Genomic DNA, 72089 nt, shown 5'->3' on the forward strand with positions numbered 1-72089 from the left:
ACAATAATTATTAGTTTCTCAGATATTACATGTCCTTTTTTACATTAGTACAAATGTTAGAATCTATGACTATGTACTATATACCAGTTATTCCCCTGTAAAGGGAAGTGTGTCCAAACCTTTGCCTGGTAGTGTGTGTGTGTGTGTGTGTGTGTGTGTGTGTGTGTGTGTGTGTGTGTGTGTGTGTATTTATTTATTATAGATGCTCCTAATATGAATAGGCTCACAGATGTTTTGCTTTTGTTGTTTTTAGTGCTCAGAACCCTGCTCAACAGATGAATATTGCTGTCCTTTCCTTGAGTCTCTTCAAACAGTTTTCCTCTGAGAGTGCTGTACAAACTTCAGATGATACAGATAAAAATACAGTACAAATACAGATATTTAAAGTGCACACACTTTAATATCAGGTAAGATTTACTTGTTTTATTTGTTGAACTGAATTCAGAAAAAGTTTTCAGAAATGCCACAAAGTCTGTGCACATCTGTGTGGTTAGATGAGGGAGCTCAATATTGTGTCTTTGACCTTCATTATGTATGTTTTGATTATACTGTGTTGTAAATAAAATACAAATAATCTAAAAAACGATTTTTTTGAATCTTCTCACATTGTTTCTTCTTCTGCTAGTCAAGTCAGTCATTGATGGGGCCATTAGGGAGGGCCCTTTTGTCTTTCAGGTGTGAATTGCTAAATATTCATGGGCCATTGCCACACCTATGAATAATCCCTTTCGATCACAAAACATGTTTTAGAAAATTTACATCAATATATTGTTTTTTCTGAACGAGTGAACGAGATGATTTTCACATCATATGGTTGATAAAATTCTAGCCTACGTCATCCAATTATCAAAAGTCTTGTAAAGAAATGTCCTATATGTGCTTCATGGCCTTATTTCAGTGACTTCAAAACTTTAGTTTTTCACTAACCACGCATAAACGTAGTTTTCTCAAAAACACAACCATGTACATTAATGTTGCTTACATATTATTGTAGCCCAATATGTGCTGATTACAATGTAATCAGACTTTAGCCATTAACATGTTTTTAAGATACTGAAAAAACAACAAATGTCAGGGCATGTCAAACTTCTTCAGGGCCTCAAAACACCCTCAGGCCCCAGAGGTTTAAATGGGTTCGCACAAGCTGAGTATGCGCAATACTTCAAAGACAAACCAGCTTTAAAACCTGACATTTCCTCCAGATTTGAGCATAGTGATTGACTAGCATTATACTGGTATGGTAGGGGATCGTCCACGTTATTGTTGGAGAAATACTCAGAATATAGCCTACACTGTTTTAATCTCCTTTTTAATGTTTTTATTGCTGTTTTTGTTTTTATTATTGCGCAATATAATATTGTTATCACAATAAACACCTTGAACGTCATTTTATTGGTCTTCAATGTGATGTGATGCTTGTATGCTATTCTTGCATTTTTTTTTTTTTTTTAATAAAAAGCTGGTCTGTCTCTGAAGTTCTGGCAGTTTGTGTGCTCCCATTTAGCATTATCAAGCAAACAATAGTGCCCTTTTAAAAATATCAGCTCATGAGCTTGATCGTGAATGTGGTAAGCTATTTATTTATTCATTTATTTATTATTATTATTATTATTATTACAGTTCAACAAACAATAAATTAATATAGCATAGATGAATTACTTTTTGGACACAATATTGTCTGTTTTTGCTGTGTTTCACCAACACAAATACAACAATGCTGGAACAGAACTGCTGCACGTCTCAGAGCAACATATTTCGTACTTGCATGAATCTGTTTTAAATGAATCTTTCATTTACGACAGGGATGGGCTCCCAACTAGTGGCCGTTTTAGACAGGACAAAACCAGCCATGATTCCAGGACAATGGACACACAGTAATAGTAATGTCACTAATCAGGTAGTCAAACTATACTTTGTCTTACCTGATCAGAGACATCACGTCGGGGTCACCAGATTGTAAGAAGTTCTATTCTGGGTCACTGCAGTTTTTCGGGTCTGTCTGATCAGCAACAAGCGCTTGGAATAGACAACAACAAACACACCAGATGCTAATACAAGTGGTTTATTGTTCTCTACCAAAGAAGATGGGGCAGTCCCATCTTTTATACAGCACCCTTACAAACCTTCAAGTAGGCGGGGGTTCACATATCATTTAAGAAAAATACTTCTACATATGGGAAGGAAAAATACAGAGCAGTTATAAGGAAGTGAACAATCTCTAGGAACAGAGTGCAGCCGCACCGAACTGGTTTCCTGCCCGACAGATGACCCTGAGAAGGCAGACACCACAAAAACAACTATTCGACACACAGAACCATATCATCACACTCTTAAGTGAAATATCCTGTAAAACATAAGGCAACTACCAAATAGGAAAAGAAATTGCATTGCAAAAACACATTAATTCTTATAATCCCCTCTTCCAGACTCTTCTCTAGAGTCTGGATTCTCCTTTATCCTTCTGTGGCAATGGACGATATCCTGCAGAGACAGAACACAAAAATTTTACCCCTCCCTGCTTGGGCGAGAAGCATGTCCAGCGCCAACCTGTTTTGCATGACCACTTGTTTCAGTGCCTTCAGTTCGCTTTGTACCCCTGCCAGTGCAGCTGTGGTGCTGTTAACAAATGATGCCAGTCGATAATGCATGATGTCCTGTTGTTTCATGAGGTCTGAGACGCCGAACTGAGGTATCATGGACTTCCAGAACCGAGTCCAGTGTGACCTCATCTGATGTTCATCAGGGACGTCCTCGTTGTCCACTGATCGTTTGCTCCTGAAAGACAAATCACGTTGTATATGCATAACAGTCACACGATGTTGCAGCTGCACTGGTGCACAGAGACCTGTCCAGCTCATCCTGTAAGTGTTGTTTACAGTGTCCCCTCCACAGTACCAGTACCAGTCATCAGCCAGCACTGCACCTTTCGCTGGCCAGGGATCTTCACAGAGCGTGAGCAATTCAATGCAGGCAGTGTTCCTAGAGGTGTAACAAGCAGTTCTATTATTTCCCTTAGCACATGCTGCGGTGTTCTTCTCACATGAGCCCCTCTTGAACCTGGGGCAGGAACTTTGGAGCCACTTTTCTATACCCTTCCCCTCGTTTATTATTTGTTTACAATTTGTGGCACTTATACCTGTCACGCTTTCACCTGATGTCCCATTAAAACAATAAGGAAACATAAAACCTTCTGGTAACACCAGGCTAACTTTTACATCAACAGTTTCAGTTTCATTTTTACTTGATGCACTATCTTCTTTCTTGCTCGTTTCATTCATACGACAGTAATTATGGTACGGTTTGGTTTCATCAATATAGGTTGTTGTTACCCTCTTTACACACCTAGAAGACCATACATACGTTTTCCCCTTAATAGTATGGACAGAACACAGTAAAATTTTGGGCGGTCACATTTATAGACAAATGGTTTCAAGGATACAGTTATTGCGGTGCGGAATAATTCTTGACACACCACACAGGATTCATTGGTCAGTTGACGCGCTGTCCAGTTGGCATGCTGCCAGAAGAGGTTTCTTTTGGCCTCCTCTGTTGAAGCGTTGGGTACCATGAGTCCAGCTAGGACAATAAAGATTATTGCTCTAGAAAACAAAAACAGTTAGTACATGTAATACATTGTTCTTCATTTCAAGGGTTTCACCAGTGGCGGTTCTACACGGAGGCCAAGGGAGGCCCGTGCCCCTGTAGACATGTCCTTGGCCACCCCTGTGGCCCCCCCCCCCGTACTGACCAAATAAAATAAAATAAATTAATTATGGTTCTACACATGAGCGCCAAAAGCGGAACTAATGCGACGCATCGTTCTACTTAAATGGGTAAATTAGAGCGGCGCACACAAACACTGCAGCAACAATTAGAACTACTCTCGGATAGAGGAGCTACGATTTATTTCTCCTGTTGCAAGAGTCGAAAGTAAGCAAAACAATTTCATTTCGTGAGTGACTTGTTGTTCTTGCACATAACCGTGTTACTTTTGTTTTTCACAGTGATAATTAAATCAAGTTTGTAAATGGCTTTGTAAAATCTTTGTTAACGTTAGTTAATAAAAATATACAGCTGTTCATTGTTCAGGGTGGCCGCGGATCCTTAAAAAGTCTTAAATTCCGTTGTCCTAAAATAAGGCCTTTAAATGTCTTAATTTGTCTTAAATCTAAATCCAAGGGTCTTAATTTTTTTACACTTTGAAAAGGAAAAGTTTATCGTTTTGAGGAGAATCTCCTTCGCAGGTTCTAAATCTGTTCTGTTGCTAGACACGCGCTTGCTTGACAACGCCTCAGTGTTGCCAGATTTAGCGGGTTTCCGCCCAACTACACGCATTTGAATCGCAGATTAGCTGTTAAATTTAACCATCATAGAGTAAAAGTTTATAATTAGCACATGTTTTTACGTTGCCGCACACAACTGGCGCGAGCACGCGCAGAGAGAGAGAGAGGAGAGAGAGGCGCGCGGCGCGATTCACACAGATTGATTCCTCTTTAACTGCTATTTGAACGGAAACATACATACCAAGTCATGTCTTGATACCAGTTTTGGTATTCTGTTTAACAGTCGTTTATGTCTTCAGTGAACCGAAACAGCTGAGTAAGAGATGCGTGCCAGTATTCGGTTTGGGCATTTGGCCTTAAAGAGACAGCGTCCTATAAATACCTGCAGTGAGAAACACTAGTTATTTTACAATTAATTATTAAATTTCCCCTCCTGAATACTAGTGTTATTGATTTTATTACTAACTTTATGTTGTATTCATTTACACTTGTCATTTGTGTAATTGTTCTTGTTTTGTTACTGAACTTTAGTTCAGATAGTAGTTTTTGCTGTGGATGAGAAGTAGCCTACCTAAAGTAAGCATTCAGTAATTAGGAAAAAACAAACTTTTTTTTTTTTTTGCTGATCCGAAAAATGATCCGATCCATGACTCAAAATCCGTGTTTGTTACACTGTTACATTGGCTTCAAAGTGTGTGAGAGCCTTGACTTTGTCATGGAATAGAAAATAATTTCTTCTTCTGGAATAGTGTTTTCTGTTGAATATTCCCAAGAATAATCAGTTAAATAAAATAATAATTTAAAATATCTTCATAGTTTTGTGCTAGACTTTTGCGGGACTTTCAATTTTGTCTTAAATTTTGTTTGAAAATGATATTAAAAAGTCTTAAAATGTCTTAAATTTAACTTGGTCAAACCTGTAGACACCCTGTTGTTAGTTCATGATCAAGTGCCGGTTTAGTTCTGCTGAAACTCTACACCTCTGAGAACTCTCTCATTAAAACAAAGAAAGTGTAGACATGATGTAAATAAGAGATTAATTGTACTGTGTAAATGTGATTTCATTACCTTTTATTAACTTTGAGAGATTGCGATGAACTACAGTAATGTATGAGTGACAGCTTTCCAGTGATTGTAAGGGGAGCGCGCACTTTTAAGACTATAATTAATTCAGAATTTGAATTCATTTATTCATGGATTCACTCTCTGATAACGCAACATCGCCATTGCTATCGTGCAGCACATAGGCTACAACATCAGTTACACAAACTAAGAGAAGGTAAAGCAGGTGCTTACTCATCAAAATATGTCTAAACAGCCACACTTCACGTGTCGACACGCGCCCGTGAGTAAACATTATTTTTTTCTTTCACCATGCAGCAAACGTAAAAAATAATTAAACCGTTTAACTTATAGTACTTCTTACTGTCGATTAACAGTGAACGGTCAATATGAGCATCCCTAAAATGTTTGTATGATTTTAAAGTAAAATAAAGTTTATAATCTTTAAATATCACTTGTTGTCATTTTTTAATGTGCCCCTCTGGTTAAACACTGGCCCCTCCTTGGCCCCCCTAGTCAAATTTGTCTAGAACCGCCACTGGGTTTCACTCTGGTTGCATGAATCCACTGTGGAAAAAGATCAGTTAAAACAGCAGTTCTGGTCACAGCTAGTATCTCTGTAGGCCCATCATACAGAGAGTCATTAAGGCCCCCGGTTTTTAGTTTCTTTATCAATACTTGATTGCCCACTTCGAAGGGGTGTGAGTTAGCTTTAGGGATCTCAGGGTGTTTCATGTTAACCCTTTCCCAGAACTCAGTTAATTTTTCTATTAGGCCTACAGAATACTCAGACATGTGATCAGTTAACACCACACCTATCCCTACCATTCCGTGGCGCCAAGGGATGGTGAAAGGTCGGCCCATCACCACCTCATAGGGTGATAGATTATCTAAATTTGGCTGCGGCATCATTCTTAGGTCTGCTAAGACAATCGGGAGGACCCTTGTCCAATCACGCCAATTGCTGTGTTACTTTCGATGTGAAAGGTGTGCCCTTATCGGAATCTATTGATACCGGGATACCATATCTGGGTATGATTTCTTTCGTTAAAAACTGCACTACCACATTAGCGTTTTCTTTGGCACATGGAAAGGCCTCTACCCACTTTGAAAATTTGTCCACAAGCACCAAGAGGTATCTGAAAGGTCCCCTCTTGGGCATGTGTGTAAAATCAACCTGCCATTCAGTAAACGGTTGGTTAGGCCTCGGCAAGTGTTGATGTTTTGCTGGAGGTTTGCTTATATTATTTTTACCGCAAATCAAACATTTGTCAAGAATGTCATTAACCGTTTGCGGTAATTGATCGAGGCAAAATAAATCTCGCATTGTATCCAGTACCCCTCTTCGGCTGAGAAACGCGGACGAGAAATGGTAAAACAGACGCAGGTAAACACAGTCGACCATCTTTGTCACGCCAAAGGTCATCAGGTCCCTGAGACGCAGAGAAAGCTGACCAGAACTGGCGGTCAGTTTCAGTGGCTGCCTTTTGAACTGTTACGAGATCTATATCAGGTATCAAAGATGATGTCATAGTTGATGATGTTACTAAGGCCACGTTGACATGAGGAGAGGGGGGCCCCTCTTGCGCAGCTTTTTCGCATGTAAGTCTGCCAATGAATTACCTTTAGCTTCATCTGTATTTAGAGTGGAGTGTCCCTTAGTTTTCACGATGGCTAACGAGCGAGGTAGACAAGAGGCCTCAATAAGTGTTTCAACAAGATGCTGTTGTTTACTGAAGAAAATAGTTTGCAGTTTCATCAGCAGAAGTCAGCTTCAACACTCTCGATGGAGTGCAGACAGAGACTGAGTGCAGATAGAGACTGACACACACACACACACACACACATAGAGGCTTTATCTATCTTCAAGGTTGTCTTAGCCAGGCAAGACTCTTTATCAGTGTGTTTGTACACACACACTTAGGTCGATCACTTTCTGGTTTTAGGCAGGGAACAGCCTCGAGCAAACGCGTCTCATCATATTTATTACCCATTTTTGACATGATTATAAACTTATAATCTGCGCCAGTGTTTGTCCACTTCTGGTAACATGCTCAAAATGTCTTTCAAAGTCGAGACGGACGGCGGAGTTATCTCTATGTGGCCCTGTCGTTTTGCTATCCACAAATGAGCTTCATTTATTTTCTCAACGGGCGCTGGTGGGGGTGCGCTGTGTGCTGTTGAGCTAGGCGCGGGCACATTAGGCACGGGCGCCGGATAGGGTGGCGGCGCGCACGACGGGAACGAGGAAGTGGTCGGCAGCTCTGAGTAGAGTCTGGTTGTGGCTCGATTTAGTTTGGTCAATTTGGTTTTTTCTGCAAATTTGACTCAGCCTCAGCCAATAATTGCTTCTCATTTTTTCCCTTAGGCTTTTTTTTTTTTTTAGCACAACATTCTTGACAGCTTTTGGTAGCGAAATAGTTTTATAGTTTGCATTTTTAGCCAAACATCATAGCCTTCTTTCATATATTTTTGGTCCCACTCGGGATTGCCCTCGCCTTTATATGTTAATCAAAAGGCTTGTGCCATGTGATTTGGGTCAAAAGAACCCATTCATGGATATGTAGGATACATCCCATTGGCTTCGGTCCAACCCGCTAAATTATCCACCCAGAGATTTGTATAAAATCCCCAACTACATCTATTCATCCAATCACTTGGTGTTTAGCCAGGATTCGGTTTAGGATAGGTGGCTCCCATGAAAGATATACAGATAATATATACAGATATTCACCTCACCACGGGACAGACCGAAACTCGTGACTCACACTTTTGCTTTTAATTTCGTTTTCGATTTCGATTTGTATAGCGCTCTTCCCAGCCTCGCTGAGGGTATACCTTACGTCAGTACAGATAGTCAGACTATACTCTGTCTTACCTTACTACGCAGTTAAACAGTAATTGCTAATCAGTCAGACTATACTCTGTCTTGCCCAAGTTACGCAATTAAACAGTAATTACTAATTAGACAGTCAGACTATACTCTGTCTTGCCCAAGTATGTAATTACAGACACACAGTAATGTCACTAATCAGGTAGTCAAACTATACTTTGTCTTACCTGATCGGGGTCACCAGATTGTAAGTACTAGATTCTGGGTCACTGTAGTTTTTCGGGTCTGTCGAGTGGATCAGCAACAAGCGCGCTTGGAATAGACAACAACAAACACAGCAGATGCTAATACAAGTGGTTTATTGTTCTCTACCAAAGAAGATGGGGTAGTCCCATCTTTTATACAGCACCCTTACAAACCTTCAAGTAGGCGGGGGTTCACATATCATTTAAGAAAAATACTTCTACATATGGGAAGGAAAAATACAGAGCAGGTATAAGGAAGTGAACAATCTCTAGGAACAGAGTGCAGCCGCACCGAACTGGTTTCCTGCCCGACAGATGACCCTGAGAAGGCAGACACCACAAAAACAACTATTCGACACACAGAACCATATCATCACACTCTTAAGTGAAATATCCTGTAAAACATAAGGCAACTACCAAATAGGAAAAGAAATTGCATTGCAAAAACACATTAATTCTTATAATCGCATACCCTGCAAAATATTTCTCCTAATTAAGCTCATCCATTAAACATAATATTGCAAATTTATTTCCCAATGTTTGACCCAAAAAAGAATAAAATATATATTAAAAATAAAGAAATTTTAAACACATTTTATCAAGAGTGTCAACTAGCCTATTAATTAGCCTATATATGTAGCTCAAAATTTTGCATGCATGTTACAGTGCATAATAAACACCAAAAATTATATGAAATTTTGTCTGGTAAACTTAATAATTACCAGACATTTTGACCGACATTAGCTTTTTTATAGCGAACATTTGTGTGTCTTCTGTGCTTTTAAGTATTTCAAGACAATACATATGTAAATTAATCTAGTAATGAAATATAATTTTTCAAAAACAAAACATATCCAAACTGTCATATCAGTTGTATGGTCATTCTGATACACTGAAAATGCTATTAATTAAGGGGCTTTTATTTTGAAGTGCATCACGCAGGCGGGATTTAGAAAGAGAAATGGGTGTAATCGCGAATCTGTTTAGCATCTAATGAATATGCGTTTTTACTAGTAAGAATACAATTGTAGAGCTCTGTAACTGGATTTCTTACTAGTAAGAATTGAATTAGAGAGCTCTGTAATTGCATTTTTACTAGTAAAAACTTAATTAGAGAACTCTATAATGTGCATTGTTACTAGTAGGAACTAAATTGTAGAGCTCTCTAATTAAATTATTACTAGTAAGATTACAATTGCAGAGCTCTCTAATTCAATTAGCTCTCTAATTTCAATCATACTAGTAAGAATTGCATTAAAGAGCTCTATAAATGGCATTGTTACTAGTAAGAATTTTATTACAGAGCTCTCTAAATGGCATTGTTACTAGTAAGAATTGAGTTGTAGAGCTCTCTAAATGAATTCTTACTAGTAAGAATGTAATTGCAGAGCTCTCTAAATCAAGTGTTACTAGTATTAATTGAATTAGAGAGCTCTCTAATATGCATTGTTACTAGTAAAAATGTAATTATAGAGCTCTCTAATTGAATTATTACTAGTAAAAATGCAATTACGACGAGTTACTCTTAGACTATTTTAAGCTAAAACGTGCAGAGATGCCAAACATGGCTTTGTTTAGAACCATTTTTACTGAATGGAGTAAAAAGACAATATTTTCTTCATGATTTAAATCACTTAATATTACCTTCTTGTTTATTGAATTTTGTTGTCCTGACACTTAGTTAAGTCTGATGTAGACCATGATAAATGCTACCAATCTGTTCATATAAACGTTCTAAACGTGTGTTTCCTATAAAGTCTGTGCATATAATATGCCTACTATGATTAAAAATCTATATGTGTTGATTTACAGTGACAATAATCTAAATTTGGCAGACGGTAAGATTGCTATCATGAATGTAAAGGTTACAGTAAGTTAAAGATACTTGAAGCAGCTGCATTTTGCTGTTTAAATGCTGGTTTAATAGAAATAAGTTTAATGCGCATGCAAACTCAATCTTGATGTGACAAGACATGGTGATCAAAAACATCTGGTTCCCAGGGAATAAATACCTTACAAATGTGTACTTTAAATACAATATAACTGGCTTAGGATAAAAGCATCTGAAAAATGCATGAATGTAAATGCAATGTAAAACTAAATGTGTTTTGTGTCGCCTGATTCTGCATGTCTGTCAAATGGACAGCTGGCTGTATGATGATTCTGTCCTTGATGGTCAACATCCTGTTAGTGCTTGGAGAAATCTCCTGTAACAGACAGTGTCACAACACCCTTTTAGTGTTACTACAGTTTATTATCAGAAAAGACAACTACTGTACAGTAATAAAATTTACATTTTTATTAAAATAAACATAATAAAACATAAATATATTTATTTACTTGTTATATTAATATATTTCTTGCCCGTTACTCTCTTTAAAAAGTGAACCTGTTCTGCGAGTCAGTGGAGAACAGCAGTCTGAGGCTAATTTGGCTAATTTAGTAACGTTAAGATGATGAAAGCAAAGCTCACCTGTAGTTTGCACCGCGACGACGACAATCACCAGAAAATACACCTCCGATGCAGACGACACGACCACGAGACCACAGACTTGACAATAAAACACAAAAGATGCACTTAACCGCGGTGTTTCAGTTTTACCTCAGTATTTCATGTTAGCACTGTTTTATGTCACGTCTGTCACTGAAACATTCGACATTGATACACACATTTCCTACTTAAACATAATTTGAGGAGATTTACTTTGCCAGCTATAAAGAGGCAGCGTAGAAAAGATATTATGCTGCTCTGTGACTAACGTTAAATTTGTCAACTTTGGCTTACTGACATTATTAGCTCACCAGATAATGTTATCATCGATAACTCCGTTTTATTTGTTTTTAAAATGATTTGACTTATTTTATTTTCTTATTTTCTGCTCTCCCTCTTTCTGCCAATGTAGGTTAAGTGACTGTGAAATGACAGATGAAGGTTGTTCTGCTGTGACTTCAGCTCTGAAATCAAACCCATCACACCTGAGAGAACTGGACCTGAGCGGGAATAAACTAGGAGACTCTGGAGTGAAAAACCTCAGTGATCTACTGATGAACCCACAATTCAAGCTGGAGAAACTAGAGTTAATATCATTATACTGTACAGCAGTTACAGTCAGATTAAAAGTTCACTGTTTAGATTAAGACCACTGGACTCTTGACATTTGCTGTGAAACAAAACAGAAGTAAAAACAAAAAACAGTCTAACAAATGACAGGAGATGATTCTGATAATTAGATTTTTTAGACTAATGGTATATTTTTCTAAATATTTTATTAAGGGAAATGTGTATTATTATGCATATTTGTACATAGTTAAAAATTGTAAACTACACTCCAAAATATATTACACATTATTTGATTTGATTGATTTTATGATTTTCGTGAAAATAGACATTTAATTTAGTTAATTGTACTGTTGTTTCTATATTGATTCTATGTATTGATTGATTATTTGTTGACTGAGGATGGGTCCAGACTTGGATTGTAACTAGTGTCCTCAAATACTCCTGTCTTGGTTTGTTTCATATCATTAAGATTTCATGATTTTTCAGGTTTATTAGTGACTGTATAGCATTTGCTGATGATCATCATAGATCTGAGTCATTGTTCTTTCTCTTTCTGTCTTCAGTCTGTGTGAATGCAGTATTACAGAGAAACAGTGTCTCATCCTGACTTCAGCTCTGAAATCAAACCCATCACACCTGAGAGAACTGGACCTGAGCTGGAATAAAATAACAAACACAGGAGTGAATGACTTATGTGACGTACTGAAGGATTCACACTGTAAACTGGAGAGATTGAGGTCAGTAACATTCACTAAGGCCAAAAGTAAGCTGAGTTTCCACTATCGAGCCAGTAGCCTCTCTGTGCAAACATAAAGCCCACCCTATACACACCTCATTGGATCACGCGTCACAAAACCCCTCACCTTTCAGCGGGGAGATTGAAAGTAAGTCAGGTAGGCCACCATAGTGTGATTATCGAACAAACAAAATGGAGAGATCCGAAGCGGCTGTTTGTTTGCTTTTTTCTGTGTTTTCTTGGTGGAAGATGAGGCAGCGAAACCCAGATGCGAAGATGGAAGCTTATGTTAGCTGCAAGGTGAAAAAAGAACAACACAGCGACGTGGAAACCGGATATAGCAAATGCAGAAACACCTCGTAATGTTGGCGATGTCTGTTCTGATGCAAGAAATGCTCTGCAACAGTTGTTAATGCAGCAGCAATATTTGTAATATATTACATTAATAAATCACGTGAAAAGAAACTTTGTTTTTATGTTATCAAGGTGTGTTGGTGAGTTTTTGGGGGGTTTCTTTGGACGATGTAAATCAACTTATACATCAGATCTCATTTTTATAGGATCTTATTTGCATTTGTCCAAATTTAAATAAGAGTATACTCATCAGACATGCGTTTAAATAATGTTTTCATCACATAGTTGTCTGTAACAACAGTTAATGGTGCAACTATTAATATAGGACCTGATTTACACGGGACACAAAAGGTGCCCCATCAGATAACCATTAAAGTAATGTGCCCATCAAAACGACATAGATTTCCATATCAATATCTGCCTAATGTAAGTGTCTTTTCTGCATGGGCACCGCTTTGTCCATTGTGTGTTTTTATGGCTTTGTACTGCGCCCACAATTTCTTCAATTTATCTCGAACTTAACTGGATATTTAGCTTTGCGAGTTCAGTGGTGTATTTTAATCACGTCTTCGTTTCTGCAGACGCCATCAAACTGGCATTGTACATTGTCCTCAGCCCAAATACTCAGAAGAGCCCTGGTATCTTCCACAGACCAGGGGCCTCATTTATAAAACTTTCTTACGCACTGATTTAATCTTAGAGTGTTCGTACGATCAAATCCACGTCAAAGTACAGATTTATAAAAACCGTCTATGACGTGGAAAAGTACTTATCTCCACGTCAGATTCCAGCTTGGCGTACGACCGTTTCCTTGTGGTAATGCCTGGTATTGCAGATAGTTCAGCCACTATAATTTGATTTCTTGCGCTCCTGTTTACTTGCCATTGTCACAGAGTTTTTGCTTTAGGAATGAGCTCATTTTATATGTTAATTAATTAAGCAGGGGCGTTTCGACGGCGGAACATTCAGCTGCACACAATTCCACGATCATTTGTGATTTATAACCGAATGACTGGCGTACGCATGGATTTCGTGGTAGGCCCCTACGTTCGTTTTCTCTGAATCGCTCTTACGATCAAATCAGAAAAGTTCTTAGATAAAATCAAGGATGGTTTCTACGCAAGTCTTTATAAATGAGGCCCCAGTACTGACAATTCTTCATTTTAAGTTTTTGAGTTCTTTGCTCGACGTAATACAGCGAAATGCGCATCTTACCGTAGACACACTTTTACCTGACTGCACGCTTATCGAAACTTTGCATAAACTCCGCCTTTCACTTTGACCACTCCTCAAGCCCCAGCTGGTCTGCTTTGGCCCAAGGTTTTCGTCGGGCCGAAAAACCCGGACCATTGTCCCTGAGGAAGCACTGACGAGGCACGATCAGGCCCCGGAAGTGACAGTGGAAACGCGGCTAATGTATTTGTGTGCTAAACTATTATTTCTGATGTAAACTAGTCTTTGTACTTCACTCATGTTCAATATGGATGTAAAAGTCATTCTTCACATGAGCAATAATGTGTTTGTCATACTATTTGTCAGACAGTTTTTTCCACAGGTGGAGGGTGAACAGCTCCAGGGTAAGGCTAACTAGAAACATCATAAACTCATCCTTTTAGGAAAAAAACAGACGAGGATGTCATGTAGGCTAACAAAATATTTTAATGGTACTGAATTGTATTTAATGTGATTACAAGTTAATAAAACATTAGAAATTCATAATTATAACATTTCATTTTGACAGTTGAAGCTTTAACTCTCCAAACTCCAAACTCAGTCCAGATCTTCAGACTGATCTGACTCCAGCTGCTGGATCTTTTCTAACTGATCCGAATTACACTTTTCCTAAAAATGACAATTAAAACTGGTAATAATCCCATAGACTTACAATGAGGGAATGTTCAAATGATCAACACTATTCAAACTCACACTGACAAAACTCCCACAATCCCTTGAGACTCAATCAAACTGCCCTTCTATGTAGACTCTATGGAGACTCATTCAAACTCATGCTAGCAACATGTTATGCTGAGTTCAGACTGCACGATTTTAGCCCCGATTTTGACTCACTGGCAGGTTTTGAGAAATCGCCAACAAATGCCCGAAATCACAGGCAAATCGGTGCTGGTTCACGTGAGTGACAATCACACAGTGTGAACTATCAAAGACGCGATCTGAGAGAATCGCCGACACCCGTGAGATATTTGACATGCTAAATATCTGGACTTGTCGGCAATTCAAAATCATGAATCGTGTGAAATGTGTTCTGACTGAAAATAACATTGGTGATTATCTACAGCCAATGAGAGAGCAACATCCAGCCAGCGGGAAGTTGGGGGTGGAGTTAGAATGGCTTCGGTTTAGAAAAGGGCTTATTTTCCTTTTCTTTTTTTTCGCTGCAAATCAGTGCACATGCAATTTATTAGTAATACATTTGTATTTATGATGTTATTCAGCGCTGTATGTCGGTGTGCTATCGGCGCTGACCACAGTCTTGTTGTTTGTCAGTTAATGATCAGTTAACATGCTTTGGTTTGATTGGTTCTCTGTTTTATTTGCCTTTAATTTATGTGACTTATTTTCTTATTTTCTGCTCTCCCTCTTTCTGTCAATGTAGGTTAAGTGACTGTGAAATGACAGATGAAGGTTGTTCTGCTGTGACTTCAGCTCTGAAATCAAACCTATCACACCTGAGAGAACTGAACCTGAGCAGGAATAAACTAGGAGACTCTGGAGTGAAAAACCTCAGCGATCTACTGATGAACCCACAATTCAAGCTGGAGAAACTAGAGTTAGTATCATTATACTGTACAGCAGTTACAGTCAGATTAAAGTTCACTGTTTAGATTATTTGAAGACAACAGACTCAAGTCACATCATTTATAGTGCTGCATCTTCTGCTTTTTCTCCATCATCAGAAAGATTCAGCAATACTATTAGTTCATGGGTTTGTATGTGTATTAGAAAGAGCATTAAACTTGCTGAAATCTGACATGTTTGCTGTGAAACAAGGCAGAAGTAAAAACAGAATAAAAACAAGTGTAACAAATGACAGTAGATTATTCTGACAGTCACATTTATACTGGACTAATGCTACTTTCACTAAATCTAATTTTATTAGAAATGTGTATTAGAGATTGTACTCTAAAATAACTTTAAATAATTTATGTATTAGATTGTCTTGCATTACTATTATGAATTTATGACCTTGTAAGTGTTAATGTTCCTTTGTGTCTACATTAATCTTATATATTAATCTAAATGAATCCAAATCCAGACTTGGATTGTAACTAGTGTCCTCAAATACTCCTGTCTTGGTTTGTTTCATATCATTAAGATTTCTTGATTTTTCTGGTTTATTAGTGACTGTATAGCATTTGCTGATGATCATCATAGATCTGAGTCATTGTTCTTTCTCTTTCTGTCTTCAGTCTGGATTATTGCAGTATTACAGAGAAACAGTGTCTCATCCTGACTTCAGCTCTGAAATCAAACCCATCACACCTGAGAGAACTGAACCTGAGCTGGAATCAAATCACAAACACAGGAGTGAATGACTTATGTGACGTACTGAAGGATTCACACTGTAAACTGGAGAGATTGAGGTCAGTAACATTCACATACAAGAATCAAAATGATGAAAATCACTTCAACAGTTTAAACCAAAACACTTTCTACTCAATATCTCATGATGAGTGGGTTCATGGGTTCACATTATATTTGGGTCAAATTCTTCTCCTTAATAATTTGTTTGTAAGATGATCTTCTCTTCCTCTGTTTGTCTCTTTCTAGTCTTTATGACTGTGGCATTACAGATGTTTCTTCTTTAACTCAATCTTTGACAAACACAAAAGCACTGCAGTTTCTAAAAGAGCTTGATCTGAGAATCAATATGATTGGAGACTCAAAGCAGCGGCTCATTGATGTGCTACGAGACTCAAACTGTAAACTGAGGTGAGTAAACTTCACTTTGTGATATTAAAGAGATCTTCAATTTCCTCTGATATGTGGACAAATATTAACTTTCAAATATTTGTGAAAGGAGATGATCAAATGATCATCCAGCTTTATTTCCAAGGGTTTGTGTCAGAATGAAATGTAAAGTTGATCAAAATGTTGAACACAAAGGAGGAAAGAGAACAAAAGCAGACTGTCAGAGCTTTATCCAACAACAGCTGCTTTATTAATGCCATCAGTAATAGTGAATCATTCCAGTTTGAAATAGAATTGGTCAGATTGGAGGAAAACGCTGGTAAAATCAGTGCAGATTCCAGCTTCAGCTCACAGCCGTCCAGCATCAGACACAAACAGAATGGAATTCTTGTTCTAAATGTATTATAATTAAAACACAAATACTCTTTTATAAATAAATATTCAAAATCAGGTATAGTCAGTTATCAGTCGGATTACCGGATTTTAATGTTACTTTTTACACAAAAAAAAAACACCTGTGATTGAAATATAGTAACTAATTTGTTTCACTAAACTCTGATTGTCTTCTCTTCTGTTTCACCTTACAGTGTAGATCCACCACCAGTCCCTAATAGACTTGCAGGAAATACCTGGAGTTCAATTACCAAAAGATGATAAATGCTGTCTATCATAGTTTTTTGATCCTGATGAAAGCAGCAGTAAACATCAGATGAGGATCCACAGAAGAGTTTCACTACTGTGTCTATGAGGAGAAAGACATTTGTGATAAATGTGTGAATGTGATCCATACAGGTGAAGAGACTCAGACTTTACAATCAAATAATGCAGCATGTGTGTTAGAAACATGTGATACTGAATGATTCATGTTGATTTAGTATTCAAGCAAATGATGCTTTTTTTTATTGAAAGCTGAAACAGGAGGAAGACGCTCAGATGAGTCTGTCTGGCTCTTCAGTTTAATAATATTTGTATTAAACTCATCCATAATGATTCAAATGTTTAAATGTGATTGCCAAGTGCAGCACTTAAATGTGTCAAAGATATAAAACAAGTCTACAATGTGAAATTAAAACATTGACATGATCTCTCTTACATGTAATACACATTGTTCTTCTATTTAATTGTATATTAAGTTAGCTATGTGTCTGTCTGCTGCTGATGTACAGATGCACAATCACAAATCATCTCATTACAACAAACAAAGCAGAAACACAATGGAAATAAAAGATGGATTGTGCAGTTTTGTCTGGTTAATTGATTAAAACTGACATTTTGACACACAGTGAGTTTGTTAGCATGTTACTAGCATGTTTTAACATGATTAGCAAGTTGTTAGCATATTTCAAGCATGATTAGCAAATTGTTAGCATGTGTCTAGCATGATTACCATGTTGCTAGCATGATTCAAGCATGATTAGCAAGTTGCTAACATTTTTCTAGCATGACTACCAAATTGTTGTCATGTTTTTAACATAATTAGCAAGCTACGAGCATGTTGCTAGCATGATTAGCAGGTTGCTAGCAAGTTGTTAGCATTTGTCTAACATGATTAGCGCGTTGCTAGCATGATTACCAAGTTCCTACCATGTTTCTACCATGTTCGCAAATTGTTAGCATGTGTCTAGCATGATTACCATGCTGCTAGCATGATTTACCTAAAGTTGCTAGCATGATTCAAACATGATTACCAAGTTACTAACATGACATTAACATGATTAGCAAGTTGCTAACATTTTTCTACCATGATTACCAAGTTGTTGTCATGTTTTAGCATGATTAGCAAGTTGCTAGAATGTCACTAGCATGTTAAAATATTTTAATTATTCATAGATATTTTGAGGACAAAGTTTTAACAAATATGTTTTTTGCATTAACTTATTGAATTATTCAAATATTAATAGATCATGTTATCTACATTTTTCATTTACGTGTATTCCTTCTAATTAAGGTGAAAACAGTTTGAAAAACGCTTTTTAGAAATATTTTTTACTTATTTTTAAGCATTTTATTATTTAATGTAATTGAAATTTGCATACACTGAGTTGATTTCTATATCTATTATCTGTTCATTAGCCTTGAAAAGTGTTTGAAGCAGCTGTCTTTATGCAGATCAGAGCCATAGAGAAAGAGAGTTGCGACACGCTTTGATCTCACCGCGGCGCGTCACGTGGTTCACGGAGCTCTCTATAGCTCCAAACAACTCCGCGCTGTCAATGTGTTTGAATGGGTTTAAGTAGGATAGACAGCAGTTTACTATATTTGCAGCAATTTCGAGTAATTATTAACACATAATGTGCATTGGTTGTGTATTGATAACTTCTCTGAATACAGTTTACAATCGCATTTTATTCTGGCGAGTGATAAAGAGACATAATTAATATGTTCTCATACTCTTTGGCAGTCAAATGTGACCAAACACCAACAAGTGTAGCTTTTATTCAATTAAATAATTGTAATATATAGTTCAGTTCTGTTTAGTTAATATTTCGAGGAGTTTTTTTTTTTTTTTTTTTTTTTTTTAACTAAATAATATGTGCAATATTGATCCTGACCATTTAAAAGATAACATTTTCTAATAGAGTATTTATATTATAGTTAGTGTGATATTTAAGGTTAAATACATCTGAATGTGTATTTGGACATGATCAAACACTCTTTTTTATATGTTTCTATTTAACGATTTAATCTTAAACAAAAAAAGTAATTTACTGGTGTTATTTTATGATATTCAAATATACAACACAACTGAATATTATAAAAGCAGGGGCGGATCTACCGGGGTGGCACGGGGTGGCAATTGCCACCCTAAGAAAAAGCCTTGCCACCCCATTTGCCACCCCAGCACTGTCCTAGTGTTCTAAAAATAAAAGAGTTTCCTCGACCGATTTACAGCAGCGACTCTGTATTTTGATGAGATAAAAATAGCGTGCGTCCCAATCATCTATCAGCGTCGCCCTGGAAACCAAGGACGGACAGCAGGAAGAGCTAGTCAGAAGCCAAGCGATCAAGCGAAAACATGCCGGGAGGTTGTCGCATCAGTCCGCGATGGCTTGAAAACGACAAATACGAATTATGTTTAAAATTAGTAGTCGGAGCTCGGCTATTGTGTTTGCCTGTCGGGCTACCAAAATGTTTCACCAGCCTCCCCGACGGACTATCGTAAAGTAGAGGGCTCCTGCGGGTTCTAAACTCCTCAATTTAGTTTTATCAAATTTAAGGCCATAAAAAGTTTTAAATACGTTAAATAGAATAAGAAAATGCTTAAATATAATTTTAAGAGGTCTCAGTTGGGGACGGAAAGACGAGAATCGCGATAGGGCTGGATAAAACTTCAAAAGGCAATGATGTCATTGAATAAATATGCGCGTTGCAAGTTTCAAAAAAGTCAAAACGCAGCACGGATGTCAATTTGCAAATTTTCAGATGTTTATAGTCAGATTATTGCAAATATCGACCCACGTTTTTATGCAACAAACACATAGAGTTGTAAATGTGAAACAAATTAATGTGCTTTCTAAAAATCGAAACAATTAAGACAGTAATATTTATGTTTTAAATAAATATAATCAAATATTTACTTGATTTATCCCTTTTAAAGGTATAAAGGCTGAAATGCCATTGTATAAGACGTTTTGTTTTTGAGAAAATCTGAATTATAGCCTAAGTCATGTCATTTTATGGCTTAATACAGTATGTTACATTGTCCAACCCCACTCATACTGTGTTCATTTTACTTGTGCAGCTCTTAAAAAGGGTCATACATTGCCCTAAATTGATATTTTAAAATTCTGCAGATGCACTGTAAATAGTGAAAAAAAAAAATTCTTCATATTTGTTTGTTTCTGTATTAAAAATATTTTTGATTGCCATTTAGACTCCTATCTGATTTTCTATATTTAAAAATATTGTCTTTTTTTATTTGGGCTAGTTAAATTAATGTTATAATTAATTTTATAGCTTCTTTTTGACTACCTTTTAGTACTTTTAGGCTAAAATGTGAAATGTATTTGTGAAAAACTTGTTTTTGAACTGCAAGTTTTAGAATTTTAGTTTAGTATCGTTTTTTTACAGTCATTTTATACCAGTCATTAATATGTTACCATAGACATTGCCCTACCCCACTCATTCAGTATTACTTTTATTTGTGCAGGTCTTAAAAAATACAAAAATAAAAATACTGGAGATACTCTGTAAATTATATTAATTAAATATTTTAAATTATATAATTTGTATACTGTATGTTGGCTATTTATATTAGGCAATGTTATATGCAATCCAGACAGTTGTTTTTTAATAGCACAATAACATCAGTTTTAAAATGAAGAACTCATGTATGTGAACATGTCATTTACCACAGTGCTGGAAAATCTTGAAAATGCACCTTGAAAGTGCTTGAATTTGACGTGTGAATGGTTAAATAAACTGTTGGTCATAACCTTGTTATTTAGTTTTCGGTCCATGCAAATTTGTTGGTTTGTTAAAAAAGAAGAGATACTTGGATTTAAAGGGACTTTTGTTGCTTTACTTGCACTAAAATTATTGAATTTGTTTTCATGTCTCCTCCAAGATATTTGAATACTTTAAAAGGTCATTTTGTTGCTCTTGTTGCACTGAATACTGTGTTTTATTTTATTCATTTTGAAGATATTTGTTGGTGATTTAAATGTGGTTTCTGTATATTTATTATGTGTTTTTTACTTAAGGAAACTTGATCCACTGAGACTTTGTATCCATATGCAGTCTGCATTGTTTGTCATGCTTTGTAAATTAAACTTGGCATAGACTTAAACTTGCTACAGGTTTGCATAGAACTCAGTAAAGAGAAGTTAAATATACCATACCATCTAATTAAATCTGACTTTCCAATCCAGATATCAGGTTCAAGTCAATCACACATCAGCTTTTATTTAATTTTTATAGGACAATGTAAAAATGTGCACCCTGGTGTATACACCGAATAAGAATAGCGTTCCTTGAATCCACAAAAAAACATGCAAGGATGCTTGCTTCAGTGTTGCCACCCCTCATAATTTTCATGCCACCCCCTTGCCACCCCATGAATAATTTTCTAGATCCGCCCCTGTATAAAAGGCAAGAAAAATGGCATTTAACATCATAGAAAATATAAAAATAGTGTTTAAAAAAGCACAAGGCAACAAATTTCATTCAGCATACATTTTATGGTATTTCTTGAATGCAGTCTTATTGAAACTCATTCAACCTCCTAGAGTGAGAGGAAGATTGCAGAAAGACTAAAAACGTAAAAATATGACAACTAGTATCTGGTTATGGTCGCTATTACGGTGTTTCTCACGTTATCTAACTGCATTTACAGTATAACTGTTTATTTTTTAACGATAAACATTAACTATACCACGCTTCATAAAATACCACGACTGGTCAGTTTTCCAATAGGTCAACTGATGCGTTAAAATGTAAAAAAAAAAAAAAAATTCCTCAGTTCCTATGTGTCACGAATTGAGTCGTCCTGTCATTAACTCTTGCACTACACATCATGGACTTCAGCCCCCACAAGCCACTGCACTAATCACTGCATTCACCTGCTCCCTGTTTCTCACTGCACTGATCACTGCTCACACCTGCAGCTCATTCACACACACACAGCTGCAGCTCATCACACGGACAGCTTATATGCCTCTCACACACACAGCTTCCTCGCGAAGTCTTGTATTGCCCCGGCTGCATTTTTAAGCGTTTTCCCAGTTTCCTAGTCTCCGTGTTTTCAGAGTTTCCTAGTTTATTCCTGGTTTTGTTTCCTGTTTTGCCTTGTTTTGTCTGTTTGTTTCTGTTGTTACTTTGGACTGCCCATTTGGTTTTTGACTCACGCTTGGTTACTGGTTTACTCTCTGGATTATCTTCGCTGTTGTTGTTTGCTGGTGTTGACCCTGTTTGCCCCGACTACGATCTTGACAATAAAATGCTGCAAATGGATCCGCACCTCTCTGACCCTCCTTGTTACAGAAGACTTCGCCGCTACAAGGATCCAGCAGCTAGTATGATGTCTTCCGGTTCCAGCACGCATCCAACAGTACAGCTCATGCGTCTAAAACAAGGTGAGCGGTCTGTTGAGGAGTATGCAAGGGACTTTCTTGAATTGGCTAATCAGTCAACTATGGATGAGGGATGTCTGATGATTTTCTTCCGTGGAGGACTCTTAGAGCCATTGCTCTAACAGTTCATAGACTGTTATCGCGATAACGATATTTCTTCGATATATCGTGCAGCCCTAAACGGCGTCATGTTTTTCCCAAAGCAGTTAAGCACAAACCCCGCCCCGCAGACATGACTCACGTCTCTGGCTTGATTTCATTGGTCAACCCTGATACGCGTCACCTGAGAAGTTTAGACGTAAAACAAGGATTAAGCTTTTATGTCAAAGAACAATATGTTAAAGTTTTATTCTTTTAAATAATTTAAATTTTTGATATGATTGGTTCAATCCTTATATAAAGAAAGCTTTTACATTTACAAGCTGTTGTTGTTCTTGTAAGTTAACACTTTTAAGTCAAACAGATATTTATATTTTAACTTGCTCTTCATTATTGCTTTCAAACAATATTTACCACTCGCAATAATAATTCCAAATGCATTATTATTTTTCATTTAGATTTTTTTTTATTCTTTTATCAAAAGTCTATAATTCGCGATTATTTGTAATATGAAATGTATTTATTAAGAGAAAAACTGAGACTGTAACTCTAACAAATGTGGGTTTGAAAAAGACAAAAAACACCTAACCTTTTATCTAGAGCTAAAATTAACATTTTTATCATTGTACAATCAAAACTGTAGTTATAATTTATGTATTTTAAATCCTAGATCTAAGGAAATATAAGACTGACTAATAAATTTAGAGTATTTATAATTAATGTCTTTCTGTATTCTTATTGAACATTTATAACACTGTTTTTAATGTAATTCAAGTTTAAATGACAAATACCACAGCTGTCCTATTTACTCTCAATGTAATTTATTCTCTGATATTTTGAGCTCATCTATCCATTCCTGTCTTTACCACTGTCCTCAAAATCCCTCATCAGAATCTGAATAACAAAAGGAAAGCGGATGAGCAAAGCACAGCTTACAAGAACTAAAACTGATGAATTCATCAGTCAAAATGAGTATGATATAATATTTTCCTAACAAAAAAAAAAAAAAAAAATCTATATAATATATATTTTTCTTTTGGAAAAGTCATATTCATTTGAATGAAGTAAAACTGATATATTTATGATTAGACTGTAATTTAATGTAACACTTAGAAATGGTGACATTTCATTCAAAATAACGATGAACAGGGGACTTTCAGAAAGTAAATGCACAAATAGACTCTCCTTCACAATTACAAAAAGAGCATTTATAATCGATATCCAGTTGAAAATGATTTGGTAAAATAAAGATATTTTATTTTAAATGACTTTAGTTTGATTTGTTATACAGTAATGACTAAGAACTTTCTAAAAATATTTCACACAAATAAGAAGAAATATTAACAAAGAGAGATCTGACTGATTGGTTCCTGCACTTTTCATGAATTAAATCAAATGTATCTAAAAACAAATATTTGGAGACCTTACTTCCTACAGTCTTACACCAAGTGCCTGATTTCTGAGCAGAGAAAGTATTTGACAGAGACAGAGTTCATGACAATACAATATTCTAGAGCTGAAATATGACACTTACATTTAAGACATAGATCATTAATACTCAAAAACCATTATTCAACAGCTGACCGTCACAAACCAATATCTAAAACAGTATTTATTGTTTGTTTGTGTGATATTTATTCCAAATAAAAAAGGAGAAAAATCAAACACAACATAAGATCATTTAAGAGGATTTTGTTAACATCAAAACTACATCTAAGAAAAAGAAAACAGACAACAAGCTGTTTAAAGAAATGGTTAGAGAAAATACTCCACATAGAACTATTATTTTTAACTAATTGTTTTAAACCATTTATTTTATTAGTGCTTTTTGTACTGTTGAGAATGGAATGAAATTCATTTGTAGAACTAAAAGTAAAAATGTAGGAAAACAAACACTTTTATTTTAAAATCTGAAAAGACTTGTGATTGTGCATCTGTACATCAGCAACAGACAGACACATAGCTAACTTAATATACAATTAAATAGAAGAACAATGTGTATTACATGTAAGAGAGATCATGTCAATGTTTTCACATTTAAACATTTGAATCATTATGGATGAGTTTAATACAAATATTATTAAACTGAAGAGCCAGACAGACTCATCTGAGCGTCTTCCTCCTGTTTCAGCTTTCAATAAAACAAAAGCATCATTTGCTTGAATACTAAATCAACATGAATCATTCAGTATCACATGTTTCTAACACACATGCTGCATTATTTGATTGTAAAGTCTGAGTCTCTTCACCTGTATGGATCACATTCACACATTTATCACACATTTCTTTCTCCTCATAGACACAGTAGTGAAGCTCTTCTGTGGATCCTCACCTGATGTTCACTGCTCCTTTCATCAGGATCCAACAACTAAGATAGACAGCATTTAGCATCTTTTGGCGAGAGAGAGAGAGAAATCAGTGTTCGGGGAAAAAAAATGCAAATCAGTTATTACTATTACTCTTTTAAAGTTAAAGTTACATTTAGATGATGTTGCCTAGATATTTCTAAAACGATATTTGTGTTTTAAATACATTTGAACATCCATTCATATGTTTGTCTGTTTGTGTGACTCCTGTTGAGACACTATAAAGAGAAACACATGCTAATGAGTGAACGCCAAATATAATAAACCACAAGAACAAATACTAATGTGATTTTACCTCCAAACAAAACCCTTTCAGTTCAATGTTCCACTAGTTAAAGCTGTTTTTCCTCTAGTTTCAACATTTGTATTGGTCTCAGTAAATAAGTGAAAGTAAAGTAAGTGTAAAGTAATGTGACGTGTTGCTTGTCAAAGTAAAAACACACAAGAGACAGAGACATTGATCATGTGATGCTGGACGGCTGTGAGCTGAAGCTGGAATCTGCACTGATTTTACCAGCGTTTTCCTCCAATCTGACCAAATCTATTTCAAACTGGAATGATTCACTATTACTGATGGCATTAATAAAGCAGCTGTTGTTGGATAAAGCTCTGACAGTCTGCTTTTGTTCTCTTTCCTCCTTTGTGTTCAACATTTTGATCAACTTTACATTTCATTCTGACACAAACCCTTTGAAATAAAGCTTGATGATCATTTGATCATCTCCTGTCACAAATATTTGAAAGTTAATATTTGTCCATATTTGTAATTGAAGATCTCTTTAATATCACAAAGTGAAGTTTACTCACCTCAGTTCACAGTTTGAGTCTCGTAGCACATCAATGAGCCGCTGCTTTGAGTCTCCAATCTTATTACCTCTCAGATCAAGCTCTTTTAGAAACTGCAGTGCTTTTGTGTTTGTCAAAGACTGAGTTAAAGAAGAAACATCTGTAATGCCACAGTATTGAAGACTAGAAAAGGACAAACAGAGGAAGAGAAGATCATCTTACAAACAAATCATTAAGGAGAAGAATTTGACCCAAATATAATGTGAACCCATGAACCCACTCATCATGAGATATTGAGTAGAAAGTGTTTTGGTTTAAACTGTTGAAGTGATTTTCATCATTTTGATTCTTGTATGTGAATGTTACTGACCTCAATCTCTCCAGTTTACAGTGTGAATCCTTCAGTACGTCACATAAGTCATTCACTCCTGTATTTCTTATTTGATTCCCGCTCAGGTTCAGTTCTCTCAGGTGTGATGGGTTTGATTTCAGAGCTGAAGTCAGGATGAGACACTGTTTCTCTGTAATACTGCAATAAAACAGACTGAAGACAGAAAGAGAAAGAACAATGACTCAGATCTATGATGATCATCAGCAAATGCTATACAGTCACTAATAAACCAGAAAAATCATGAAATCTTAATGATATGAAACAAACCAAGACAGGAGTATTTGAGGACACTAGTTACAATCCAAGTCTGGATTTGTCCTCAATCAACAAGTGCATTTTATTAATTTAGATTAATATACAGGATTAATGTAGACACAAAAGAAAAATAAATTCATAATTGTAATGCAAGACCATCTAATACATTAATAAATTATTTTAACTTATTTTAGAGTACAATCTCTAAACACACATTTCTAATAAAAGCAGATTTAGTGAAAGTAGCATTAGTCCAGTATAAATGTGACTGTCAGAATAATCTACTGTCATTTGTTACACTTGTTTTTATTCAGTTTTCACTTCTGTCTTGTTTCACAGCAAACATGTCAGATTTCAGCAAGTTTAATGCTCTTTCTAATACACATACAAACCCATGAACTAATAGTATTGCTGAATCTTTCTGATGATGGAGAAAAAGCAGAAGATGCAGCACTATAAATGATGTGACTTGAGTCTGTTGTCTTCAAATAATATAAACAGTGAACTTTAATCTGACTGTAACTGCTGTACAGTATAATGATACTAACTCTAGTTTCTCCAGCTTGAATTGTGGGTTCATCAGTAGATCACTGAGGTCTTTCACTCCAGAGTCTCCTAGTTTATTCCAGCTCAGGTCCAGTTCTCTCAGGTGTGATGGGTTTGATTTCAGAGCTGAAGACACATCAGAACAACCTTCATCTGTCATTTCACAGTCTCTTAACCTACATTGGCAGAAAGAGGGAGAGCAGAAAATAAGTCACATAATTTATCATAAGCAAATAAAACAGAGGAAAAAAGATCAATTTTTATATTTCAGCAGATTAGAGATTTCAGTTATTTTTCCCGAACCAATAAAACCAAAGCATGTTAACTGATCATTAACTGACAAACAACAAGACTGTGATCAGAGCCGATAGCACACCGACATACAGCACTGAATAACATCATAAATACACAACTAGATCAACAAGATCATCAAGACACACTTTAAGATGCCTTGAGAAAGCCTGGACCAGAAAGTTTGAAAAGTTTAAAGAAGTTTAAAAAGTTTAAAATTAGGTGCAGCAGTCAGACATTTTAGTCTCAGAAGAAGAAGAAGAAGAAGAAGAAGTTTAAATAGCATTTCAGTAAGCTGTCTTTACACAAATATAATGTGAACCCATGAACCCACTCATCATGAGATATTGAGTATAAAGTGTTTTGGTTTAAACTGTTGAAGTGATTTTCATCATTTTGATTCTTGTATGTGAATGTTACTGACCTCAATCTCTCCAGTTTACAGTGTGAATCCTTCAGTACGTCACATAAGTCATTCACTCCTGTGTTTGTTATTTGATTCTCGCTCAGGTCCAGTTCTCTCAGGTGTGATGGGTTTGATTTCAGAGCTGAAGTCAGGATGAGACACTGTTTCTCTGTAATACTGCAATAAATCAGACTGAAGACAGAAAGAGAAAGAACAATGACTCAGATCTATGATGATCATCAGCAAATGTTATACAGTCACTAATAAACCAGAAAAATCATAAAAATCTTAATGATATGAAACAAACCAAGACAGGAGTATTTGAGGACACTAGTTACAATCCAAGTCTGGACCCATCCTCAGTCAACAAATAATGAATGAATACATAGAATCAATATAGAAACAAAAGTACAATTAACTAAATTAAATGTCTATTTTTTTACATTTTTAATGGACTAAAATCATTAAATCAATCAAATCAAATAATTTTTAATCTATTTCAGAGTGTAGTTTACAATTTCTAACTATACAAATATATTAAATAATATGCATTTCTCTTCATAAAAAAATTACAGAAATATACCATTAGTCCGGTATAAATCTGTCAGAATCATCTTCTGTCATTTGTTAGACTGTTTTTTTGGTTAGTTTTCACCTCTGTTTTGTTTCACAGCAAAGATGTCAAGAGTCCAGTGGTCCTAATCTAAACAGTGAACTTTAATCTGACTGTAACTGCTGTACAGTATAATGATACTAACTCTAGTTTCTCCAGCTTGAATTGTGGGTTCATCAGTAGATCACTGAGGTTTTTCACTCCAGAGTCTCCTAGTTTATTCCTGCTCAGGTTCAGTTCTCTCAGGTGTGATGGGTTTGATTTCAGAGCTGAAGTCAGGATGAGACACTGTTTCTCTGTAATACTGCATTCACACAGACTGAAGACAGAAAGAAGAATGATCGTAAAAAACAATATTAATGTCACTTTTCCTTATTCCTCACTGTTCTAGCTCATACTAAACTGAATAATGTCTCAAACTTTGTATTATGAGCACTTCCTGTGTTTATTTGCTTCTTTATGATGAATTGTTACTTGTTTTCCTAAATTGTAAGATGCTTTGGATAAAAGTGTCTGCTGTATGAATAAATGTAAATGTAGATCTATGCGGATCATCTTATTGAAGAGCTACAGTAGCTGTAGATGATTGTGATAAATGATACAGAAATACAATATGATTGGTTGATTCTAACATGCTGCAGTCTAAAAGTGTCTGCTCTTTAAGAGCGTAAGGCCCATCTTCACTCTCTCATTGTGTGTTTGCTGTGAACACAGGAGTTATGTTGATGTGAGTGTGGTGTTTGTGACATGAGCTCTGTTCATAAAAGTATCATGTACTGTAACTGCTGTACAGTATATTGATACTGTCTACTATTGTCATAAATCACTTTAGTCTCACAGATCAATGTTCAAACATACTGTAGACTAAACAATTACAAGCCAACAACAAAGACAGTTTGCTTATAACAATATTATACTTTGCACATGTGTTTAATTAATGAACAAACATATTTCCTTAAACTGAAGACATTCAGATAAGTTTTGAAAAGGCAGTTGATTTGCTTTAGTGCTGCACTGATCAGTACATTTGAGGCAGATACTGATCACTGATTCTTAAAATGCTCTTGTTCAGTTTTTACAATTTACAGTATATGCTGCACCAAAATTAGACATTTTACATTTTGATAAACACAAACTTTAAATTAAAAGCAGTTATGAATAGTTGTCAAAACTACATGAAAAATTACAACTTAAATTGAATTTGTAAATGAAAAATATACATACAGTATATATTCATACTCTATGACAAAAATATATTACAAACTAGGTTAGTGGATAATTCAGTAGCAAAAGTTATTCTAGAAAAATCACTGCACAATATTAATAATTTTATAAATTCAAACATTTTGTGAAAAATAAAACATTGAGTGGGGAACAAATTAAAGTGCAGCACTGAATCTGGTAAAATGTAACTCATAGCTATTTGCATTGTGGCTATAAAAGGCATTAATGAAAAACTATATATGTCCACATAAATATAAATACTATAAAATTGAAATATTTTAAATGGGGCATCAACATATGATAGATAGGACAAAACAGTTGTCGCATCCGGTGTGCAAAATGATGTGCTTGAAGCAACACAGAGTCACAGCACACAACTCTTGACATTAAAATGTTGAAATCACAAAGGGAAGAGATATTGATGTGTGGTGTATTATATCTGTGAAACAGTTTATTAAGGCTTTTCTTTTAACAGTTTTACATTTCAGTTAATGTGCAAGTTAAAAACTAGTCTTTGTTACGCTGTGTTGTTCAACAGACATCTGGAAACATGATTTAGAACAACAAAAACAGCCATATATATGCAAAATCATAGACATTTATCTACAATCAATAATAATGGGAACACTGAAATATCTTGGAGAGAGTTTTATGGAGCTGACTGTTGTAACTGAACACGACCAGAGTTTGATTTGAACAGAGAATGGCTGACAGACGCAGCAGAGAAAAGAGTTTACATTAACTTTAGTGTAAGGCCTTAAATATCTGTATCTCACATTAAACAATCTAATAGGTTCAGAAAACTTGTAATATTGTGTTTGTATGCCTTTTGTTTGGTTTAATAGAAACACAGAACAGTTCACAGAATACTGGATTTAGATCGGCCTTGTCTGACCATTACACCCGATCCAGCAAGAAATAGTAGTATCTTCACATTAGTGGCTCTTTGTGATGCTGAGAAAAACTGCTCTGACTCAAACTAATGAGGAAATATGATCAACTACAATAACAGTACTATTAAAAGTAATGTAAGATTTGAACTAAAGCAGCAATACTCACATCAGTGTGTTGAGTTGACAGTGTTTATCCTCCAGTAGAGCAGAGATCTGATTCACTTCTGTGTCTCCTAGTTTATGTTCACTCAGATTCAGCTCTCTCAGGAGTAATGGGTTTTTACCCACAATTCCAGTCACATACTGAAACCCTTCATCTGCAGCAGGACCCAAAAACCTGCAGAAGAGAAGATGAAGCAAGCAAGATCAACTTAGTTCTGATTTAAAGGTCCATTGCATCACAAAAAAGCTTTACTATTCTAAGATGAGATCTAGTAATTGCAAAATGTTTCTTTAAACATTTAAACACACAAATACATAAATATTCAAAAACAAAGTCTAATAGTCACAATTATTGGAAAGAAACTAGAGGGACACTCAGTCCTAAAGCAAACACAGGAGAACAGAAATGTCCCACAGAGCAGAAGAGCAAAACCTCACTAGATCATGATTTTCAGTTTACAAATACAGAGTGTGCCTCAAGATCTTTCAGAAGGAGTGAGAAACATCAGCACAGAGAAAACTGGCTTCTGAAACTGAATGGTTTTGCACCAAGGGTCTGAGAGTAACACATTTTTAATTCTCTGTATGTATGTGCTGTATATGTGGCAGAATTGACAATAAAGCAGACTTTGACTTTGATCATCAGTTCAAAAAAAACCACAGCATCTGATATGATTATTCTGATGAAACATTGTCCAGATTATTGTATAGCTGAAAAAAAAATACACGATTTATTTGTGTACCATTATTTGATCAGGTCTCACCTCAGTGTCTTGAGTTGACAGTTTGGATCCTGTAGTAAATGATTGAGCTCCTTCACTCCTGATTGTCCAGGATCATTTCCTGTGAGATCCAGCTCTATCAGGTGTGAAGGGTTTGATCTCAGAGCTGAAGCCAGAGCTTTATAACCTTCTTCAGTGATACTGCAGTTTGAAAGTCTAGAACCAGAATGAAAATGTCACATTCAGATGATTAATCAGTTATTCTAGAAATGACCTAAACAATGAAAATGCCTAAACACAATTATACAGGTCCTTTTCAAAAAAATTAGCATATTGTGATAAAGTTCATTATTTTCTGTAATGTACTGATAAACATTAGACTTTCATATATTTTAGATTCATTACACACGACTGAAGTAGTTCAAGCCTTTTATTGTTTTAAATCTGGATGATTTTGGCATACAGCTCATGAAAACCCAAAATTCCAAAAATCTCAAAAAATTTGCATATTTCATCCGACCAATAAAAGAAAGGTGTTTTTAATACAAAAAAGTCAACCTTCAAATAATTATGTTCAGTTATGCACTCAATACTTGGTCGGGAATCCTTTTGCAGAAATGACTGCTTCAATGCGGCGTGGCATGGAGGCAATCAGCCTGTGGCACTGCTGAGGTGTTATGGAGGCCCAGGATGCTTCGATAGCGGCCTTAAGCTCATCCAGAGTGTTGGGTCTTGCATCTCTCAACTTTCTCTTCACAATATCCCACAGATTCTCTATGGGGTTCAGGTCAGGAGAGTTGGCAGGCCAATTGAGCACAGTAATACCATGGTCAGTAAACCATTTACCAGTGGTTTTGGCATTGTGAGCAGGTGCCAGGTCGTGCTGAAAAATGAAATCTTCATCTCCTTAAAGCTTTTCAGCAGATGGAAGCATGAAGTGCTCCAAAATCTCCTGATAGCTAGCTGCATTGACCCTGCCCTTGCTAAAACACAGTGGACCAACACCAGCAGCTGACATGGCACCCCAGACCATCACTGACTGTGGGTACTTGACACTGGACTTTAGACATTTTGGCATTTCCCTCTCCCCAGTCTTCCTCCAGACTCTGGCACCTTGATTTCCGAATGACATGCAAAATTTGCTTTCATCCGAAAAAAGTACTTTGGACCACTGAGCAACAGTCCAGTGCTGCTTCTCTGTAGCCCAGGTCAGGCGCTTCTGCCGCTGTTTCTGGTTCAAAAGTGGCTTGGCCTGGCGCCTGTACACGGTGGCTCTGGATGTTTCTACTCCAGACTCAATCCACTGCTTCTGCAGGTCCCCCAAGGTCTGGAATCAGTCCTTCTCCACAATCTTCCTCAGGGTCCGGTCACCTCTTCTCATTGTGCAGCGTTTTCTCACTTTTTCCTTCCCACAGACTTCCCACTGAGGTGCCTTGATACAGCACTCTGGGAACAGCCTATTCGTTCAGAAATTTCTTTCTGTGTCTTACCCTCTTGCTTGAGGGTGTCAATGATGGCTTTCTGGACAGCAGTCAGGTCGGCAGTCTTACCCATGATTGCGGTTTTGAGTAATGAACCAGGCTGGGAGTTTTTAAAAGCCTCAGGAATCTTTTGCAGGTGTTTAGAGTTAATTAGTTGATTCAGATGATTAGGTTAATAGCACGTTTTCAAATATATGAAAGTCTAATGTTTATCAGTACATTACAGAAAATAATGAACCCAATATGCTAATTTTTTGAAAGGGACCTGTATTTTATTCCTTATTCAAATGAACTAAAACTTAGTTGTAAAGCAAAATCTGACAAACGAATACTGAATTAAATTGTTAGATATCAATTCACTTTAGTATCTTCAGCTTAAAGTCACATTTCAAGCTTTAACCTTCTGATGCTCCTCATTTGTGAGCTACACTTGTGGTCTTTATTGTCAAAAATGACTAAACACCTGAAATTTACCTTTTGTTTTATGTTTTCAATAAAATCAATGTAATATATTTTTGTTCTGTATAGTACTGTGCAAAAGTCTTATGCCACTAGTATTTTCACCAGATAAAAATGGTTTAAAGTCAGTTATTTCTATCTTTTGCTGTAGTGTGTCAGTAGAAAATATCAGTTTACATTACAGTTAACATTCATGTTGCCATTAATTGTAATAATCCAGTGAGATTTTAGTTTGCACAAGGAGTCTAACAACAGCCAGTGCTCCACACAGAGATCTGATCTCATCATCATCAGTCCGTCTGGAATGACATGAAGAAACAGAACAAACTGAGACAGGCTAAAGGCCTTTTCACACTGAAAGCAAACATTTGGCTCAATGACGCTTTTGAATTGAAACAACAGATCCCTATGGGGCTATTCACACCAGATCATTCATAAGGATTTTTTCCGCCCTCTCAAATGTTATTGCAAGAACTTGATGATGCTTTAAATGGGGTTTAAGCCTAAATAAATAAATAAATAAATAAATAAATAAATCACATACATTTTCATATATAGCTTAATGCTAATTGTACATTTATTATATTTTAAGATGTATTAATCATTATAGATAGTTTGTGTTTCTAGTGTTTAAGCAAACTTTATTTATCTCAGTTTAATGCTGTATACTGAGCAGCGGATGATGTTAAATCCATATACGAGATACATATAAAAATGCATTGCATTAGCAGAAGGTGATCAAACTGAAAGTACCGCTCGTTGGCAATTTGTATCGCTTTTTCGCATCACGCTCAATGTGAAAAGGCCTTAAATGTAGAAGAACTGTGGCAACATCTCCAAGATGCTTCAAGAGAGGCTTGATGTTTTTAGACATAATTGCTAACTTCTATTAAGTTATGGATTTGCATATATATTCAGACATAATACTACTTTTTGTCAAGTTTTAAATATTTTTTTATGGGGACCAAATATCCTCACAAGGACAGCAATACCAGTAAATTATGACCTTGATGGGACATTTTTTATTTTTTGGAAATAAGCTCATAACTCCTACAAAACAAAGTTTTTTTAAAGGTCTAAAACTGCAGAAAGTCTTGTGTAAGGGGTACATTTAGGGCAGGGCTAAGTTCCGTCCCATACTGCTACCCATATGGAAATATGAAGAACTATTCCAAAAAGATACCCAGACTGCTGGGAAGAAAGTATAGAAGCCGGACTCTTGAAACTTTTATTATATTAGGGGGATGCCCCGCTCCCCCTTGAAGGTAAAATTACTTTTATTTAATTTTATTTTCTCTATAGCATTAGATCACAACAGAAGTCATTTAAGGTTACCTTTCCTATAGAACAGGTCTATATCTTATTCTTTTATCAAGACAAGACACTTCAGGTGAATTGGGTAAAAAGAAAGAACTAATAGTTATCACCTAACTTACCCAGTTGATTGATTACATTGATAATTGCAAACATTTTTTTGTATTACAAGTTTTCTAGAATGTTAGGTTTAGACATGCAAATGGGGCATTATTTAGTCAGTGACATATTAGAGTCAACTGTTTCTACAGAGGGAATTCTGGGTATCTCATTTTATCACGCCATATTTCAGGAAAAAAAAAATTAGACAGAATTATTTTTTTTTATCTTTGGAAAAGAAATTGTATAAAATCAAACAAATTATATACGAGCAAATCCCTCTGTAAAAACCTTTAGGACATAGACAAGAATTCAACTGTAAAGTTTGGTGTATGTAAGTGCTACTGAAGTGGAGATTTATGGCTCAGTGTCGGAGAAAAAACTCATTTTGGCAAAACAGCCTTTCAAAATATGTATTGTAAATGCTACAAAATACTTAAGTGTTTTTAGATGGCTTCTTTCCACAAGTCTGAAAAAACACTATGAAAAAACAAAAGTCCCCAAATCACAAACTTGACAGGTGCACAAAAAAATGTGTTTTGCCTGCAGTGTCTCTCCTTGAACACACTAAATAGCCTTATGTTATTTAACTTGTTTACACAACAGCATGTAATTTCTGCATTTACAATTCTCCTCTGTATCATGGATGGCTCACACAGGTGAGCACACTCCCACTAGTACTAGTACTTGTAAATATTAAGCCACAAAAAGATTGTAAACTTATACTTGTAAATATTAAGCCTTCAATCTAAACCAGCAGTTCTCAATATGTTTCTCTTGTTGTTATAAGACTGTAAGTGCCCTGAGAAGTGGACATCAAAAGATATTCAGCCATGATTCCAGTTTGAAACGAACATATATGTTCCATTCAAAGGGCATTGAAGTGTGCGAGACAAGAATTTAAATTGTTTTCATTTACAGAGGTATATTATGTCACACGTAACACTTCTCTAGTAAGAAATCTATGAATGAAGGTTTCTAAATGAAGTAAACTTCAACAGATTTCCCGTGCTAAGGGAGTATGGAGCAATGAACACTGTGTAGGGACCATGTCAATCAGAACACAGTTCATGCGCGGAGCTCACTTCTAATGAGCTGATGATCTGAATCAGGTGTGTTAGCAAAGAGAGACATGCTAAATATTCAGAGTGGGGGTACGTGAGGACTGGAATTAAGAACCGCTGGTTTAAACGTTAATCATTCTGGTTAAATCACAAGAAAAAAATGAAATGGTGTGTCTGCTCTGTCTATACGTTTACTGATGAACATATCTGAAGGGAAAAATTAGACATGGGCAGATTAGAACCCAAAACCTCCTACACACCTAATGCCAATTTTAACACTAGACTGTTTAAGAGTATGAATGTTTATTACATATCTATGCATTTATTCACTGACGTAAAGAATTATTGGCCTAATACTGTCCTATTAAAATAATAAAGGTAAAAACACATGGGGAAAAAAGGAAATTGTCACACCCAAGTTTTAAAACAAAGTTATGCAACTGGGAATAATCATATAACATTTCTTAAATGTTTTAATTGTAATATTACATCCCATTAAAAAAATCATTAATTAAAAGAAAATAAAATGTATATTTTATGCTTTAACTTTATAAACAGAAAAATATAAATACACAACAGAATTTCTGAGGGGAAAAAAAATCATAAGGCCATTGTAAGAATACATGAAACTTATTTTATGCTTTCAAATAATTATAAATGCTAAAACACAGAATTTGGTAACAATAAAACATAAGGTTGGAAAAAAAATTAAACATTCCATAGGGCCCTAAACTTTTTTTTTTTTACTCCTAATAAATTGATGTTAAATTGTTTAAACTTCATGATTATAATTAATGATTTTAATTAATTAAAATCATGAGCCGTCAAACAATATGAAAATACAGATCATTTACGAATAACAGATTTACATCATAATACATGAAAACGTACAAATCAAACGCAAGTTAAAGGAACCGTATGTAAGAAATGTATTTCTATTAATCATAAAATGGCCCTGACATGTCACTAGACATTAAGAAATCATGTTCATTTCAAATATTTACATCACTGACAACAGTGGTCTGGCCAGGATATTGCCATTTAAAAGTGAGAGTTGCAGCCCTCAATTGATGTTATTTTTGTCATGTTGTGTTTTGGTCTGGGGCTCCACCCTTCAGCTATCTACTAATCATGAAGTCAGTAGAGTTTCGTCATCCGGGTTGCCAGCTCTTCTCTAGTTACAGCTGCAGCTACGAACGTGTCGGATAAAACATGTATAACGTTACGAAACCTAAAAGACCTCGTTATGAATCCAAAATACGACATGACAAAGTCCGAAATAAAACAAGGATTTGTATAGGAGATGCCTTTGAAAGATGGAGACGGCTGAAAACCTCGAGTCAGGGAGGAGGGGAAGGGGATACACCATTCTACAGTATTTTGAAAGTGATTGCAGTACCAGTTTTGGCCACAATTCTACATACCGTTCCTTTAAGTTAGACCTACTTTGAACATTACCAAATGCATTTTGTTAACCCTCTGGGCCTCTTCGGTCATTTTTGACCGAAAAATTTTATGTTTTGAATTTTTAAAAATCGTAGCTTCATCAGAATGAGATGACACTTGGTGACTTTTGTTGCATTAGCTATGTGAGTACAAAAAAAAATCAGTGACATGATTCGGATATGTTAAAGGGTCAAAAAAAAAAATAGTCACACTTGGCTCCTTCGCGGTCAAAAATGACCGACATAGGAAATGAATGGGAAATACGAAAAAATTTGATAATTTAGATAATCTTTTGGTAATACAAGCTACAAATGAGCAACTGTGCTGAAAAGAAGTGTTCAGCAAGCAAGGACTGACACTCTAAAATAACAAAAGTACAGAACTGACACACACGCGCACACACACGCGCACACACACACACACAGACACACACACAGACACAAAGAAATAAGCAGAAAAACGCAAAACCTGATATTTATCCAATCAAAAAAATATCTAAACCTTGCCAAAATGTATCTTTTAGAATGTCTGAATATATTTCTAAATGCAAAGCCTAATAAAATGAAGAAACAGTAAAAAGAAAAAAACAATAGGAATCCCAAAGCCCCTGTATATATGTATATAGGGAGATACAGGAGTTTACATGGCATTACACAAGTTTTTATTTTTTATGCCACTAGATGGTGCAATTTTCACTTTAAAAAAATGGATTTTAAATGCTTTTACTCTATTTTAATGTGAAATGTTGTATTTATTGAAAAATAATAAAAACATAATTAATTAAAAAATATAATATAAAATATAATTCTACTGGGAAAAAATTGCTCATTAAAACTGTATAAATATTGCATAGATTCACAAAAAATGCTCAAAATTCTAAATAATAATTACAAAATATTATTGAACAAAAATGTATTTAATTGATTTTCCTGAAGAAAAAAAAAAGTTACTTTTTAAGGCTTCGGTCACTTTTGACCGCGAGGGAGCCAAGTGTGACCCCTTAATGAGGAGGCCCAGAGGGTTAATGGTATTTTACAACAAATTGGCTTAAGAAAGTTTCAAAAACAAACCAAATTAGAAAAAAGAACACCATGGCGTTAATATACACCATGGTGTAAATATAAAAATAATCTCAATGCACAGCATACAGACTTGTTCATTATCTAAGTCTGGTTTTTCACCTTATGCTTTTGTTGAGCTCAATTTTGGTCTACTGTTACACAACTTACCTCAGTATCTCCAAATGACACTTCATATTTCCCAGTCCAGCGCAAAGCAGCTTCACTCCTGAATCCTGCAGATTATTATTGCTCATGTTCAGCTCTTTCAGACTGGTATCTGATCCAAGAACTGTAGCCAGAGCTGAACAGCTTTTATGTGTTAAGCCACAATCATTTAGCCTTTGATGGAAATAAGTTTAAACAATCATTAGATTAAATACATTTGTTAAATACAACAAATTAATAAAATAGCATTTTTAGCTTTAATTACAATGAATTATACAGTTGAAAGTGTTAGTTCCATGGTTAGCTTATTATCTGTTGATATATACTGCAAACATCTGAGTGGACATTTGATGGACTAACCATCATCATTCAAAATACTTTACTCTTTTCTTCAAACCTCAGCCACCCTGAACAAAGCACTTTCTGTTACTAACAATAGTTTCAAAAAGAACAAAACTCTTAAGAAAGAAAAACTCTAAAGAAAAACATTAAAAAAATATGTTTTAATAATTTTCCAGAAAAACAAGGTTTTTATGACATTTTATATTTCTCTAATTTCCCCACACATTTTCCTGGACTAAATAAAAAATCAGGAATACATTTTCCAGGTTTTCAGGGATGCATGGGAAATCTAGATAAATGTATTTGTCAGATGAAAGCAAACAATTATTAACTTACAGAGCTCTTTTGGAGGTTTTGATGACTGCCAATAATCTAATGAGACACTCATCTGATTTCTTGAATTTCTGAAGCTCAAACTCCTCCAGCTCCTCCTCTGATGTCAACAACACAAAGGCCAAAGCAGACCACTGGGCAGGTGAAAGATCAGCAGATGAGAGACTTCCTTTGCTAAGGTGGGTCTGAATGTCTTTCACCAGAGTTTGGTCGTTCAGTTCATTCAGACAGTAGAACAGATTGATGGATCTCTCTGGAGACAGATTAGCTTCTAATTTCTTCTTGATGTACTGAACTATTTCCTTTTTGATCTGGTCATTTCCATTTTGCTGTGTCAACAGACCCTGTAAGAGTCTCTGATTGAACTGGAGAGACAAACCAAGGAGGAATCGAAGAAAAAGATCCAGATGTCCATTATCACTCTCTAGTGCCTTGTCCACTGCAGTCTTGAGCAAATCAATCATGGTTTCACTTTTGTTTTTCTGTTCTGTAGAGTCATGAACAAATATACTTCTCTTCTTTATGTCTAGAAACAGATGTGCATAAAGAGCTGCAATAAACTCTTGAACGCTCAAGTGAACAAAGCAGTACATGGTACCAAGAACAATCCCAGTTTCCTCCTTAAAGATCTGGGTACACATGCCTGAATACACTGATGCCTTATAGACGTCAATACCACAGGCTTCCAGATCTGTGTCATAGAAGATCACATTGTTTCTTTCCAGCTGATGAAATGCCAGTTTACCCAGTGAAAAGATGGCATCTTTATCCCAGGAAACATCTGGTGTATATTCTCCATCATACTTTCGTCTGCTCTGCTGGATCTGAAATCTGAGAAAGTGTGTGTACATTTGTGTCAGAGTCTTGGGAGTGTCTTCAGTATTTGACTCCTGCAGTGTTTTGGAGACATCATCAGCCTGATTGTTTTTCACATTATTTCTTTTTTCCTCTAAAATGTTCTGAAGAACAGTGGCTGAAATCCAGCAGAAGACTGGGATGTGGCACATGATAAAGAGACTCTTTGATTGTTTAACATGATCGATGATTTCTTTGGCCAGATTCTCATCCATGATTCTTTTTCTGAAGTACTCCTCCTTTTGTGCATCATTGAATCCTCGTATCTCTGTCAGCCGGTCGATACAGTCAGGAGGAATCTTACTGGCAGCTGCTGGTCTGGTGGTGATCCAGATGAGAGCAGAAGGAAGCAGATTTCCCTTGATGAGGTTTGTCAGAAGAACATCCAGAGAGACTGGTGATGAAATATCAGAACACATCTCATTATCCTTAAAGTTTACAGGAAGACGGAATTCATCCAAACCATCAAGAATGAACAGGACTTTTTGGTGCCTTCTTGTAAGGTTCAGATTTTTTGTCTCTGGGAAAAACTGAGTTATAAGGTCCATCAAACTTAATTCTTCTTTCTCATTTAAGTTCATCTCTCTGAATGGAAGAGGAAATATGAAGCTGATATCTTGATTTTCTTTTCCTTCAGCCCAATCCAGAACAAACTTTTGCACAGAGACTGATTTTCCGATGCCAGCAACTCCTTTTGTCAGTACAGTTCTGATCTGCTTGTCTTGTTCAGGTGCTTCAAACAAATTTCTGCATTCAACCTGTATTTCTTGTGATTCGTGACGTCTGGAAGCAACTTCAATCTGTCTTACCTCATGTTCAGTATTGACCTGTTCACTACAACCCTGAGTGATATAGAGATCTGTGTAGATGTTATTCAGAAGAGTAGAGTCACCTTGCTTTGCAATTCCTTCAAACACACACTCATACTTCTTCTTTAGGCTACACTTTAGCTGATGAATGAAGAACAGCTCATCTAAATACAGGAATAAAATTCACAGATTGTTTAGTCTCTGGGTTTGTTATGTTTGGAGCAGAATGTGGAAGTCTAAAGGAAGTCTGTTATTGTAAGAAACAGCACAGGTTATGAACACATGATATGAGAGACATATGAGTCATAACAGTGATTGTGGAAGAGGAAACATATTGACACAGGGCTGGAAGCAGCTAACAGAGTCTCTTACCTTCTAGAGTATTAGCAGCTTCATCTTGCTTCATCTCTCTCAGGAAGTAAAGCGTGAGATCAAGAGCTGCTTCTTTCATACTGCATCTGTTCTCATTAAAGTCCTTCACGTATTGCATGTTCTCTTTTTGTAATATTTTCTTAAACATGTCCAGCTCATTCTTTAGAAATTTTATTATTTTCTTCTCAAGATCCTTTAAACAAAGCAAAATAAATAAATAAATAAAAAAGACAAAGACAAAAGAACAACATTTAACCAATTCCACATTAATATTTGGTCCAAATTTTATAATCAGTAATTAATATTTGTAAAACACTGCCCAGTAACCAATTAGTTTGCTATAAATCTAAACATTTAGAAAATATTTTCCTACCTGGAAGATTTCAGGGAGTTTGTCTGTGAAATTCTTGTGGTTCCTGTTAATCTGGACGTCTGAATCTAATGTTTTACATTGCAGCCTGTTAAAATTGTGAATAAAATGAAATGTGGTTTAAGCAAAATTTTAGAAAAACACCTTATTTTTTAATCAAACACAAAGAGCAAGCATCAGCTGTTAAAGAGAAGGTTCTATTGAAGTACAAATTTAGGTAAAAACTGGATCCTATATCTCTGTCCTATAAAGGAGAGAACTAATAATGCAAAGAACAGGACAAAAAAAAACAGTATTACAGGAGTTCTTCAGTCTAATTTGAAATGGTTTAATGCTGCAAATAGTAATTAAGTAGATGTTTCCATCGTGGATGCCTCTTTGTTGCTGCTTGTGTAATTGTTTTACTGAAAAGTAGCTGCAGACTGACTTCAATAAAAAGGAAAGCAGATATTATGATCTGTGATATATTGTTTTATTCAGTTAATTTCTATCACAAATATCCCAGTGGAAAAATTAGCTAGTGCCATACAATACAAACACATGAAATACCTTTCAGTAGCTGATGGTGTTTCCTCACTCAACAGCGGTGGTGGATCTTTTGACCAGTCACTCTTCACAGACACAGAGCTGAACACATAAGAGCCTGATCTTACACTAAAGACACAAAGACGAAAGGAGCTTTTTTAAACTTTATTTAATACAATCAATTTGACAAATTTTAAAAAGAAAGTACAATATATACCCCAATGCATAAATGAGAAAAGTACAAGTCCCCTTCCATCACAGTACACAAAATGTCAGTGTCCAAACTCTCTTCTGTAACAGCAGCAGCATCCTCATGTAACACACGAGTTTGATTTCTACTCTGTCTGCATCTAATGTTGTGCCATTGGAGCATTCACCTACATTCACCTCAGTCTCAATAGTCTCACTTCTCCCACCTTCCTCATTTATATCTTCCCTAGCAATAGAGGCACTGACCCCAGCTTCAACACCCATCCTTTCATTATTTACAGTTTCAGCATCATTATCTTTCTCAGCACATACATTTCTAATGTGGTCCTCCCATTATATCAGAGGAAACAAAAACCAACTAATCAAACTCAAACTCATCTACATCATACTTCAAGACCACTTAAACCTGTCATCTAAAAGACATCCTGTATAACAATGGCATTCTGTACAAGACTGTTTACTTTTTCAATACTGGCAAAGAAAATAACAAGAGTGCTGTTGATAATATGCTGACGAAACCAACAACCTCTTCTACAGCCAAAACACACTGTTCCCGTGAAACATCATTTATTTACATTATGTACTGTATCTATACGTGATATCTATATATATACGTGACAAATGGTCCAAACTCACACGATCTGAAGACAAATGCTGGATAGCGGCGATCTACTTTCCCAACACAAACTCTCTCTAATCTGCAGTGCTGGCCCATTCAACAGACGCTCGCCTAGGGCCCTGTCTTCAGCTACAGTCATAGCCTTTGTCTATATTAGAGATTTCCTATAATGTCATATTGTATATTCATGAAATTAATATCTGCACTTCAGTCAAGGCATTTCTGGATCAGTGTTCTCTGTTCGATCAAATAAATCACTTTGACCTTTGTAACTCTGGAGATCTTACACAAACAGATACATTACACACTAAAGGAAAATGAAAACATTAAAAAGCATCATATGACCCTTTAAATTAAATGTGCAGTCATTTTATAATGTCTGAATATACATTTATGACCTATAAACTAAATCATTGATGTGGAATCATTTACTCAAGTATCTACATACCCAGTGCTGAAGTGTAAACTGGGTTAAGATTGTAAATTATGATTCTGATTTTCAGTTCTCAAATATTTATCATCTATTGGCTACTTTTTAAATATTTTTGTTATTTTTTAAATAGGAAGTTATAAAGCTATGTAGTTCTGCAAAGCATTTGTAAATATTAAACAAGGTTTGTTAAGGTTTTGTTCATTAAAGCAAACATGTGAAAGTCCATCATTGTTTAAAATGATTGTCTGAAAACAGACTCAGTCTTACCTCTGTTTGTGTGAGAGACTCATCTCAGACGGAGAGTCCTTTCCTCGCTCCTCTGACATACTGCAGATAAACTGCTCAACACTGGGATCTTTGTGTCTCTGAAGACGATCAGATGCTCATCATGATCTGAACATGACAATGTGTCTCTGACATCAATATCAGGATAGTTCAGAGGAAGAAATGAAGAAAAACAACTAGTGCTGAATGTTTGAGTTATTAAACAATCAATATAAAAGCATGGAATTGATGTCATAATCTCTTCAGATCATTCAGATCACTCACAACACTTGTTTTCTTTTTTTACATTTGTTGCTCGGGTATTTCAGCCTCCCTGTCAGGTGTTGTGTAATATTCAGTTCCCGTGAAAAGCTGTTCCAGTGGGCGGTGTTATCATGAATAATGTTCCGTGGTGGGCGTGGCTTTGTGAACTACGAACAATCGAGTGGAATGGAGTGCGGTTTCTCTTCTTCATCTTTTGTTTGATAAATTATTTTGTTAAGGTAAAAAAAACATTTTTCAGTTGTACAGCTGTTTATGTCACATAAAAGGCTAAAATGTTTTTTTGTTTTGCATGTGCTTTAATCGGAACGCTTTATCATGGCCATATGACAATGTGGTTGGGTGTGGCTAACGTGCATGATAACAAACAGCACGAATCGAAGACATTTCTGTTGATCCTCGTTGTTGTTTTTTGTCGTTCAATTAAAAGCTGTGTCAGTAGTTGCTGTGTATTTTGCTTTTCATAACTGACTGATTGCAGTTCAACTCAAAAATCGTTAGTTGCAAGTTTGAATAAAGATTGTTAAATTAATGTTCTCTGGTGTTGTTTTGTGTTGCCTTTTGTCCCTTTTTTTCTTGGTCAAGAGCCTTGCAACAATGAAATAAAAAAATTGCAGATGAGAGATGTTTATGGAGCATTTAAGAGAAGAAAAATGTACTAAAAGGCTGTGCCTCTAGTACTTAAACACATGAAAAGTTAACTTTTACAATTTTGTTCATGCATACTTGCAGCAATGCATTACACATAGTAGGTGTTTTCACAATGCATGTTCTCTCTAGATGCACAAACACAAGACACTACACAATAAATAAAAGAAATATAGATGACACTGCTAGCACATGTCTTCATGCTTTCTAAAAATCACACAGGCAAGAGCTGCGTACTTGACTCATTTCTGGCATCGAACCTCTGGAATGGCAGTGTTCAATGAAAAGGGTGAAAACAATATTCCTTTGTTCAAAATTATCTTTAATGCTTTATTAGAACTATAAAATGGCCTTTTTTTTAAGGCGTTACAACATTCCATGCATCTTCATTGTAGCTGGATCCAGGGGAATATGACAAGGTGATTGGTTCAGTTACTGAGAACAACCACCGGACACTCATTTTCTTTCCATTCTCATCCTTCTATAAATTTAAGTGATTTAAAATTTAAAGCAAGATTAAATCAAGATTAAACTATACTCATTTTGCAGGTGATTTATCTGAAAGAATGGATAATTTTATGACCGAATTCCCTTGGTGAAACCACTCAAAAAAAAAAAAAAGAGAGCTTGGTGTAAAAAGGTTGTAAGGTCAGAACAAACATATGTCATTAATGTCTTCATTTATCAATTGTTTTTCTGATTCTGATTCAAGAAAGTGGTATGTATGTGTGTGTGTGTGTGTGTGTGTGTGTGTGTGTGTGTGTGTGTGTGTGTGTGTGTGTGTGTGTGAGAGAGAGAGATAGATAGACAGACAGACAGACACACACACACAATTTGTTTAATCAATATTAAGAGCATTATGTTGACGCTTTTATTTTCATAGATGACCAGACATATGGTTGAATCTGACTTATGCTTGTCATGTGGGGACAAATATCCATCCACACAAGATACACAGGACTTTTGGGTCTGTCAATCAGCAATTGCTCTTTGAATGTTGCTTTAGAACATGCTTTAATGTTATTGTTTTGTTTAATTTAGAAAAAGTATGTCTATACACTATTTGATTTTAAATGTCAAGGCATTCTGTGTAATGCATTGCTGCAAGTATTTATGCATACATAAAATTGCAAAAGTTAACTTTATGTGTGTTTGAGTACTAGAGGGAAGGCTTTAATGGGCAGCACATTTAAAATAACAATTTGTTTTCTTTCAGTCTTCTCTTAAATGCTCCATAAACAAAATCTCTCATTTGCAAAATGAATCATCTCAATATTTGAAGGAAAAAGGCAACACAAAACAACACTAGAGAACAATAATTTAACAATCTTTATTCGAAAATGCAACTAACGACATTTGAGTTTAATTGCAATCAGTCAGTTATGAAAAGCAAAATACACCGCACCGCAACTACTGACACAGCTTTTAATTGAACGACCAAAAAAAAAAAAAAAACACAAAACAATGAGGATCAACAGAAATGTCTTCGATTCGTGCTGTTTGTTATCATGCACGTTAGCCACATGCAAACACATTGTCATATGGCCATGATAAAGCGTTCTGATAAAAGCACATGCAAGACAAAAAGCATTTTAGCCTTTTATGTGACATAAACAGCTGTACAACTGAAAAATCGGCTTTATTACCTTAACGAAATAATTTATCAAACAAACGATGAAGAAAAGACACTCCATTCCACTCGATTGTTCGTAGTTCACAAAGCCACGCCCACCGCGGAACATTATTGATGATAACACCGCCCACTGGAACAGCTTTACACGGGAACTGAATATTACACAACACCTGACAGACAGGTTTGACCACAGAATACGTTTGGTCTCGTGTCTTAAAATGTTAAAGGGGAGAATAAAATATCATTTTAAAATTATTCTTAATGTTACTTTATTACAAACTTGTAAAAACGTTTTAACACGCGTTGTCTTTAAACAGTTTGTTTTAGTGATATCTTTTTGTCTCTCGGTCGTTTGTTCCTTCGACGACAGGAATAAGTTATAACTGAACATAATAAGCTTTCAAATGGCTATAAAACCCGTTCATCATTCTCCTAAATAACTGTAATCATGAAAGTAAATCAAACTTACTTGCAATAGTTCAGATGATTGTGCTGTAGGAACAGAATCCGGAAGTCTTTAAAACACTTTCGGTTTGTGATCGCTGTTAAACACCTGTGCGATCAACACGATTGATGTTTGTCACATGATACACTCCAACAAAGTCCAGTTAACAACAGATCTAGTGCATTACTGACACCAACTGGACAGGAATAAAATGCATAGACACACCTGCTTTCTCCTTCTAACGGCAAGATCACAAACTAAAATAGTGCTGTTTCTTCCTATTCTCCCTCCTATTATACCTGCATAATTATTATACAGGTATGTGCCAAAAAATTTGAAAATCGAGGGAAAGTCCATTTATTTCAATCATTTGTTTCAAATAGTGAAACTCGTATGTTATATACGTTGACTACACACAAAGTGAAATATTTCAAGCCTTTATTTGTTTCAATTTGAATGATTATGGATTAAAGATAATAAAAAACATAGATTTTCAATGGGGTTTAAGTCAGGCGAGTTTGCTGGCCAATCAGGTACAGTTATTCCATGGCTATTAAGGTACTAGTAGTTTTGGCTTTGTGGGCAGGTGCCAAATCCTGCGGGAAAATAAAATCATCATCTCCAAAAAGCTTGTTGGCAGCAGGAAGCATGAAGTTCTCTAAAATTTCCTGGTAGACAGCTGCTTTGACTGTGGACTTGATAAAAGACAATGGACCCACACCAGCAGATGACATGCTCCCCGAACCATCACTGACTGTGGAAACTTCACACTGGACTTTAAGCTGCTTGACTTTTGTGCCTCTCTAGTCTTCCTATATACTTCCATACTGCACTCTGTGAGCATCTAGCTTCTTTTGCAATTGCCTTCTGAGACTTTTCCTCCTTATGGAGGGTGTCAATGATGGTCTTCTGCACAAGCGTCAAGTCAGCAGTCTTCCCGTGATTCTGAAGCCTACTAAACCAGACTGAGACAATTTAAAGGCTGAGGAAACCTTTGCAGGTGTTTTGCGTTAATTATCTGACTAGATTGGGACAAAGGGAGTCTACAATGTTGAACTTTGTCATGATATTCTAATTTTGTGAAATACTGGATTATTTTTTAATCTTTAATCCATAATCATCAAAATTGAAATAAATAAAGGCTTGAAATATTTCACTTTGTGTGTAGTCAACTAATACAACTACTAATAACATACAAGTTTCACTATTTGAATCAAATTAGTAAATAAATGGACTTTCCCTCGATATTAACATTTTTTGGCACATACCTGTATATGCAGTCCTTTTTTATAGGAAGACATTTCATTACATTCCTTTCGTTACAGCAATAGCCTATGAATTGAGATTGATTGATTGAGTGATTTCATTCAGTTAGTCTGTAGGTTGTGATAAATAATTAAGATTAATTAACTGTATGTTTCATTGAATTAGTTCAGAACTCAAAAGAAAATGCCCAGTTATTTTTATCTTATTTTCTGAATTTACCCTCTCTGCTCAGTTTCACAGGTTGCTGTGATGTAGATATGTGTGCTTTTCACAATCTGTCATTTAAGGTTTGAATAGTTTTAAATCTAATGTCTATTAAAAGAGAAAAACTGAGACTGTAACTCATGAACTAATGTGGGTTTGAAAAAGACAAAACAGCGCTTTACCTTTTATTTAGAGCTGAAATTAACATTTTTATCATTGTACAATCAAAATGTAGTTATGTATTTTAAATCCTACATTTAAGAATATAATTAGACCAATACATTTTGAGTTTTTATAATTTATGGCTTTATGAAGTAGTTTGTCTCAGCTGACAGCCATGAAATGAGTTTTAAGTGTCAGTTTACAGCTGATCTGAAGACATCAGCACAATGAATGAGTGAAAACAGGAACTATATATACATTTAAATCCAAAGAAAATTGTACATATACAGTTAAAACTATTTTTTAGTTTGATTTGAAAAGTTCATCTGTCTGTTTTCAGTATTATTAAATCTACATAAGCAGTTTCTCTCTCTTAAATAAAGGCTAACTTGTAGAAGAAACATCTGTAATGCCACAGTCATAAAAACTAGAAAGAGACAAACAGAGGAAGAGAAGATCATCTTACAAACAAATCATTAAGGAGAAGAATTTGACACAAATATAATGTGAACTCAGACTCAAATCTTCAAGCAGTTCAGCAGATTTAATGCTTGCTGCTAAAAAGACATACAAACTGTTAATTGTTTAAATGAAGAGGTAAAATAAAGTATAAATAACAAAATCAGTTTTCCTTTTTCCTTCTTGCTGTCAACAAAGTTTTTTCTAATATGAACTGATTTATTTTACATGAATTTGAAATGAAGTTCACAATGTTATCAACCCTCTACTCAGACATTTATCTTTTGTAACTTGATTCAACATCAGCATTGAAGTGCTATTTATGGCAATACAATAAATCCACATAATAGCAGTGATCTCCCACATATTAGTTATTCTAAGTTTCAGTCGTTGTTGTTAGTAGGGGAGAGTGGGGGCGGTTGCAACACTTTTTGCATTTCCTTTTTTGCATTTACTTAAAAAAAAGTAGAGATACCCAACTACATTCATTAGTATTATCATTATAAAATTACAATTATGTAATTTTATGGCAAGCTTTAAAATCAATATTGTGGTAAGGGACAGCATTTTGGGACGGTTTCAACAGTGTGTTGCAACTGTCCCTACAGTGATAGCCATGATAAAAATTGGTATATTAGCTTGACAACATATCATTGACACATGCTAGCTATGCCTATTAGAAGCTAAGCTGATTAAAATGTTATGTTTTTACAATGCGTCACACAAACAACTTAGACACTATGACCAAAAATCTCATCTTTAAAAAAATTACTTTTTTTTACCAAGAAAATGATTTTGGGTAGAAGGAATGATCACATGTGACTGATTTCTTCCAGGAAGTATGAGGGGCCAATAAAGCATGTGCAGTATGAATATTATCACTGTATCTTATTCCTGCTTGAAGAAATAAGTAATGTTGCAACTGCCACACGTTGCAACTGTCCCCACTCTCCCTAGCATTGGCTGCTCATAGACAAGAAATGTACAGTTTTATATCATTGTGCTTTTAAACTGTGTTTATTTATTGAACCGTTGTAATGAAACCACACTTAAAAAGATATTTAGTCAATATCCAGTGGATTTTTATGAAAATGAAACTTTCCATTGGTGGACAAGGTCAAGGTTAGCAGTTTAATATTAACTTAACAGGTTCCAACAGGTTAAAATCAGTGTTCATTTTGACAGCAAATTATGATTTAGTCTTAGTCATAGTCTTTTGACTAAAATGTCATTTAGTTTGAGTCATATTTTAGTCATCTGAATTGTTTTAGTTTTAGTCTACAGTAGATTGAGTGGGTTTAGTTACAGTTAGATTTCTCTAAAATGACCAAACTCATTGTATAGGTTTGATAATACGGTTTTATCATGATAGACACAGATTTAACTGCTGTGACACACAACATGTCTTTATATTCAAATTAAATGAATCCACTTCTCATAAAGAAACAAGAACATGGTCTTCTTTTCAATGAAATACCAATGGTTATTCAGGCTAATTATGCATTCTTTATAACAACGTGTTTACCACTTTCTTCTTTCCTTCAAGCAGAAAGAATACATTTATTAATATAGATAGATTTAGACTCATCTTTACTAGGGCTACTAAAGTAATCTAGTCAAGAGCAGTATGTGATTTTCTGTCTTTCTGTTGTTGCTCGATTAACATCAATGCCACAGACAATAGCAACTAAATTCAGCTGCTGTCCCTTTCCCAGATAGCAAGGAGACATTGATTCAATGTTGAAATCCCATCAGAATCATCATTTTGGTTGAGGTTGAAAAATCAGTGCTAAATAATATTGGATCAATGTTGATAATTCAATGCTTTTCTGTGTTGAAATGAAGAATATTGACTCAATGTTGATTTTTGGTCAGCATTTCACTAGTGGAACTTAGACTGTCAATCCCTCATTCAACACTTAAATATGGCACACTTTCCTGAAATGTATTGAGCACTTGCTCATCAAAGCATAAATTCTGTTCATTTTGTGAACTCAGCACCAATAAATAACCAAATAAAACTGTTTGCAGAGTGTGTAGATGAACACAGAGCCATTAGATAGAACTCAGATAAACCAGCAGGATATTATTAGCAGCAGTAACAGTAGTAGTACTTGCATTTAATCATTAATTTCTAAAACCATAGCTACTACTACTATTACTGCTGCTAATAATGTGTTCATTAGCTAGCTGTTTTTGGCTATAGCTAGAGGAGCACATTCAGCCAGAGACTGATAATGAAGAAATGCTCCAATGAATGTCTTTTGAATTATTGTGGTCATCCAGGTATATATATATATATATTAATATATGTATATTAAATTAAACATTTTTTTAAAGGAAATACTTTCAAATTATAATTAAACATTTAAATTACAACTATTTATGTTATTTATGATTTATATTATAATTGTGAGATTTAAATCATATAGAATTTGCATACATTTAATGAACTACCTAAGAATACAGGTTAATAGAGAGATTTCAGAGGTTTTTTTAATACGCCACAATCCACTCCATTAGGTGTCAAACTGTTTTATTAGAGGTAAGTAATAAAAGGTTACTAAAAATTGACATAAAATATAAAGCTTGGAAATAATAATAAAATAATCCGGGTAACTTCATTTACTTCCGTTACAGAGAGTTGCCTTTATTTGACGACAGTTGACTGATGCTTATTGATTCACCTCAGAGAAAAGAAGTAAGTTAACGTTACATGGACTTTATTTCATTTCGCATGTATTTCATTTTCCACCAAACTCTATCAGATACAATAGTGAGAGTGTTGTTTGAATGTTTGTGTTTCAACACTATATGTGACAGTACAAGCAGACTGAGCGCGATTTTGACATTCTATCCTGAAAAAAATATATGAATGGAACATTTTAATGTAATTAATATTTTTTACAAATTTCTTATTCCTGCTATCGACCTAATTTTAATTTCTCTCAGCTTTGCCTTTGACTGATAAATAGGGAAACCTTGCATTGTTTGATTTTCTAGTTTTTATGTAATTAGTTTAATATATTTGATTATTTTATTTCATATATTTTTATATATTAGCTTGATATAACATTGATACTTTTTTAACACCTTAAGGCAAGGCAAGTTTATGTATATAGCACATTTCATACACAATGGTAAAAAGTGCTGTACATAAGAGGAATTCAAATCATAATATAAAAATCATTAAAATGTATCATAATAAATAACAACAATAAAAACAGAAGATTTAAGAACATTTAAAATGATTTAAAAATTGATTTAAAATTAATTAAAAGAGTATAAATGATTATACATAAAATAATGCAATCTGTTCGGACGTAGCACAGTGCTCATTCAATAAATGCACAACTGAACAGATGAGTTTTGAGTCTGCATTTAAATGTGTCTAATGTTTTAGCACATCCAATCTCTTCTGGAAGCTGATTCCAACTGCGGACGACATAATAGCTAAAAGCGGATTCCCCTTGTTTTGTGTGAACTCTTGATATTACTAACTCGATCCTAGTGATCTGAGTTGTCTGTTAGGTTTGTATTCAATGAGCATGTCTGCAATGTATTTAGGTCCTAGTGCTTTACAAACGAGTAGAAGTACTTTAAAATCTATCCTAAACATAACTGGAAGCCAGTGTAAGGACCTGAGGACTGGTGTAATATGCTCTGATTTTCTGGTTCTAGTCAGAATCCTGGCAGCAGCGTTCTGTATGAGCTGCAGCTGTCTAATGGTCTTCTTGGGAAGGAGTGAGGAGACCATTACAATAGTCCACCCTGATGCTGATAAAGACATGAACAAGTTTCTCCAAGTCTTGACGGGAAACAAAACATCTAATTCTTGCAATGTTTTTGAGATGATAGTATGCTGATTTAGTTACTGCTTTGACATGGCTATTGAAACTGAGGTCTGATTTATTTAAATTACATATAACTGTAGTGCAATGTTATGAGATGTGTTATGATTGTACCTGACCCCCAGACATTATCAGGAAGACTATTTTAAAGTTAAAGGGATAGTTCACCCAAAAATGAAAATGTGATGTTTATCTGCTTACCCCCAGGGCATCCAAGATGTAGCTGACTTTGTTTCCTCAGAAAAACACAAACAAAGATTTTTAACGAAAACCGCTGCAGTCTGTTAGTGATTTAATGGATGTGGATGGGCACCAAAAATAATACATAATATACTTGTCACAGTCCTGTCTGTTCATCTGGTCTCCCCCTGTCATTTTGTCACTATTTGGTTGTGCCCTCGTTTGTCCTCATCCCCGTCACCTGTGTGTAATTATTAGTCATCTGTGTCACCCGTGTTTTACCTATTATCACCATTTATAAGTCTGTCTCTGTCCTTAGCTCTCTGTTGGTCTTTACATTACATTGTTTAGATGTTTTACATGTGTGGATGTTCCTGCCTGTCCTGCTTGTCAACTTGAAGATTTATATTAAATATCCTTTTTGTTTGTTATCTCGTGTCCCGTCTCGTCAGCCCAGCACGTCCAACCCTAACAGAAAGACCGACCCAAACAGTTTCACGGCGTGTTTCCCTGTTTTATTTTCTGGTTTGTTCTGAGTTTAGTTTTTTTTTTTTTCCTTCATGGATATCCCTGTCGTCCTCATCATCCTCCTGGAGCAGGGGAACCGCTCTCTCGAGGACCACACAAGAGACTTTGTGTTCCTCGCGCCACAGACGGTCCTCGGGAGAGCTTCGCCGATTACGTTGAGTGGGTGCTGACGTCCTGTGGATCGTGATGGACTGTGGACATCGTCGAAGAGGACGTCAGCCCCACTCCAGACCCAGAGCCCAGCCAACCATCACCCCGACATGCAGAGTATGAGCCCGAAATCATCACCGCGGACGGAGAGCCTGAGCCTGGAGCGACCACAATATGGAATGCCAATGGGTTCAAAACCTCCGACTAAGTGCGTGAGCCGGGCTTTACATCTACGACGGTGGAGTGCTTTGTGGAGCAAGAGAGGGCGGTAGAGAGCCCTGCCCACTGCACCACCACTGGGGGTGAGCATGAGCAACACTCTGGGGACTTAATAGACTTTTTCTCAGAAACACTGGCCTGCCTGAACTTCCCACCCACCGGCCCTCTTCTGCCTATGCCTGGATCTCCGCTGGTTCCGTCCAGCCATCCTGAGTCTTCGCTGGTTCCGTCCAGCCGTCCTGAATCTCCGCTGGTTCCGTCCAGCCGTCCTGAGTCTCCGCTGGTTCCGTCCAGCCGTCCTGAATCTCCGCTGGTTCCGTCCAGCCGTCCTGAATCTCCGCTGGTTCCGTCCAGCCATCCTGAATCTCCGCTGGTTCCGTCCAGCCATCCTGAGTCTCCGCTGGTTCCACCCAGCCATCCTGAATCCCCGCTGGTTCCATCCAGCCTTCCAGAAACCCCGATGTCTTCTGTCAGTCCCCCTGCTCACCCTCAGTCCTCCATCTGTGCAGTGGGCTCGCCGCAGGTCTGCCAGCTTCCATCTGCGTCTTGGCTGGAGGATCACTCATCTCCACCTCCAGCCTCAGAGTCCAGAACTCCGCCTCGGCCCTCCGACCCTGCGGCTCCACCACGGCTCTCAGCTCCCTCATCTTCAGCATCGCCCGTCGGCCCACCAGCTTCACCGGGCTTCCTCGTCCCTCCGGCTCCGCCTTGGTCGGTTGTCGTCCCGCCATCGCCTACGGACTCTACTCCTCTGGCTACGCCTCGTCACTCCGTCCCATCGGCTCCGTTGGGCTCCTCCCTCCCCCCGGCTCCACCTCAGTCCTCTGTCGCTCTGGCTCCACCGCGGCCCTCCGGATCTCCGCCTCCGCCTTTGTCGCCAGAGCCTCTGGCTCTGCCTTGGCCCTCCGGATCCTCGCTGTCGCCCAGGATCTTCAGCTCTCCGCCTCGGGCTCATCCTCCACCTGCTCTGCCTCTGTCGGTCGGACCCCTGGAGTCGTCAGCCCGTCCTCCACCATGGCTCCTCCCTCCGTCGGCTCCACCATGGATCTTCATGGCTGTGGCCTGGGTCTTGCTCTGTGCCTCCTGCTCCGGGTCCCTCCTGTTTCCTCCCTGGCTCCTCCCACCTTCGTCGCCCCCCTGGACTTTGTTGACTTTGTTTGTTGTCCCCCTCCAGGGGTGCCGTCCTCCACCAAAGCCTCCTCCCACATGGACTCTGTTTTTTCGCCCCTCTTTTTTTTTTTTTTTGTTTCCCACGGCCTTTTCGGAGGGGGGTGTAATGTCACAGTCCTGTCTGTTCATCTGGTCTCCACCTGTCATTTTGTCACTATTTGGTTGTGCCCTCGTTTGCCCTCATCCCTGTCACCTGTGTGTAATTATTAGTCATCTGTGTCACCTGTGTTTTACTTATTATCACCATTTATAAGTCTGTCTCTGTCCTTAGCACTCTGTCGGTCTTTACATTACAATGTTTAGATGTTTTACGTGTGTGGATGTTCCTGCCTGTCCTGCTTGTCAACCTGAAGATTTATATTAAATATCCTTTTTGTTTGTTATCTCGTGTCCCGTCTCGTCAGTCCAGCACGCAACCCTGACAATACTACAATTAGATAACAGAATATGTTTTTAAGTTTTGAGTTACATTTGGCTGTGAAAAGCTTCTTAAAATTACAATAATAAATAAATATTTATTTTTGCTAAAGAAATTAACAGACAGATGGTTATATAGGTTAAATATATCGTGGGAACAATGCATATGAAGTTATTTTTATGAGCTTCTTAGGTTCACCTGTATTTCCTGCTTCTGTCAGCAGCTCTCTAAAGACATTTTGAAACATTGGAGCTTCCCTTCCGTTGTGGAGGCTTTATTTCTGTCCCCCTGAAAGAAAATATTTTGTCAGTATGTGTTTACCATACAAGATCAAAAAGCATTTTCACTTGTTTTCAGCCATTTAGGTTTAATAAATGAGCTTACTCCCAATAACCCACAGACAAACTGTCAGCAAAAAAAGCCAAAAGTTTCATAAAAAAGAGCACAATCTCTAGAGTTAGCATACCTCATCTGTGAGATGCTAACGGACTTTTTCGAAGACGTTAAACCATTTCTACAAAGTAAATATTCAACATAAACGTGTCAATTACAAGTAAGGAACAGTTACATGTAATAATTGTGTGATTTAAAGAACTAAACTTACCTAAAAGCAGCGACAGCAGCAGCGAGAGACAGAGTTTTAGTGTCTGCAACCTCTCCAGTGTAAAGTTAGACATTCAACAAATTAAAACTTTTCAGGAATTAAATCAAATGTATCTAAAAACAAATATTTGGAGACCTTACTTCCTACAGTCTTACACCAAGTGCCTGATTTCTGAGCAGAGAAAGTATTTGACAGAGACAGAGATCATGACAATACAATATTCTAGAGCTGAAATTTGACACTTACATTTAAGACATAGATCATCAATACTCAAAAACCATTATTCAACAGCTGACCGTCCCAAACCAATGTCTAAAACAGTATTTATTGTTTGTTTGTGTGATATTTATTCCAAATAAAAAAGGAGAAAAATCAAACGCAAAATCAGATCATTTAAGAGTATTTTGTTAACATGAAAACTGCATCTAAGAAAAAGAAAACAGACACCACCAAGCTGTTTAAAGAAACGGTTATAGAAAATACTCATCATAGAACTATTATTTTTAATAAACTGTTTTAAACCCATTTATTTTAAAAGTGTTTTTGTACAGTTGAGAATGGAATGAAATTAGTTTGTAAAACTAAAATATAAAATGTAGAAAAACAAACACTTAATGACAAACAGAAACTTGTATTTTAAAATCTGAAAAGACTTGTGATTGTGCATCTGTACATCAGCAACAGACAGACACATAGCTAACTTAATATACAATTAAATAGAAGAACAATGTATATTACATGTAAGAGAGATCATGTAAATGTTTTAATTTCACATTGTAGACTTGTTTTATATCTTTGACACATTTAAGTGCTGCACTTGACAATCACATTTAAACATTTGAATCATTATGGATGAGTTTAATACAAATATTATTAAACTGAAGAGCCAGACAGACTCATCTGAGCGTCTTCCTCCTGTTTCAGCTTTCAATAAAACAAAAGCATCATTTGCTTGAATACTAAATCAACATGAATCATTCAGTATCACATGCTTCTAACACACATGCTGCATTATTTGATTGTAAAGTCTGAGTCTCTTCACCTGTATGGATCACATTCACACGTTTATCACACATTTCTTTCTCCTCATAGACACAGTAGTGAAGCTCTTCTGTGGATCCTCACCTGATGTTTACTGCTCTTTTCATCAGGACCCAACAACTAGGATAGACAGCATCTGTCTCCTTATGATTTATTGCCATGATATACTTTAGGGAATAGAGATCCAACACTGCAAGACAGAGAGTGTTCAGTGGAAGAAATTGCAAATCAGTTACTACTTCAATTACAGTTTCTTTTAAAGTTAAAGTTACATTTACATGATCTTGCATAGATATTTCTAAAACAATATTTGTGCTTTAAAAACATTTGAACATGATTTCCATTCATATGTTTGTCTGTTTGTGTGACTCCTGTTGAGACACTATAAAGAGAAACACACGCTAATGAGTGAATGCCAAATATAATAAACCACGTCACGTTTGAGAAGGAGGAGATCTGGGTCCAAATGCAGGTAAGAATAATTTAATTAACAAAACACAAACAAAACCAAAATCAAAGGCCAACACGGCACAATACGACTTAAACACAAAGACAGAACAAAACAAGAAACACGATCTAGAGCCAGGTTCAGGAATACAAAGACTCACATACGAATACAATGCAGACACTATGATGAGTGGGAAAGGAGAGTTCTTATAGTCTGAGTGATTGTAAACAGGTGTGGGATGATGAGTGCTAATGACAAGACAGGAGTGAACGATCAGGGAAGTGCAGTGCAAGGAAAGGGAAACAGCGGTCTCAGGTGGCTGCGGGAAACCCCACAGCCCAGATCATGACAGTACCCCCCCTCAAGGGAACGGCTTCCAGACGTTTCCAAAACAATCTGGAGGGAGGAGGAACGGAGGAAGGCGAATCAGGGGGAGGGATGGCGGGCCAGGCCCGTGCAGCGGAGCAACGCGAGCGGACATCGCCGCATCAGGAACAGAGATAGCGGTCGCCTCCGCATCAGGAACGGAGATAGCGGTCGCCTCCGCATCAGGAACGGAGATAGCGGTCGCCGCCGCGTCAGGAACAGAGATAGCGGTCACCGCCACATCAGGAACAGAGATAGCGGTCGCCGCCGCATCAGAACCAGATATAGCGGTCGCCTCCGCATCAGGAACGGAGATAGCGGTCGCCTCCGCATCAGGAACGGAGATAGCGGTCGCCTCCGCATCAGGAACGGAGATAGCGGTCGCCTCCGCATCAGGAACGGAGATAGCGGTCGCCTCCGCATCAGGAACGGAGATAGCGGTCGCCTCCGCATCAGGAACGGAGATAGCGGTCGCCTCCGCATCAGGAACGGAGATAGCGGTCGCTGCCGCCTCAGAACCAGCGATAGCGGTCGCCTCCGCATCAGGAATGGAGACAGCAGATGTACAATACAATGAACTGGATGGCTGAGTAACGGGAGTGAATGGCTGAGTAACGGGAGACCTCACGTGACCTGGTGCGTGATCTAACATGGCGGCGCCCGTCTGCTAGACTGCAAACTACTTTTTTGTTTTCCTTTTCTTTTCTCTCGTGTTTTCTCCAATTTCTTTCATCGTACACATTTTTCGTTACAAAACTGGACTATAACATTATACAATCTGGATCATCTCGAAGGATACATCGACGCACACTACAACACACTCTGCGGCACCATGAACAAGGATAAATCAGAACACAACAAAAAAAGTAAAGGTAACCTCACCCCAATCACCAAAAGACCCCGTCCCGATTCACCTTCCAGTCCGAGTTTATCACCATCTACATCACCAAAACTGTCATGCTGCACGGAGGTAAGCGACATTCTAATCTCAATTGAAAATAAACTTTCCGGACTTGATACCAGGATCGCACTGATTGAAGTAATACACAAGGAACTCCAGGAACTACGACACAGTTTAGAATTTAGCCAAGAACAAATCGACACTCTCACTAAAGAAAATAATTTTTTAAATGACTCAGTTCACGCACTTACCGCTCAACTCACGTCCGTTGCCACAGAAAACAAAACCATGAAAGAAAACATTTTGGACTTACAAACGCGCAGCATGAGGGACAATTTAGTTTTCACCGGCATCCCAGAACAATCTCCAGACGACCCCGAAAAATCAGTCAAGGACTTTATGATACAACAACTGAAACTACCATCCGAAACTGTACAGACCATCACTTTTCACCGTGTTCACCGCATCAGATCTCAAAACAACAACAACCGCCCACAACCGATCATCGCAAAATTTGAACACTATAAACACAAAGAACTGGTTCAGAAGCAAGGCAGGCAGCTTAAAGGCACAAACTATGGTCTCAACGAACAATACCCAAAGGACATTCTCACACGTCGAAAACAACTTTTCCAAATCCGAAGACAGAAAATAAATGAAGGAAAAAGGGCAATCATTACAGTGGACAAATTATACATAGACGGACAACTATATCGTGATAAGGACATTACCCCCTGGCTTTTTTGAACATTCCATTCCCATTCCTAAAATCAATAACTGCTTCAATGCTCTCTCTCTCTCTCTCTCTCTCTCTCTCTAACCTATAAGATGTGTTTTTGTCTATGCACCCCCCCCCCCCCAATGTCCAATCTGTCGATTATTTTTGTCAGTCTGCCAACAACATTGCATCATTACATACATTCACACATACATTGCTACTCCCTTTCGAAATTACACACTCATACATATACAATACTAACAGGCTCACACATTCATTTACATCTGTTTATTTTTTTTATTTTTTCTAAAATATGTCATCTATCACTTTTGTAACCTGGAACGTTCGTGGACTTGGCTCTCAGACAAAGAGGATCAAAGTTCTTAACCATTTAAATAAACTACAAGCTGACATATGTCTATTACAAGAAACACATCTATCAGAATCTGATCACAACAAAATTAAATCACCAAAGTTCAATCAATTATTCTCGGCTCACTACAACACAAAACAGAGAGGATAAGTAAAAAAATGTCATTTGTCCATAACTCCACCATTACAGACCCCGATGGACGTTTTGTCATTATAAATATCTCAATTAATAATAACCCAGTTACAATTGGCAATATATACGGCCCAAACACAGATGACCCATCTTTCTTTCATAACTTTTTTTCCCTCATTTCAAATTTTTCTAATTGTCCAGTCATAATAGCAGGCGACTTTAATACAACTCTAGACTCAACAATAGATAAATTGAACAGCTCAGACAATAAACGTATTTGGAAATCTGCAGAGACCATAAAACAGTTCATGAGTGATTTTGGTCTTGGCGATAGTTGGCGTTTACAGCACCCGAACGTTAAAGAATACTCATTTTTCTCTACTGTCCATCACTCATATTCCCGCATTGACTTTTTACTTACAAGTAATTCTATCATGTCAAAAATTTCTGAAACAAAGATTCATCCAATAGTCATTAGTGACCATGCCCCAGTAACATTAAAATGGAACATAATTAGCCCACATAAACCAATTACTAGATGGCGGTTTAACACATCCCTTCTGAAAGATCATGACTTTGACAGTTATTTTAAAAAAGAGTGGGCATGCTTTCTAGAGATGAATGACTCCCCCGAATCATCTCCATCCCTTCTGTGGGAAGCAGGGAAAGCTGTATTAAGAGGAAACATCATTTCATTTTCTGTTTACAAAAAAAGGAAAGAGAAGGAGCAACAGGCAGAACTCGAACAAAAAATCAAAGAATTGGAAGACATCAACATAAATAACCCAACAGAAGAAACACAGGTTGCATTAAGAAAATACAAATTTAAACTGAATGAATTAATCAATAAACACACCCAATTTCTCATTCAGAGACTAAGACAAGAAAATTTTCATCATAGTAACAAATCTGGTAAATATTTGGCAAATCAAATCAAACAAAATAAAGAAAAAACAACAATACCAGTCATTACAGACACAGCAGGGAAGTCCACCAACTCACCAGAAGAAATAAATCAAATCTTTCAAAACTATTACAATAAATTATATTCTTCTGAAAAAGATCCAAGTCAGGACGACATCAATTCATTTCTTAACAATATCAACCTACCTCAACTTAGTAACCATCAAATAAACATTCTTGAAGCCCCATTAACAGAACATGAAATTTTTAATGCTCTTAATTTAATGCCGAACAATAAAGCACCAGGTCCAGATGGATTCCCTGCTGAGTTCTACAAACACTTCTGGTCCATCTTATCACCACTTTTTATCCGAATGATAAATGAATCAAAACAAAAATCTAAACTCCCAGATAACATGAATACAGCTACAATTTCACTCCTTCTCAAACCCAACAAAGACCCAACAGTTCCGTCAAGTTATCGTCCAATTTCACTAATTAATGTAGACATTAAAATCATCGCTAAAGCACTAGCTCATAGAATAGAAAAAGTCACACCATCCATAATCCATCCAGACCAAGCTGGTTTCATTAAAAACAGACTCGCATCAAACAACACACGCAGACTTTTTAACTTAATGTATTACTCATCAATTAAAAGAGCAAAAACCATCATAGTCTCCCTCGACGCAGAAAAAGCATTTGATAGAGTCAACTGGAAATTCCTGTTTTCCACATTAGAGAGGTTTGGTTTTGGGGAGTCATTCATCAACTGGATCAAAATTCTGTATACGTCACCTTCAGCCACTGTTATCACCAATGGACTAACATCACGTAGCTTCACACTGCACCGGGGGACTAGACAAGGATGCCCACTCTCCCCTTCACTATTCACCATCTTCATTGAACCACTAGCAGCAGCTATCCGTCAAAATAGTTACATTAAAGGAGTTCAAACATTAAATATACACCATAAAATAAGTCTTTATGCCGATGATATTTTATTATATTTACAAGACCCCCCCTCATCATTACAAGAAACGATTAAACTCATTGATTCATTCTCAAAAATTTCTGAATACTCAATCAATTGGAGCAAATCTGCTATACTTCCATTACACTCTTCCTGCTTAGATGTGACATCCCAGACACCACCGATTCCTCTGTGCACCAATTATATCACATATCTAGGTATTAATGTTTCCCCCAGGCTGTCAGAGTTGTTTGGACTAAACTACACACCATTACTCAAAACAATAGAAGATGATCTTCATCGCTGGATGAATTTACCACTATCTATTATGGGCAGAATATCAGTAATTAAAATGACTATACTCCCGAAATTAAATTATTTATTCACAATGATTCCAACACAGCCCACCATTACCTGGTTTAAATCACTAGATTCAATAATTACCAAATTTTACTGGAAAAACAAGACCCCAAGAATCAACTGGAAGCACCACATTTTTATCATTACTTTTTGGCCAACCAGCTCCAATACATACATAAATGGATTCACCCTAACCCATCAGAAAACACATGGCTAGATGTTGAACAAACAATTTGTAAGGACATTAACACTTCAGAATTACCCTTCCTTAACCGGACAATCAAAAAACATTACTGTTTTAAAATGCCAACAATAGCTGCAACTCTGACAGCCTGGTGGAAATTTCACCAAATAACAAACTCCACGCTTGCACCATCTAAATTCACCCCGATTTGGAATAACCCAGATTTTATAGTTAACAAGAAGCCACTTAATTTACGCACATGGGCAGAAAAGGGCATAACACAACTTCAGCATATCTTTTTAAATAATAACCTGGCACCATTTTCCCACTTGGTCCAGAAATACGGTATTGGGAGTAATTGTTTCTTGGAATATTCACAAATCAAATCATCAATTCAATCAAAAATTGACATTCGTACAACTAATCTAGACCTTTCACCTCCAATCTCAGAACTAATTAATATATCTTCCTTAAAAAAACTACTCTCCAAATTATACAGGTTAATATCAAAATCAGACAACACATTGAGCCTACCAAACGCAAAATGGGAATCAGACTTATCCATTACTCCCGATGCCGCTTTCTGGACACAAATCTGCAAAAATATCTACTTCATGACAAAAAATGCCAACCTGCAACTTATACAGTATAAAGTACTTCATAGATTTCATCTAACTGGACGCAAACTATTCAAAATGGGTTTTACTTCAGAAATATGCACTCATTGTACACAAAACACTCCAGACACCTATTTTCACGCCATTTGGCATTGCACCTCAGTTAAAACATTTTGGGAAAACATAACTGGCTCACTATCAAATCTTCTGGGATGTCACGTCCCACTGTCTCCCTCCCTCTGTTTACTAGGCGACATATCACTAACCAACTTAAATAATACAAACACTCAGTTGCTCTTAGTGGCCCTAACTATCGCCAAGAAAACTATCCTCATGAACTGGAAATCAAGGAATACTATACATATTGCATCTTGGAAAAACTTACTAATAGAGTACATGTCCATGGATAACCAGTTCACTTCAATCACAAAAAATACATCAGAATTACACTCCTCTTGGTTATCTCTTGTAAACTTCCAACAATCATGAACCCACTCACCACTTTTTGTCTGAAACCACCATCAAAATTACAACCCTCTTGGTTAAATCTCATAAACAAGCTGACCCTCTTTGTCTGAAGCCACCCTCAACCATACAACTTCATCAATATCTAGAAGAAAAGAAAAATAAATAAATAAATAATAATTGAGGGGGTAAAGAGGGTTAAGAGGAGGTAGCAACATTGTTGTAATATCACACCTAATTAAGTATTTAAGTTTATTTAAATTATTAACATTACACACTATTATTATCATTATTAATATAAGTATAATTTTTATTTTATTTTTATTCTCTTATTCAAGCTCGCTCTCTCTTTTCTTCAACTCTCTTCCTAACACCACATCTACCCCCCCCCCTTTTTATTTTGTATTTGTTTATTAATTTTTATTTATTTTTTTCTCCCCTGTTTTCTCCTTTTCTGCCTCTGGGCCCCAGTTGGCTGTGACATCTGTGACCCTGTTCTATGTGGCTCGGATTGGCTGCAGGTGGGTGCACTGGGAGGCCGGGGTCCTTTTACCTTCAGAGTTTATTGCCACTGATTAGCACTACATGTCTGGCTTTTTAATGCTTTATACATTAGTTGACATACACATACATATACATCATGAAGAGAAAAAAAAAAAAAAAAAAAAAAAAAAAAATTACACATAGGGTAAGTGTGACTGCACAGGGATAGTCCCACGCTGCACGTCACACTTTTCTTTTAATGCATCTCACATTAGTTGAACATTCATCTATCACAAATAAAAAGGGTTAAATATTAAAAATAAAAGTACAAACAAATAGGGTAAGCTGGACATGTGTGCATGGTGGCCCGGGGGTGGGAGTTAGGGCCCTGTGCCTCCACGGCACCTCTACTAGATGGCCGTCCGGGTGACGTGAGCAGGGGATTAACTGGGCAGCTGTGTAATAACTCAATAGTGTTTTTTTTTGTTTTGTTTTTTTTGTAATATATATATATATATATACATATATATATTTATAATAATAAGGAATACCTTATTTTTATTTTATTTTATAGATATTCTATTTATATATCCTATATATTACTAAATTACTATATTAATAGAATTGCCCTCTTCTTGATCCTCAAACCTCCCCTCATTCTTGATTAAAGTAGTTCATTTAAAATGTTATTATTATTATCATTACTATTATTATTAATATTATTATTACTGCCATTTATCATCTTCCTCACCCTGACCACTGAGTACCATTCACACCCTCCATCCTCTAATTTTTGTTAATACTACTATCATCATTTTTATTATTTTTTTTATTATGTCTGTGGTACTTTTCTACATGTTCCCTTGTGTTCCAACCTCGACACAGTTATAATTACCACTTACACGCACACTCACATGCACACACAAATCATGTTTACAGTCATGTATGTTTTGTTGGCCTTTGATGTATCACCTGTAAATAGTATATTTGTTGGCAATAAAAAAAAAAATAAAAAAAAAAACAGCTAAAAATCAAGGAAAAAAAAAAAAAAAAATATGGTTATGCCTCAGTGAGTGTAGCGTAGAGCGTAAAGAAGAGACAAGCACATATCCAGCAGCGAATATCATGACAGCGAATTCCTCGATCATAACATTTGCTAACTAACTGAAATAAAATAATAATTATCTAAATTAAATAATCGTTTCGTAATCATTACGGAAAAATAAAGACTGCGACCTGAACAGCAACTGGTCTAGGCTACTGCAACAGTTTTTATTGAAGTATTTTATATAACACCTAAGCGATCAAGCCAATATACTGGAGCTGCTTAATCGTTAAAGGATAGACATTCAAACTAGGGCTGCAACTAACGATTAATTTGATAATCGATTAGTTCGCCGATTAATTTTTCGATTAATCGATTAGTTGGCTTAAAATGTTCAATTATTTATTTATTTATTAGATCACACTATTCTACATTCTGAATGCTATGAAAACACAGTGCTTAACAATTTACAACAATTCACCTGTCATAATAAAGAGAAAAGACAATTATCTGAAGAAAAACACACTAACAAGCATAAAATAGTGTTTCTGCAATTTATTCTGCCGTGGCGCCAACAGCAGCAGCAGGGAGCGCAAGTGCCTTCAGCAGAGTTCCGCCTGCAAACACACTCAGTAAGCCCCAGCTTAAGTAATTACCATGAATGTGGCGCGGAAAAAGTAAGGAGATATTAAATTACTTATTAATAAACTAGTATTTTCTGAGTCAGTGTCGCAAAGATGAAGTTGGCAATCCATCTGCTCAGGACGCGCTTTTAAAGCCTAAATGCATCTTCATGGATTAGGCCTATAGCTAATAAAAGAGTTTTGTTTTCGATTTGTATTATTTCGTTTTATAGTAGTGAAGTAATAATTTAAAGTCAATTTATTACTCTTACATTTATGAGCAAAAATGAAGTTTCACATAGCGCTTGCATCTCCATGTCCTGCAAAGCTTTCATTCTCCGCCCAAACGATTGGATATGCACCTATTTGTACACATTTATTTAGGTTAAACGATTAAACTAATATTGTGATATGCTTTAAGATTTTTTTTTATATCTAAGGATTTTAATTTAAATCTTGTTGATTTTAAAAGGCTAAATTGATCTGGCTGCCGCTGGCCGCTTCGTTACTTTAAAAAACAAAAACTTGAATTTCACAAATAAAACGTGTTCCAAATATATTTCTAAATTAACTTTATAAACTTAAGAAACGAAAATAAATGTAATTACTTTGCTATTAAAAACAGCAGCTGTGCAATGGGGAAGAGAAAGAGAACTCGGGCCAGTAATTCTGATGAGCTGTCGAGGTTGTTAGGAATTATTGCAACGAATGTTTGTTTAATAGCCTATTTAACACTTATTTAGGCTACTTTCTTATTTAAATGTATTATTTCGTTGATTTATTTTAGCTTTTTGTAGGCTGCTTGTTCACCGACGGAATTGCTAAACACGCACGTTTGTTAATAATGTTTGAGCCTCATTTATTTATATATAAAACACCGTGCCACTGGTGGTGGTACAAATCTGCCACCGTCACAGCCTACCCTCCATAAATACGCGCACTATATGTTGTATTTAAATCTAAATTTAACATTCAACGACAGATGTTTCAGCACAATGAATGTTTTTGCGCTGAGTATTGTCTCCCTGTCTGTGTTCTGTGTTCCTGCTGACACTCATTCAGTAGCCTAAAGATTTAAACTTAACACAGACTGCCAGAATGGATTTCTAGGCATAAATGGAAATGCTCGTGTGAATTTGTGACATTTAAACATACGGCTATGACCGTAAACTGAAAGTTTTCTTACTGAGGATGCAAACAGATCTCAAAGCGCCTCACAGGGCAAGCCATTACGCTATAAGCTTCAAGTTTAAAAAAGGAATTCTCATGTTTTGGGCAGATTGGATCACGTAACTCTCCTGCAGCATCTCAGTCTGTTTCCTCCACTATTATTAGATGCATTGTTTCTGTAGAAATGCGTCATTTAGTGCCGTAATCTGACGTGATCCTCTGAAGTGCACGTGCACTGTGGGCGGACCCGACTAATCGATAATGAGAATCGTTGTCGACAAATTTCATTATCGATAATAATCGATTTTATCGATTAGTTGTTGCAGCCCTAATTCAAACACGCACGCGATCTCATTTGTAAATGACAACGATTTCCCATGTCTATTAAACCTTTGAAAAAGTCTTACATTCAAATCTGTATTTGCACTGCCGCTAACAGAGAGAGCTGTCATCATGTTAATGTAAAAAAAACAGCTTCACAAACAGTCTTTTCAAATACCCAGTCATTCATATTATCACAGCAATATTCTGATTAAAGGTCATAGTTTGGATATAAACACTGATGTGATGTCTATGGTAGAGATCAAAACAGCACGTCATCTTTTGAAAGTAATAGGTGCTTCAAATAACGTTTGTGTCGATTGCATTGTTTCGCCACTAGATGGAAACAACTGTTAAAAAATGATTTGTCAATGAATAGAGATTGATTAAAAAATGCAGATTCATCCAGTGATGTTTTTGTGAGCAAGTCATTTATTCATTCAAACCACTTTTTCATAAATTTAATATAAAAAAATGGTGTGTTAAACATTCTATTTTAAATATAAATATTTATTACATTATTAATAATTCATTAAAATGAATTAAACACTTTTAAATAGACTGAAGCAATTAATATTTTGTCTCACATTATTTTGCTTAGTTTAGAATTGTGAGGAAATCGTGATCTCTATTTAATCTAAAAAAAAACTAAAACTAAAACTGAAACTAAACTATATAAAAACTAAATAGAAATGTTTCACAAAATAGAAACTAAACTAAAAAGAAAATGTTAATGAAACTAATAAAAACTAAACTAAATTTTATTGAAAATTTGAAAACTATACTAACATTAAACACATTTAAAAAAGCTAAAATAAATTAGCCTTGGCTTCAATACTAGTCTGTTTTTTTTTCTCCGGTCTCGACTTGGTATTGGTCTTGACATGGTCTGTCTTGGTCTTGGTCTCGATACCTTCTGGTCTTGGTAGTGTCTTGGTCTCGGTTTAGGCGGTCTTGACTACAAGTCTACTGTTCATATAAGAAGCTGATAATATGCTGACGAAACCAACAACCTCTCCAACAGCAAAATAACATTGTTCCACTGAAACATCATCTATTTACATTATGTACTGTAACTGGTCCAAAGTCACTTGTCTGCAGATGGCAGTGTCATCCAGACAGAGATGGCAAAAGTTCACACATCCTTCACTCAAGTAGAAGAACAGATACTCTTGTTTAAAAATACTCTGGTAAAAGTAGAAATACTGACTACACTTTTTTTTTTTTTCACTCCAGTTTAAGTAAAATACCCATTACTCCTTCCTGTTTTAGTGTAATGCTGGTGACCGGACCTCATGTCATATTGACACATTACTACAAAATAACCTATATTTAAAATATTGTAAGCTAATGAGTGTATCAAGGCTGAACAACCGCCATGTCGAAAGTCAAAAGTGAAAATCGTGATGTATTGTCAAGTATGGTGACCCATACTCGAAATTGGTGCTCTGCATTTAACCCGTCCAAGTGCACACACACATGAGAAGTGAACAAACACACACACTGTGAACACACACCGGAGCAGTGGGCAGCTATTGCTCCTGCGACTGGGGAGCAACAGTGCCTTGCTTAAGGGCACTTCAAAATTGTTATTGAAGGTGGAAAGAGCGCTGTTCATGTAGAACTGGGCAGGACTGGGACAAAATTTCAGGCAGGGAAATCTCCAGGCCATCCCCTACACTTACAACTTAGGAAACCACAGACAACCCTATTTTTTGTATTACCATTACATTTTAATGGCAGTGCATAATAATTAAATGTTTTCTCTTGAACTGCATCTTCACTTCCTTTTCAGTCTCCTCATTTTCCATGATATCTCACTTTGTGTGAGTTTGCTTTTTTTTTTTTTTTTTACTAATTTTATTTTCCCATCAGCCGACAGCCATCTACTGTTATGAAGAGAACTGTCTTCACCTTGTTGCAAAACCACCTCATTGTATTCTGTTTGCAATAATACAACTTTATTTTACTTCAATTCAAAGTATAACATATGACCAAAAATGACTTAAATACTACATTATTAATAAAACTATATTTCCTAATTTGACTAAATGTCAAAATTAGCACAATAAAAATTACATCATGACAATATCTTTACAGAAAAATCCTGATCATGAGTCATATTTTTCTCTTACCTAAATTAACCACGGTTTATTACAGTAAACGTATAGTAATGTTTTTTATTTTTTTTATTTTTTTTTGCAGAGATAAACCATTTAGTTGTAATCGTATGTTTATTGTCTTCGCAGATAGGCTATCCATGCTCGCGCGCATGTGTATTTAACGGAAACGTGCACGTCGTGCAGCCTTTTGCACAGAAGTACTTACACAAGTTTGTATAGCTAATTTTGCTGTAAGTAAATGCAATTGTCAAGCAGTTTGTGATGCATTTAGGAAACAGGAGATGAGCGCCTGGTTTAATGCATCACCTGGCTTGAGAAACCCGTTAAAAAAAACTTACTTTTAGTCATTATTTGGGTAGCACACATATTCTGAATGCCTTCATCAGAATTCAAATTAGCCATTTTAATCTAGATTAATATAGATTAAAAAAATTAATGCCCACCACTAATTTTTATTCATAATACTTTATATTTTATAATATATCATTAGACCTGTTTAAACACGTATAGTTCTTGGCCTCCTGCATGCTAACACGACACACTGCAGTTTTCTGTAAAATGTATTGATAGTAATCAATAATTATTATTTTGTTTAAAGTTTTTGTTTAATTAAACCAATAATCAGAATTATTAGCAGTCATACTAATATGGAAAAACTAAATTTTTGGCCAAATTGTGGAGACCTACAAACAGAAAAACAAACTTAGTGTTATCTGGCAAATAATTATATGGTTTAACTGAAAACATTTCTTGCTACAGTTCAGATTTTAGAATTCAGTAGATATTGTCTCCCATAATGTCATTAAGACTTGTTACACATCGATGCTAATTTTAATTCATTTGAAATGAAAGAATGATAGAGAGATTAAAATGAAGATGGAGAAGAAATGAAATTCAAACAGTATCTGTCCAAAGCTGAAAAAAATGTTCTGACTGCTGTACATAATATTTATTGCTGTAGTATTAGTACCTGTTTTATAAATGCAATGATGCCCATGATCACAGACACTCGTTATATGAGGGAAAATTAACCCTAAAGGGGTGTCATATCCTGGTGATACAAACATTTGACAAGCAGTGGGGAGAAGCAGTGAAAGTGTCTTATATCTTGATTTCATTTTGAATATTTAGAAGAGGTGACTTTTTTTCTCCATTCTTTGTTTAGCTCAGATCAAGGCAACATTTAAAACTGCATGACCGTCTGTAGTGGGAAATCTGTTCACCCTCCGATAAAAGCTGATCTAGTTCACATATTTACACATGTTGGAGGAAACTAACCTGTTTGAAAAGCTGTTGTTCAGCATTAGATTATTAGGTTTACATTGGAATTTTATGAATTTAATGCTTACGTTTGTTGTAATCAGTCTCTGAATGTTTGCATATCAAGGGATATGTCGCCTTTTTAGGGGTATAAGTCAAGATATAAAAACAAATATACAGACTCAGTGATTTTGTGTCTTGTGTTTTAGAAAATCAAATCTTTTTGTAATCTTGACAAAACACATATTGTTGGAAAGGTCTGACATTCAAGGTTGCATATTTGGCATCTGTGATAAGAGATATTGTGACAGAAAATGATTGATTTATGACTGAAAACTGCATCAAATAAGTTCAATAGAGTTTGGGTGTAACCCAGTGGTTATTTTTGGTTACGCACACAAACAAAAACTCACAGGAACCACGATTTCTGTAATATCAGCTCCAAATTTGGAACATGACTGGGTTAGACATATTGATTTGATTTTACAGCAATTTTAGAGTGCAACATTTTATATAAAAAAAATATATATTTTATATAAAACAAATAGTATACTACCTTATCTTTATTGTAAACTTAATGTTCTATAACTTTTTAATGCTTTTTTAATGCATTCACTTCAGCAATAATCTGCATTTTGTCTTCTTTAAAAAGAGACCAACCTTAGGTCTGGGTTTCAAAGCATTGAGGAATTACAACAATGATGTAAAACGCATTGATAAACAAGTGTTGTGTTTTCAGAGAATTTATACCCCAAAGAGGTGATGTATCCTGGGGAATACAAACATAAAAAATTTAAATAAAGCAATAAATTATATATATATATATATATATATATATATATATATATATTAGTGGTGGGCCGTTATCGGCGTTAACGTGCTGCGTTAACGTGAGACTTTTATCGGGCGAAAAAAAAAATATCGCCGTTAATCTATTCTCAAAATTGGGTTGGGAGCTGGGTCTAAACTATGCAAGCTATAATGACTTTCTCCTTGATAGTTTAACGCGGATATATACCAAAGACTATAGAATATGGTCGCGCGTTTATGTCTCCTCCGCCAAAATACAGACGGGATCGCGTCGTCCTCCATTCATAAAAACCGAATCTACTATAGCGCGAAATGCCACGTAAATTCGTCGTTTTTTGGATTCATAAATCAAATATGGTCTGTCACTTAATTCAAACTGCGATATGGACTAGTGTCTGTGAAAACTGAAATGCAAAAAGACTGTTTTAATATGAATCCGGTATGTTCCGTTTGCCTTGCTGTATGTATGAAATTCATACTATGAATGGTGGAGACGCGCTTTTACTACACGCATACTGAAACACACGTGATGCTCCCGGTAATTTTTGGCATTTGCATCTCATGAACAGATAAACTCAATCTCCAAAATTTATGCCGTTTCATTTGAGAAAACTCGCATCATGTCATACTGTATACACAGAAACTTCACGGCAACCTGTCAAAATAAAAGTACGGCGTAACATGTTTAGTCATTATTTGGGTAGCACACATATTCTGAATGCCTTCAGCAGAATTCAAATTAGCCATTTTAATCTAGATTAATCTAGAATAATTCCAAGATTTAATCTAGATTAAAAAAATTAATCTATGCCCACCCCTAATATATATGTATGTCTACATTTGAAGTGGATCAAAAAAAAAAAGGTTGCTCTAAGACTAGAGCGGGTATTGTTTTGGTTTTAGTAAAAATCTTTGATGAAAGGTTTTGATCCACTTCAAACGTTGACTAGTGTATTTCGTGTCATTCATTGCTGTGGCACAAAGAGCGCTCCAGTATAAGCACT

At 36.1% G+C, this 72089-nt stretch overlaps 1 protein-coding gene across 1 annotated transcript; it reads right to left on the minus strand.

Annotated features, from left to right (window-relative positions):
* Positions 1-21706: 21706 nt before the first annotated feature.
* LOC141337905 (NACHT, LRR and PYD domains-containing protein 3-like) lies at positions 21707-58605 on the minus strand. Its single transcript, XM_073843481.1, has 13 exons — positions 58507-58605; positions 43554-43651; positions 42049-42153; positions 41503-41587; positions 41130-41322; positions 39097-40921; positions 38422-38592; positions 31372-31545; positions 30612-30782; positions 27021-27194; positions 26197-26370; positions 25848-26009; positions 21707-21728 (listed from the first exon to the last, which is right to left on the minus strand). Exons 1-13 carry the CDS (start codon positions 58603-58605, stop codon positions 21707-21709), a joined length of 3453 nt encoding a protein of 1150 aa, XP_073699582.1.
* Between the last annotated feature and the right edge of the window lie 13484 nt (positions 58606-72089).

The sequence above is a fragment of the Garra rufa genome, chromosome 7, assembly GCF_049309525.1.
Source record: "Garra rufa chromosome 7, GarRuf1.0, whole genome shotgun sequence".
In the NCBI taxonomy this organism is placed as follows: Eukaryota; Metazoa; Chordata; class Actinopteri; order Cypriniformes; family Cyprinidae; genus Garra; species Garra rufa.

Coding starts and splice junctions, on each gene's coding strand:
- LOC141337905 (XM_073843481.1), bottom strand. CDS start 58,605: ATGTCGCTTACCTCCGTGCAGCATGACAGTTTTGGTGATGTAGATGGT. Junction 42,154..43,553: donor AGTCTCTCACACAAACAGAG/GTAAGACTGAGT, acceptor TTGTGTCTTTAG/TGTAAGATCAGGCTCTTATG. Junction 21,729..25,847: donor GACTCAAACTGTGAACTGAG/GTGAGTAAACTT, acceptor CTCTCACTCTAG/GAGGTTGAATGAGTTTCAAT.